At 38.1% G+C, this 72089-nt stretch overlaps 4 protein-coding genes across 4 annotated transcripts in view; 2 read left to right on the top strand and 2 right to left on the bottom strand.

Annotated features, from left to right (window-relative positions):
- The window catches only part of LOC147503470 (phosphoglycolate phosphatase 2-like), a 6454-nt gene extending 1887 nt beyond the window's left edge, over positions 1-4567 (bottom strand). The window contains exons 1-9 of the mRNA XM_086608097.1: positions 4141-4567; positions 4001-4068; positions 3837-3929; positions 3678-3749; positions 3526-3597; positions 965-1024; positions 825-877; positions 275-372; positions 86-185 (exon numbers count right to left, since the gene is read on the bottom strand). Coding sequence (XP_086464223.1) covers positions 86-185; positions 275-372; positions 825-877; positions 965-1024; positions 3526-3597; positions 3678-3749; positions 3837-3929; positions 4001-4068; positions 4141-4222 — 698 coding nt within the window. The 5' untranslated portion in view covers positions 4223-4567. The remainder of the gene's footprint in view (positions 1-85; positions 186-274; positions 373-824; positions 878-964; positions 1025-3525; positions 3598-3677; positions 3750-3836; positions 3930-4000; positions 4069-4140) is intronic.
- A 10899-nt stretch (positions 4568-15466) lies between these two features.
- LOC147503469 (26S rRNA (cytosine-C(5))-methyltransferase NOP2B-like) lies at positions 15467-26038 on the bottom strand. Its single transcript, XM_086608096.1, has 19 exons — positions 25502-26038; positions 25251-25432; positions 25107-25170; positions 24882-25015; positions 24702-24785; positions 24526-24600; positions 24373-24444; positions 24191-24264; positions 23247-23299; positions 22600-22709; positions 19662-19730; positions 19496-19570; positions 18752-18844; positions 18600-18679; positions 18428-18527; positions 17178-17363; positions 16448-16603; positions 16014-16354; positions 15467-15930 (listed from the first exon to the last, which is right to left on the bottom strand). Exons 1-19 carry the CDS (start codon positions 25782-25784, stop codon positions 15876-15878), a joined length of 2286 nt encoding a protein of 761 aa, XP_086464222.1. The 5' UTR covers positions 25785-26038; the 3' UTR covers positions 15467-15875.
- A 4518-nt stretch (positions 26039-30556) lies between these two features.
- On the top strand, positions 30557-38879 carry LOC147503468 (uncharacterized). Its single transcript, XM_086604854.1, has 7 exons — positions 30557-30626; positions 31409-31778; positions 31871-31989; positions 32103-32184; positions 34523-34620; positions 38575-38660; positions 38772-38879. Exons 1-7 carry the CDS (start codon positions 30557-30559, stop codon positions 38877-38879), a joined length of 933 nt encoding a protein of 310 aa, XP_086460980.1.
- An 84-nt stretch (positions 38880-38963) lies between these two features.
- LOC147503467 (uncharacterized) lies at positions 38964-41282 on the top strand. The gene is made up of 3 exons (XM_086604853.1): positions 38964-39346; positions 39443-40405; positions 40517-41282. The coding sequence occupies exons 1-3, from the start codon at positions 38964-38966 to the stop codon at positions 41280-41282; spliced, it is 2112 nt and encodes a 703-aa protein (XP_086460979.1).
- Positions 41283-72089: the final 30807 nt, after the last annotated feature.

Raw genomic sequence — 72089 nt, 5'->3', positions numbered from 1 at the left:
ACTCGGTTTATCAGAACAGAACTCAATAACTTGGATGTTAGATGCTTCTACACAAAAAGTATAAATATATGATAGTCTCACATACTTTTTAAGTAAAAAGTCCATCATAAAGGTTGATGGCTTTCCAACCACAATTGGTTCTTTTTGAGTTGATCCACATATGGCACCAACCATACATCCCGCACCTGAAAATCCAAGCTAAGATTAGCTAAGAAGCTGCAAAGATCCAAACAGAGCTAGATTTATTCTACAAAAGTGTGGCAGGCGCAATAACCTGGCCATTCTTGTAAATCAGTCATGTGACCAACTGCATCACGGTTGGTGGCAATGAAAAGGCACCCAGGATTCTCACGGATGCATAAGGTTCCATACCTGCGAATCAGATCCTTAATACCATTGTCAAATTACAGACAGAAAAAAGTAAGCCATACCAGAATATTTAAGAAGTTTGTTTCGATCATATTAACGCTTGTGAAGTCACCCCTTTGGACCAAGGGTTAGCACAACGAAAGCCATGAATAAAAGGAAATTGCCATAAAAAGACCTTACTCAATGTTGCTCAGGTCACAGAATTGTGTGTAACAGTGTTAATCCTAACAGCTTTTAAACTCTGACTAACTGTTACAATTGTACACTGAATGCCATGAATAAACTCACTAACCACTCCTAGCTTCTTATATCATGAGCTGGAACACAATTAACGAGCCTCGTCATGGATTCCAAATATTTTGGGATGAAACTCCACATATACAAAAGGTAACACATCATACATGAGAAAATCTTACTCTTAAGATGTGAACAGAAAGAGAATGTTGGTAACTCACTGGAGTTTGTAATAATTGATATATGGATCAAGTCCAACCACTACTGCTCCAACCTAAAACACAGAACTAGGATTCTATTAGGCATTTGCTGAAAGAACAAACAAAAAAAGGAAGGAGAGAAGAACATGATGTTACATTACACTCTTATCATGTTCAAAAAGACAGTTTGGCTTCAGCTCTACACTTCTTTTCCCATCCTCCTGCAGTGAATTTCCATCTGTAAATCCTTATGGTAGCAACACAAGAAATGTCTATGATATTCACAGTAGAAAAGAACATTTCTTATTTATATCATAGCAATAACTTCAATTTATCTAGTTCGTTATGGTATGTTATGCATGAAATGTGCAGTCACAGATGGCCACCTGGCCTTTGTGTGCCATGCTTGACATTATTCCTTCACTAAAAATTGATCCCCAGTCACCACAGGTATATAAACAGGGCGGGGCGGGACTGCGATTGCGTCCCCGTCCCTGCACCCACTCTATTTTAGTTCCCTGTCCTCGTCACCATCCCAGCATGACAGAGGTTCCTCCCCACAGAGCTCCACCACTAGAGTTATTTAATTTGTACCCTGTTTTAACTGCTTTTCTCCTGCTTTATTAATTTTTTCCACTGTAGTTTCTGTATTTAAATCCCCACAAATACAACACACAGTCCTTTTTAATAATAAGGATTCCATGTTTCGTTTTGAAGTGTGAGTACCATAAGAAAAGCAACTTCGCAGGAGTATATCTAAAAGGAGAAAAAACAAAGACTAGAAGACATATTTTACATAAAAATCAATTCTTTGGTAATCAGCGTCCACACATGGGAACTAGTGAATTAGGGTACCAGGAAAAATATAGTATCCCGTAACAAGCAATTTCCACAAGAAATACGACATCCAGTATTTATTTAAAATGAGGGTACCACTAACAAATAGTGTCCAACAAATACAGCATCTAGTAATTAACTGTCCGCACAAAACAGAACATCCAGTAATTGTTCGGAAAGAGGATACCACAAAAAGTTATTTTCCAACAAATACAACATCCAGAATACATAAAATCTACTAATATCATCTCAAGAATTCTTACAACTTGATTCCCAAAACAGTAGAAGAACAAGACATTAACAACACAGTACAAATTTTATCAAAAACAATTTACCATTTCACCTTCAATCACAAATAGTAGTTACCATGTCAATTAACTCAGAAACCTGATGTTTTCAGAGGAAGTGCCGAGGCGGCCAAGGTGGTGCGATGCCTAAGGCAGACAAGATGGCAATTTTTAGTGAAAACGTTATAGCTTGATACCAAAGGCATTGGCAACGCCTAAGAGGCAGCCCAAGGCGCTGCTTTGGAAACCTAGTGCCTCACTCGCCACTGAGAGCATAGCCTCTTCCACATTATGTTGTTGGCGGTTGGCATATCTATATATGTGTTACACCAAGACTCAATTCAACACTACACGAGGTCTCCAATTTTCGGGTGTTTCTTGGGACCAAGCATCCCACGGTCTACCGTTTGTCTTAAAATTTGTTAGATTAGTCCATCACTTTCAGAGTGGCTTCAATGTAGCTCTTTCAAGATCAAAATGAAGGCAAAAAATATGACCACAATGTTCAAATAGTAGTGGCATATACTGCATTTGATGATGACTATAAAAATATTTTGGATCTACCTTTTAAAATAAAGAGATAAGAGTTTTGTTCTCCTTTAATCTATGAAGATGAGACGCCAAGGAAATTTGAGGCAAGCATTAGGTTTCGGTGGCTAACAGGAACGCTCTACACAACGACCTGCAACTACTTTCACTAAAAGTGACCTCCTTGGCCACCGGGGCATTTTGGGCGCCTCGGCACTGCCTTTGACAACATAGGATTGAGGACAATGCTTCTTATTAGGTTTCATATTACCTGAAGAGATAAGGCTGATACCAGAGGAAGAAAAAATAACACACAAATCAAACAGATAGCAAGACAGAGAGGGCCCACATGACAAGAGATGCTGTTACAGAGGCAGGTGTTCCCCAATTTACACCCCATATTTTACCTTCAATCTGATTCCTCTCATCACCTCTACTTCTTCTTTATGCTCATATTTGTATCCCAGTTAAGGCTCTTACAGCATGCAATTCAGTTCTAAATGGGGTACCATTTAGACTTTGAAAGCCAAAACTACTCCACTGTTACAGCGTTACCCTAGCATATGAAAGGGCCATGACAAGTCACATTCATTGCAATTTAGAAAAGCTTTTAAGCAAATGTTAACTCGGTTAAGTTAGTTCTATAGTCCTTGTAGTACAGGGTTTATGGCCCTGCTTGGTTCATCAAACTGCACTGTGCAAATTATGAGAGAGTTTCATTTGTTAAAAGGTCTTTTGTATCAACCAAAATGAGTCCAATGCGAAAGTAGAGTACTTCTCCAAGCTAAATGTCGTCAATACATTTGCTCCTAGTTCTAAAGTCAAGTTTTTGTATAGCTGTTTTGCATCTCTGTATCTTCTCTAAACCTTTGTACTCTGTTTAGTGTATGAAGTATCTTAACAAATTCCATCCATAACATAATAATTACACTTTCCAAACTCATTAACATTTTGCACAGCCAGAAATCTTCAACAGTCAACCAGCAGGACCTAAACATCAACTTGTAACTCATCCTTCTTGATAGTAAATAGTGGATACTCAAGAAGATTTAACATATAAAGAAACTTACTGGGCCACCAAGACCTGTAAATCCAGCAAGCTCCAGCTCTTCTAGTATTCCTTCCCCACCTATAACATAAACCTGCATCCCCAAAATAGTTTCTCTCACAAACACATCAACAACTGCAGTAATCTTTAAACCAAAACTAACATAAACCAAACCTTCTTTTCTGGAGGGAAGTTATTTATTTTCAAGTACATAGCAGCAGCAAACGAAGAAGAGAATATCTCCTCCTACAAGTTGAACAATCACAAACTCTTATACATTGTGCCAATGAAAGAATCTAAAAGATTGTTATCTAGTGCAATCATACAACATACCCCACTAACAGTAAGTCCTAGCTGAAGAAACTTATTCGCATACTGCTTTCTCGATTTCCTCGAATTATTTGTCACAAAAACAATTTTCTTCCCCTGATTAAACAACAACAACAAATAAGTATAAATATACATATATTAATCAAATCAAATTATTTATAAGTTACCTTAGAACGAAGCATCTCTAATGTTTCTGGAACTCCTTCAATGAGTTTATCACCTTTCCATATGACACCTGTCAGTTTAAACACAATTACAAATATTGTAAACTTAAAAAAAAATTGAGATTTATGAATAAAAAATTTACCGTCACAGTCGAAGAGAAAAGCTTCGACTGAGTCAAAAAGTGATTTGACGTTGTCAGGTGATAGTGGAATAGAAGGTTCCATTTTGTTTTTTGTCTTTTGCTGTTTCTGTTAATAGGGTTTGGGAAAAGTGAAGACAGTTAGTTAGTTAGTTATATAACAGAAGCTTTGAGATGACTATTTTGCCACCTGGAAATGCTGGCATTTATAACTGAAACCTGCTCAGTTGAGGGCCAGATGGTTTGCAATAAAAGCCCAACATTAAAATTTGCACTTTACCAGGAACGAAAACGAGAAAAAGTGACGCACATTATAATACCGAGAGGGGAATAAAATTTTAGTAAAAAAACACGTTGGTTTAGAGCACATACAGAAGGCGTGCTTTGAGATTAATCAGAAAAGCAGAACGACAATTATTAAAAAACAAATGGTAAAATAAAATTACAACTTGGATTCTTGAAGAATCTTGTGATGATCATTGAGTCTTTGGTTTTGAATGCAAGTTACGCCTAGAGCTGCGATGGTCAAGGCACATCGCGTAGAGGAAAAGCAAAACAAGGAGCAAAACCGCACATTTGTAGAGTTTCTGACTTATGAACCATGCAGCCCTGATTGCTAACTGTGACGCACATATGACGCACAATTTAACCGTGGTCTTCAACTCTGCCTGGAAAACCGTTTTTCCACCGTTAGAAATCTCCCATGTAGGTGTTTCCCATGGTAATCCGACAGTTGTAACGGTCTCTTTCAGATGAATGGGTTCATTGTAAACATTCTAATGAAACCCGGGAATTGATACAAATCCAACTGAAACACATGGCTTTTCGCCAAAATACAGGGTAACATTGAGGGCGCAGTAAAAAGTCGATGTGAACAGGTTGTACTGTCGACAATGTAGAGGTTTAGTGTTGTCGATGTGAACTGGTTGTACTGTCGACAATGTAGAGGTTTAGTGTTTTGGGGTCTATGACCTGAGGTTAGGATTGATAAGGAGTGGTTGCACTCTTTCTAGGGATAAGAGTTGTCTACGTATCAAGTTTCTCGGGGTAAACTTGAATCAAGCCTTACGTAGTTCATCTCTCTCTACTTATAGATGTTTGAACTTACATGCCGTTGTCAAGGGTAGATCCACATTATGTGTTATCTTGATGATTCGTCATTACTCCTGATGTTACAAAGTAAATGTCTCCTTGATTGGTGCGCTGACTGAGCTCCAGGATTGCGCTAGATCATTTGTTTCCATGCATATATAGTTGTAACTGGTATTTGGTACGACCTGAGTTTGGATCGTTGTTACGTCTTGATGGCTTGGTACGACCTGGTGAGACCTAGTGTATAGACACATGTGTTGTAGTGTAGAACGGAGGGTACTTACACAGCCCCCTTTATTTTATTTATTCTTTGAACAGCTGTGATGTGAAAACAAAAGATAAAATAAAACTTTAAACATGTGTCGCGCAGCTGGCTTTGTTTGGTTTGGAAAATGTGCAGGAACGGTTAGATCTGACATGGCCCAAAATCGCGGCGGTTTGTGGGCGAAGTTATGATTGTGTTGTGTGGGAAATCCAAACGTTTTGTCTATTTTGAGGTTTTGTGCAGCTGAAGGATTTAGGGTCTGGTGGTGTTTCATTTCTTCACTCTATCATCTCAACAGACGAAAAAAAGTAGAGAAAAAGAAAGCAAAAACTTTTCGAGTTTTCCTCTTCAGGTGCGTCACTTTTTATTTTATTTTTTGTGTTATTTTTATGTTTGTAATGTCGATCACTAGTGATTGTTTGAGTGGGGAAGTTAAGTTGGATCAGTGGAAAGAGAGAACTTTGAGTGATAATGATGGTGGTGTTAGGGCACGTAGTGGAGGTGAGGCATCATCGTCTTCTTCCTTGGAAATGATGACTGAGGAGGTGATGACTAGGTCGGTGTTTGATAATTTTAGGGACTTGAGAAAAGAGTTTGGGATTGATAGCCCCGACCTGATGATATACGACCTGAGCGGTGAGAAAAATGTGTTTGGCTGGGATTATGTGCCTCGAGACGGTGGGATTGTAATTACGTATGGCCAACTGAAGGCGGGGCTGAGGTTACCTTTCTCACGTTTGACTTTAGACGTTCTGAATTTTTGTGGTAAGGCACCCGTGCAGTTTGTGGGTAATAGCTGGATGGTGTTTCACGTGCTGGATTTGTTGAGACTTAGAGGTTATAATATCTATTTGTCTGACGTTTTGGAGCATTTCTCTGTGAAAATCTTCGCTGCTATAAACTTTGGTTTTCAAGTGATGAAGGGTAAATCACCGGTGATTGTTGGTGTGAGTAAGGAGGACTGGTGGCGTAGGCTTCTGTTGATTGTGGGGAATTACTATCCTCCTGGGTATATGGTGGAGAATCGTAGTGTGAGGACTGATGGTAGGTCATTTATTTGATGTGGGTCGTTTTTATGTTGTAAGTTGTAGGTTGTAGGTCGTTTGTTTTGGTTATAAGTTTGATATGATGACGTTATGATGTTTGTTTGTTTTGCAGAGGTCGTAATTTGAGATCGCACGTCTACGGGGGTGATTGAAGAGTTTGCGAGGCTGACTTTGGAAGAGAAAGCATCCTTGTTGGGGGAGGTTGCGCACTTCTTCAAAAGATGAGGCGGTGCGAAAATTAACAAGAAGAAAGTTGAGCAGAAGAAAAGGGCTCGTAAGCTTGTTCTTGACATCTCTGATTCTAGCTTGGATCCTAAGATGGAGAGGTAGAGCCAAAGGAGGCAACCTGTTTTTGAAGTGAGAACGGCTGGAGGAGTTGCTGATAGCCGTCTGCCTCTAAACGTTCTGAGGGGAGGGGGGGTGATGGTGACCGAGCTGGTCGTGGTGTAGGTGGAAGTGCTAGGGGGAGTGGTGATGATCCTGCACCTTTCCGAAGGCCTCAGCTGAAAAGGCGCTCTGAGGTGGCTGAGTTTGAGGGGGTGAAGAGGACCCGAATTGAGTCTGAGGAACGACCGCCTGGTGTGGGGGAAGGTCGTACCTTTTTAGGTCGAGCTCCTTTGAAGAAAATGAATTTGAAGGAGTTGGTTGTTGATGTGGGGGTGGCTGATGCCCGGGGCAAAAAGAAGGCTAGTGAGACTGAGCCAGCTACCTAGAAGTGCAAGGGGTCGGGGAGTGCGGCCCCAGTGACAAGGCTACTGAGTCTGCCGTCCTGGACAGGGTGGTCAGCTACTATGACCCAGTGAGTAGTTTGAGAAAGCTGGTGAAGAATAAGGACTGCAGCTTCAAGTCTTCACTAGTTGCTGGAAGGCTGCTGGATAGTATTGCCTTAGATGGAGATAGGCATCAGTTGGAGAGCGGGAAGGACTTGGAGGCGAACCTGAAAGATATGGATCGCTCCATCTGCTTTGTAAGTATCCTTCCGATCTGAGCTTTTGTTTTGTGCTTTGATTTATTGCATTGTGGCTTATTTTGTTGGTTGTTAGGTCCTGGCCATGTATAGGAAGCTGAAGGAGATGTCAACTATCTCCGACCTATACAAGAAGGAGCTGGATGCTGCCAAGGAGGCCAATGACAAGCTACTGGCGGTGCAAGAGGTGGAGCGTGTTGAATTTGTGGGGTTAAGGGCTTAAGTCGGGGAGTTGGCTGGTAGGGTTGCCTTTTTGCAGCCGTCTCTTGACGCTTCCAAGGTGGAGGTCGGGTATTGGGTTGCTGAGTGCAAAAATGCATAGGTCGTTGCTGAGCAAGCTCAGAATGAATACAACGACCTTGTCGACTTAGTAGAGAGTGGTGATGTCTACATTCTGGTGGATGATTACATGGAGCTAGAACGTAAGTACAAAACCATCAAGAGGTCGGTCGAAAGTGGGGCTGCAATAGTAGCTATGGAAAGTGGTGTTATAGATGCTAGTAGACGACCTGATCTACCCATCGACCAGAGTGCTGCTCCAGCTGCTCAGGTAACTGAAGATGTTGCCACAGAAGTGCTGAATTCAAGTGGTAATCCGGCTAATGGCCCTGTTGGGGAAGAGAGTTGCCCACTGGAGCCCTTAAATGTGGAGAATCTTCCCTTTGTTTAGTGATTGTGCTCTTCTTGCAAGCTTGAGTAATGGTGGATAAATTTTTTGAACTATGTCTCCTTTTGATACTGATAACTCCCATATTTTTTTGATGGGGATATTGAGGTCATTTTTCTGGGATAACATGGGGGCCTCAAGTATCTAACCAAATTTGTATTAAATAGAAATATTAAAATTACTTACTTGTTTTGAATTGAGATTGTGTTTGAAGTTTGTATGATTGTGATTGCTTTTTTTTGCTTTGTAATTTGTTATTTGACGATCTGTGCTGCATAGTAGTAGATTCTTGTAGGTCATCTGATGCTTGTAGGTCATAGGTGTTCATGTACGACCTGATAAATGCGCGTAGTTGGCACCTAGGTTTCCTCATGTCCTTAGGTGTGTATTGATTGAGTCGTTCCTTTTGGGGAAACTCCTTATTGATTTTTGACAGATAATTAACCTTTGAGTGGCAATTATAGTTGAGCTAAATTTAACCATTTCAAAGGCCTTAAGTCGACTTGGGGTCCTTTTGGGGGTCCATGGGATTGTATTTGACTGATAATTAGCTTTTGCATGGCAATTACAATTGAATCAAGCTTAACCCTGACGTTGGTGTTAAGTTGATTTGTGGTCCTTTTGGGGGGACCGTGGATTGGATTTGATTGATAATTAACCACTGCGTGGTAATTGTAGTTGAGTCGTTCTTAACTCTGGCGTTAGTGTACGACCTGATACTTTGATGTCCCAGATCGGGTTGTTAGTGTAAGATATGTGGTACTTATGTAATGCAAAGATGACATTTGTACGCGAAATGCTGATAGATTTTTATTCATACTGCTTGATACATCTGGAGACAAATTATTAGTAAAAATGCTTGAGTAGAGCTGTATTCCAAGGTCGGAGAAACACATCACCGATCTGAGTTTTGATCCAGTAAGCTCCATTTCCAACGACTTTGTGAATTATGTATGGGCCTTCCCAAGTTTGGTCAAGCTTGGCTGGTGCTAAAGTCTTTTTGAGGACTAAGTCGCCAGCTTAAAAAGATGTTAGGACAACCTTCTTGTTGTAAGATCGTTGGATTGTTTGATGGTACCGAGCTAAGGATATTGCAGTTGTTTCCCTTCGCTCTTCCAGGAGGTCGACTTCTTTGGCTAAGATGTTGTCGTTTTCTCCTGATTCGACAATTTCAAAATGTGTGGTTGTGATTGTAAGTTCTGATGGTATGACTGCCTCTATTCCGAAGCAAAGTGTGAATGGAGATTCATTGGTGCTAGCTCTGGTTGTTGTTTTGTATGCCCATAAAATGTTCTCGAGCTGTTTTGGCCATTGGCTCTTCTTGCTTTCCAAATTTTTTTGGAGATTTTCTTTGATAGTTTTGTTTGTGGCCTTTGATTGGCCATTGCTTTGTGCATATCTAAGTGTAGAAAATGCTTGCATGATGTGCCATTTTTGTAAAAATGTCTTGACTTGTGTGCCCGCAAATTGGGTTATGTTGTCCATGACGAAAGTGTGGGATAGACCAAATCTTGTGATGATATTGGTCCAAATGAAGTTGATGACGTGAACTTCCTTGATTTGAACAAGTGGGATTGTCTCAACCCATTTGGTGAAATAATCTGTGGTTGCCAGAATGTATTTTAGTCCTGTTTTCTTTTGTGGGATGAATAGTCCCATGATGTCTAGCCCCCACATGTGAAAAGACCACGGACTGGCTATGTTGATCAATTCTCGTGCTGGACTTAGGTGGTTGTGGCCAAATGTTTGGCATTGGTGGCATTTGAGAACATATTTCTTTGCTTCGATGTGCATGCATGGCCAATAATACCCTTGGGCGATTGCTTTATGAGCCAAAGATCTTGCTCCTGCATGATTGCCACATTCGCCTTTATGAATTTCATCAAAGATGAGTTGGCCTTCGTGTGGAGTTATGCACCTTAGGTGGGGTCCTCCTGCGGATTTTCGGAATAATCGTCCGTTGATCACGGTGTATCTGGGAGCTCAAAATTGTATGGCACGAGCATTCTTTGCCTCGGCTGGCCGTTCGCCATGTACGATAAATTTCAGGAATGGGCCTATCCAAGATTGAGTGATCTCTTCTATGGATGAGGGCTAGAAGTCTATGAGGTTGTTGACACTTTCTTGCTAGTAGGCGGGCCTCTCCAGGATGTTAATGTAGACTGTACTGGGACATGCCTCTTGAGTTTTCGAGGCTAAGAAAGCCATGTTGTTTGCATGTCTGTTATCTTCTCAGGGAATGTGTTCCAGGGAGAATGTTGTGAACGAGCTGATGATATTATTGACAATTTGGGCATACTTGGCTAAGTTTGCTCCATTTGTCACATATTCTTTGGTGATCTGTTTGACGATTAGCTGCGAGTCACGGTAAGCCTTGACCTTTTCGACTTGTAGTTGTTGTGCCATGCGGAGGCCTGTGATTAATGCTTCATATTCCGCTTCGTTGTTGGATGTTGCGAAATCGATCTTGATTGACTTTTGTAGCTGTCCACTACCGCTGCTGTTGCACGCTCCATCTACGTAGAGGTGCCATGTGTGGGGTGGTTGGTTGATGGAGTGAAGTGATGGGCTCAGGTTCCCAGTTGACATCTTCGATGGGGAAATCAGCAAGGAAGTCAGCAACGACGTTCTGGGAACGAACTTGATGTGATGCTCTCCGAGTTCTTTAGCCCACTTGGCCATGCGGGCTGTTTTGTTGTTAGAACTCAAGACTTGCTTGATGGGTACATCTGTTATGACCTTGATGCTGTGAGCCTGAATGTAAGGTTAGAACTTCCGAGCAGAGTACAACAAAGACAGCATTGTTTTCTTTATTGCAGAGTAATATTTTTCTGCATCTGCCAATATCTTGCTGGTGAAGTAGACTGGCTTTTCGATTCCCTTGCTTTCGCGAAAGAGGACCGAGCTGATGGCGAAGTCGGTAGTTGCAAAGTAAAGCCCAAGTGTTTCTCCTTCATTTGGTTTAGACAGGACGGGCGGAGTTGATAGGTAAGCGCCGTGTCGTTGAAGGCTTTGTGGCATTCGTCTGTCCAAGTGAATGTTGCGCCTTTCTTGAGTATGTGCAAGAACGGTCTGCATTTGTCAGATGCACATGAGATGAACCTGTTGAGGGCTGAAACCATGCCAGATAGCTTGTGGATTTGTTGCTTGGTAGTTGGCTCTGACATTTCTAAGAGAACTCGTATTTGTTCTGGGTTTGCTTCAATGCGTCTTTGTGAAACGAGGTACCCTAAGAATTTCCCTGAGGTTACTCCAAATACGCATTTTGCTGGGTTGAGCTTCATCTTGTTTTGGCGTAATCTTTCAAAGGCTTATTGGAGGTGAGAAATGTGATCGCCAACTTTTTCGCTTTTGACTACCATGTCGTCTATATAGACTTCTATAGTGTCACCCAGCAAGTCTTTGAACATCTTTGTGATCAGTCTCTAGTAGGTCGCACTGATGTTTTTCAAGCGGAATGGTATGACGTTGTAGCAGAACGTCCCTTGTTAAGTTATAAAGGATGTTTTTTCCTAGTCTTCTTCTGCAAGTGGTATCTGATTGTACCCACTGTATGCGTCCATAAATGATAGAAGTTTATGTCCTCAAGTTTGATCTACCAGGATGTCAATCCTTGGTAGGGGAAGCTATCTTTTAGGCAATGTTTGTTGACATTAGTGAAGTCTATGCAGAGTCGTACGTGGCCGTTTTTCTTAGAAATGGCTACTATATTAGCTAGCCAGGTCGGATACTCGACTTCTCTGATGAATCCAACATCTTTGAGCTTTTCTATCTCTTCGTTGATGGCTTTTGAAATTTGAGTGCAAGCTTCTTAGGTCGTTGTTTGATAAGCTTTATAGTTGAATCTACATTTAATTTGTGGCAAGCGACCTGAGGGTTGATTCCTGGCATATCGATATACGACCAAGCAAAAACATCTTTATTGAGAGATAGAAATTTGATAAGTTGCTCCTTGAGCTTGGGGTCTAAATCAGCCCCTACATAAACAAACTTTGGGTCATCAATTGTGCCCAAATTGATTTTTTCTCCTGGTTCAATTTGTGCTTGTTTCTCCTTGAGCTTGTCTGTTGCTGGTGCTTGTGAGCTGGTCGCCGGAGGATCTTCCAACTTTGGGACATATTTGTCTTGGACGACCTGAGTTTTAGTCGTGGTTGTTGCGCTGACTTGATTGCATCTATGAGCTTCTAGTTGGTTGCTTCTGAGCTCCATGATGCCTCGAGGTCTGGGGAACCGCAAGACTTGGTGTAAAGTGGATGGAACTGCTTAGATCATGTGAATCCACCTACGTTCTAAGGTGGCAGTGTAGGACGACTTGACATCAATAACGCTGAAATGTATTGAGGTCTTGACCATGTCCTCTTTTTCTCCAATGGAGACTGGTAAGATGACGTCTCCAATGGCATTTGTGCGCTCTCCGTTGAACCCATAGAGTGGTGCATTTAATTTTATCATCACCAAGTCTGGCAGGTGCAAGTCCTTGTATGTTTGATAGAAGAGGATGTCATAGGAGCTACCTGGGTCGATGAGGACCTTTTTGACTGTCCATCCGTTGATTTTGACGTGTACTACTAAGGCATCATTATGGGGTAGGCACACCTTGTCAAGGTCTTCCTCGGTAAATGATATGGAGGTCGTAGATTGAGAATTGGTAGGAGTGATCACCTCAGCTTTGTGGGAAAGGTGGTAGATTTCTTGCAGCGTTCTTACACGCTTGCGCTTTTCACGACCTGAGGTCTCGTTGTTAGAGGTGTTTGTAATCATGTTGATTAATTTTTCCTCGTCGTGGTCGGAGGAGTGTTGTCTCCTGTTGTGCCTCGACCAACCTGGAGATTTAGATCGTCGAGCTGTTCTACTTCTACTCCTCCTGTGAGAAGGTCGTTCCTAGCTCCTGCTTCTGCTTCTGTTGCGATTGGCATTCAGCTTATGCCTGAGGCGCTTTCTAGTAGGAACTCTTTCAGATTTCCCTCTTCGACTAAGTCTTGGAGGTAGTGCTTGAGGCTCCAACACTCATCCGTGTCATGGTGGTGGAGTTTGTGGAAATGGCAGTATGGACGTCCTTGGATTGCTATGACTATGTTGATGTTGGGCTTGAAGTATGGTTTTGTATATATCTTATTCAGGATATGGCTTGGCATCCTGGAGAAGTTGGAGAATTCTATTTTGGTGTATGAGGGCTTGTGGAGCTGGAGCCCTTGTTGTTGTTGTTGTTGCCTGAGTAGTGATTGTTTTCTTTGGGTCCTCGCGCCATCATGAGGACTTCTTTTTCCTTCTTGTTAGGCCATCCATTCTTCGTACTTAATGTACTTGTCGATTCTGTGGTACAAGTCATCTAAGCATTTTGGCTTGTTGCACATTGGAGACCTTACTAGGTCGAAGTTGTCCAAGGAGGGCGTTAATGAATGCAGAAGTTGCGAAGCTATCCTTGAGGCCTGGCTCTATTGATAGGAGTTCCTTTTGAAACGTCCTAGGAAAGCGCAGATCGTCTCGCCTTATGCTTGCTTAAGTTGAAACAAGGAGTCCAGGTCGGCTTGTTTCTTTCTGTTGTGGACGAACTCTGCTGCGAAGTCTCAGCCAGCTTGTCAAAGTTGTTGATTGAATCGGGGGTGAGCATGTAGAACCAATTTAGTGCTCCGTCCTTCAAGTTGGCTGGAAAGAATTTGCACTTCAAGTAGTCGTAGTCTGGAGCGCTGTAGAGTGCGAGGATCTAGCTGAAACGAGCTACATGCTGGCCTGGACACGAGCGGCCGTCGTACAGCGGGAACTTTGGTTGGATGAATTCTGAGGGAGGCTGCTTGTCCCTGATTTTAGTGGTGAATGGTGATGCCTTGTATGACTGGAGCATCTTTTGAGCGATCTGGACTGCGCTAGCTTTGTCGTTCGACTTCTCCAACCTCTGTGCGAAGTCTTCTAGTCGTTGATTGGTGGTAATGGTTAGGGCTGTGACTGCGTTGTTCTCCACTACGTCAGGAGTGCCGTTGTTGGTGTTGGAGGTGGCTTGGTCGCGCATAGTTTGGTTTTCTTGTTGAAGGGCTACATAGGAATCTTGGAGCGTCTTCATTTGATTTGCTAAAGTTTGTAGTTGTGCTTCCATAGTGGTTTTTCTGACCAGCTTCGTAGGCTTGAGAAAATAGTTTGTTTGTGTTTTCTCAAGGGAACGAACCGGCAGACGGCGCCAATGTAGAGGTTTAGTGTTTTGGGGTCTACGACCTAAGGTTAGGATTGATAGGGAGTGGTTGCACTCTTTTTTGGGATAAGAGTTGCCTACGTATCAAGTTTCTCAGGGTAAACTTGAATCAAGCCTTACGTAGTTCATCTATCTCTACTTATAGATGTTTGAGCTGACCTTCCTTATTTGCTTCAGGCCGTTGTCAAGGGTAGATCCACATTGTGTGCTATCTTAATGATTTGTTGTTACTCCTGATGTTACAAAGTAAATGTCTACTTGATTAGTGCGTTGACTAAGCGCCATATATGGCTGTAACTGGTATTTGGGACGACCTGAGTCTGGGTCGTTGTTACGTTTTGATGGCTTGGTACGAGCTGGTGAAGTACAACCTAGTGTGTGGACACGTGTGTTGTAGTGTAGAACGGAGAGACTTACAGACAATAACTTCGAAGAATATAGTGGTGTTGGAGTTGTCATTAGAGGACTTATCTAGAAGGAACATTGAATTCTTCAATGGATAAAATTGGTGTAGAAACACTACTACACAGCCAAGGCAGAAAAGGAAAGCAATGAGGCGTAAAGTGAAAATGCATCCAAAGAAAGAAGAATTGCCATAGTAACGAACGGATTATAAGATCTCTGAAAAACACTTAAATCTTCTTGAAGCAAATTTTGAACACCAAAACATTAACTTTCTTAGATAAACAAAACTAACATATTAACAATGGTCTCTATATATAGAGAAAGAAGGAATGATTGATAATGAGATCATAGCTTTTGTTAAATTATAAATCCTAGTCGTAATTAGATTAGAAGTACAATTTACATGATTGAAAAAGAAAAAACCAATTATAAAACCTCATTAAACACCTAAACCACACACCCCCTCCAAAAATAATAAAAATAAAAACAATTTAACTAATAAAGTACTAACTGCAGCGATGGCTGAGTAATGGCTCTCAGCTGACACTATACAGTCTCAGAGGAGCTTAAGCGTTGAGCTGGAAGTAATTAGATGCTGAAAACAGCAAAGTGTATGCCAAACTTCATATAGAGTGCATAAAGGAATTTCCACCCAATAAATGGCGGTTGAGGAAATTTTTAGGGATAAAAAAAAAACAAAAAATTGTTGAGGATCAAAAATGTCATACTCAATCGCTATCAGCGGATGGAAAATTGAGCTCTCTCTTGGGGTGGGGGACACAAGTTTAGTCTATAAATGAAACATTTCCGATGGGCCGTGCCACTCATCTCTAGTTTACAAATTTCACGGAAGTGATCAACTTGAGAGACTCAAGCCTAGTGAAACAACATAATCAAAACTTATACGCCATGTAAAACCCACAGTCCACAGATAATTTGTATTTTGAAAAGAAAATTGGAAACACGATACATTTTACAAAATATAACTGCTTGGACACATTGTGAATTTGTGATTCGTACTGTTTAATCGTATTAGATCCCAACTTCTCGCCATAGGAGTGATTGCCATTAATTTTCCATGCAACCTGGCTCCAACAACCAAACTCAGTTCCTCATTGGGCTCCCTCGTGCGTCCTTTTCTTACTCAAAACTTTCCTTTTCTCTTCTCTGAAAGATGCCGGCGTCACATGAGTTCAATTCAAAAATATTATCATATTAACTTGTACAAGTGGGCTATGGCAGTATCTTACCTTGATTTTGAGATATCCTCTCGAGATGGGAATTTCCTTTTTGTCCACTTCTTCTCGGGCATGGATTGATTTTTCATGTGACCATTTTCCTCTCTAGATGGGAATTTCCTGTTCGTCCACTTCTTCTCGGGCATGGAACGATATTTCATTTGACCATTTTCCCTTAAACTTTTTTTCATGAGAAAGTTTGCCTTTCCACGACCCTTATTAACCTTGTGTGGTTGAGAATTTCCAAATGCCTTGTTTCTCTTTCTTTTGTTGCTATCAAGAGCTGGAGCAGGTACCACAGTTCCTGATGGTTCAGATGTCTCTTGAGACGCCTTAGACTTCTGCTTTTTCAACTGCAATTTCGTAAAAGAAGGCATTTTAGCCAGTGCATTTTATGAAAGAGAAAGAAACGAGACAGAAAATTGGTATGCAATTAAATGAGTTACCATTTTTTTAAGTGAGTTTATGGAGCCATTTGACCTTTCCAAGCTATAGGGTTCAGAGAGTTCAAATTCCCCTTCCTCATTTCTATTCTTTCCACGTACATTTGGAGGAGGTGTCCCTTCAAAAGTCTCTGATGGCTTAGAGTTGCCATTCTTCACCTGCAATAGCAATGAGGACAATTACAAACAAAAATGACGTTAAATAGCAATGAGCCTCGAGTAACATCAAAGTTAAATAGTAAGTCAAAGTTAGTGCCGTAGCTGTCATAGACTGTATGAGGTTGTTATATAGCCTCTGTTTAACATCTACATGTTAAGATTACCGACTTACCGTTTTTCATATGTATTGTTGTGTGGTTCATCAAAAAAAAAATGTATGCTTGTGTTAGGTGATAAAATCACCCTTCACGTATCTCTCAGAAGTTGGAGTACATGAATATAAATCTCCACAGACCTAGCTCATTAGGTTGTGTCGTTGTGACACTCTTTCCAAGATCCCTCATTTTCTCTCTCTTCTTCAAAACCCTAATCCTAAAGCCTGATATTTAAATTTGTATCAAAGCTTTTGGGGTTTCGTTTAATTCTCCTCTCTTCCTCTTCACTCTATCTCTTATTATTCTTTCTCTCTAGTTTTTTTTTTTTTTAATCTCTTCTTTTGGGCAACAAACAGCCAAAAATCGCAAAGCTTGTATTCCTACTAACAAGCATAATAAATGTAAGCAAAAACAAGTACCATGGTTTTCATAGCCTGTATGAGGTCATTTTCCTTTTCAGGACTACTAGGAGCTTCGGATTGCTGAGACATTCCTTCATCCTGAGTGATGTTGCTTCTGCTGCCCTCAGGCACAGGTGCATGTTCTACAGTTTCTGCTGGTTCAGATGGTGTTGTTGTTGGCTTGGTATTGCTCTTCTTCTTCAGCTGCAAAAGGAATTTGTTTTGTAGTTAGACGAATTCCTTAAATATTGCAGTGATGGTCCAAAGTATTGTCTAGTACGCCACTGGACACCTTCAAACTTAAATCAATAAGGATAAACTTCAGTCTCACATGCAATGAAAAAACTTCTACTTTCAGAGTCTCAGATCGAGGAAATGAGCTTAATCAATAAACAGAGAAACATAGAATCTTATCTCTCGTTTTCTAATACAGAAACGCACCACAAAATGGAAAATCTTGATTCCAGCCAGGCAAGTTGTCGTTCCAGAATTTAATTGTAGACATTGACCACTATATCTGGTGTTACAATCTTTCAATTCAATTTTAACTTTGATAGTGAACTTTGCCGACTTTACCATATTTCGCTTAATCGATTATTGTCTGAACTATGGTAGTATCCCAGTTATGTATTAAATGCTTGAATCTGAAACTCAGTATAACTCTTTCCTCTGTTTGATTTTAATTTAGGACACGAGTAGAAACATAAGTTATGCATGGTAAGCTCAAATTGTGCGCTAATAATTGCAGTGAACAACAGATCCAGGACATGTTTTTATTTCATCCATAAAGGGTACAGGAAAATATTAGATGTTGATATCATACTAACAAACACATCGACATTAAGGAAATCAGCAGAGCTAAAAACCCAGCACTTCATCTTCCATCAATGATGTATTGGTCTATTATGAGAACTGACTAAATAGAATTCCTACATTAATTTAGGTATGTCTACACTAATTTCTGATTATTATTCTTTTTGATAGTTAGAACTTTATTCCCTTACCCCTTAACTCCCTTTTCCCCAACCGACCCCAAGTGGAGGCCCTCCCAAGGCTTGCCAGTAGGCCACTGGCCACCTTTGTTATCATGTTGGGTGGAAGCAAATGGCAAACAAGACTCGAAACAGAGGTTTACTTTGTGCTGGCTTTGTCAAAAACACTAACTTCCAAATTTGTAATTTGGTACATGTGAAGATCGCTAAATACCAAAGGAAAATTACTCTTGCAAAAAATTCTGGGAAGGTCTTTTTTGTGAGGGAAAAAGATACCTTGGCCACAAAAAAGCCGTCCATATTGTGAACATGAGGGTAAAACCGTCTTGTCTTTTCTAATGAGGGGTGAAAACGATGCTCTCTAAAGCGAGTGAACCTGCATAAGATATAAAAAAGTTAGGGCAAGAACTATGATATAACTTGTGTGAAGATGAAAAGCTTCAATTACCCAGGGCGGCCAAAGTCTAGTCCACATGGCACAAGTTGCACATCTCTCTTTTTGAGTGCGTAGTCTATAACAGCTTCATTCTGCAAGTATCAAACGGAACTTCAGAAAACAAATCAATATCAGTAATCATCTCAACAGCCATTGTTACACACCTCTGGAATCATTATTGAGCATGTTGAATAGACAATGTACCCTCCAGACTTCGAATTAGCATCAACCATGTCAATCGCTGCAAGAATAAGTTGCTGCAAAGAAACAGTAATGATTTTATACATGCTCCGCAGTCCACAGTACAAATCAACCATAGCACATAAACCTACGTAAGTCGTAAAGTAAGAGACAGCATCTTCTTAGACCTAATGCACCAGAGCTAGGGTGTTGTGAACATGCAATAATACTGGGTAGCATAGCAGTCAATTTGTCAAAGGAAACGGGAATCTCCACGTTTGCTGAATCAAATTAATTCGGAAATCACAAGATTCAGGAAATTTGAAGGAACAATAGTCTCATACTCAGTGCACCAGAACTAGGGAAATTGCAGAACATGAAATAATACAAGGAAGCAAAGTTGTTCCGCAGGGGCTGCTATTGATATTGCAAATGTCCTTAGGTGTACATGAAGTAGGCTACTCACAAAAAATGACATGCCAAAAGGTTCTAGTGTCGTTGGGGCTAACTTTCTTCTATCAAAACATAAATCACGGCGGAAATCATTCTCCACACTTTTAAGAAAATCACAAGTTCTCAAACTAAGAATTTCCCACAATTCAAACACAAACAATAATATGAACCGAGTCAAGTAGTATTTCACGTACATATGGAGAGGGATGACCAAGAAACACCATCATATAGTGTAATATTTCATGGAAATGGAATTACTAGCTCACATATGATACCTTTTGCAAAAAAGCACTGTTCTGTATATCGTCGAAACTTTTAGACGCTTTAACAGATTCATCTTTAGATATAACCTATGAAAAAGAAAAAGGCAAGTCTCCATCAAGTGATCAAGGAATTGACAGGGGAGCAAAGTACAGAACAAAATATACTAAGCTAACATACCCCAGTTCCACTGCAGGGCGCATCCAACAACACTCTATCAACAGTGTTTTGCCCCAACACCTTGGGCAGCTGAAGATAAAATAACAAATGTCATCAAACATCTCAAAGAGCTTCATGAGTGACTTAGATTCAGATAGAGGACGATACAAACAAACACACACACATAAAGATAAGAAAAGTGCAAGATATAAATAGCAAGGCAGTGGCTAAGCTAATGGGAAGATGCTTTATCATGAATGGATATTGACAACCATATGATGGATAGATTAAAAACAATCCAAGTTATCAGAGAGAGGAACGATATGTAGAACCATCTTCTTAAATTTATTATTCTTTTGGTAAAGTGGAGATATATTGTTGAGAAATAGTACACTGGGAGCTGTAGGAAGAGTGAACGGAGAAAAGTTTGAGACTGCAAACCTTCCCTCAACCTGGCTCCAAGGACTCAAAACTCTTCAAATCCGCCTTCCGCTCCTCCCCACAATATTATTTTCGATTTTTCAGATAGAACGTGCGAGAGAAAACCAAATAGACAGCTTCCCCTCATACACTTTATATTCACATCTTCCTTTAGCAGAGAGGAAGAGGCGAAGCTTTTTGTTTTGGGAAGATGAGAGAACACATCATTTTTTGAACGTACTCTCATGTTATAATCGGGGAAGTATTTGAACATATCTAATTGCAATGCGCAAACTATTAATAATGTAGATCTTACTGGCGGAAGCTTCAGTTTAATTGAATCTACACTTTAATTAAAACACAATTAAAAGACGACCTAAAAATCACTCTTTTATTAAATCTCTCAATCACAAATCACACACATAAACACAACTCCTGAAACCCTAACTACAAGCCCGTTATTTAAAGTAAACCTAGAAAGCATAAACCAATAGGAACACGACATGTGTCCAACTAACTAATAGACTCGAAAAATGGGCTTGGACTCAACTAAGAGGCACACGCCCATGAAATGTAGAGGGAACATAGGTGCACACCTATGACACTGACAGACTCCACTAATATTCTACATCACTCTCCCCATGTTGAAGAAGCTTGTCCACAAGCTTGTTGACATGAAACCCACCAATATGCAAAAGCTCTTCATTCTTGTATACATCACCCTTTTGGGGTTCGGAGGAATTCTCGAGTTTTGGTTTTGTATCTACTCACAAAGGGAATAATACACCACGATGTCACAAATGTGCATTGTATTTCTCTGTTTTGCCGTAGAGAAAATGTCTCAATGTTGGGCAGAAAAGGATCCACATAACCACTGTTGAAGAGTACTGACCCATGCGATATAGGAGGCCCAAATCCAGAATGTCGCATTGGTGTTCCAGCAACTAATTGATGTTCACTAAAAGCCATCCCAAAAGAATTTGTGTGTGGGCTTCCTTGGACCTATTTGTCACAAGCCCATCGTGGTGAGCACTACTGCTGATGGCATTTGTAATCATGCTCAAGACACAACACAACGGCTTCAGAAATTCCTTCATTCTTTTTGTTGTCATCGATAACAACCGGTGTTTTACGTTGGGCTATAGAAGCTTCACCAACAATAGGGGGTTTGGGCTGCAAAAGCTCCACCATAGCCTCCCTCAGTCGACTAGTTGCTTCTTCTAATTAGTGCAGAGATCGGGTCGGGTTCAGGTCGGATATGGCTATATCCGAATCCGAATAGTTTCATAATATCCGAACCCAAATCCGAATCTGATTATATCTGAAATTTAATATCCGAACCCGACTGAATCCGATTAACCCGATCGGATAACACTAAAAATTCAAAAAAAACCCAAAAAATATATCTGAACCCGAATCCGATAGACCCAAACTCGAACTGAATAAGTAAACGGATATAAAAATCGACCCGAACCCGATTTCCTGCCCTACTTCTAATCGATCAAACCTATTTTGCATTAACGTTTCTTTCAACTCTTCTAATCGAGCAACCCGAACTCTAGGAGTTAATATGAATCCATGAGTTCTCTATGAATTCTTCATCTCTGACGTTGTAGACATCTTGATCTACATGAATAAAATTAGATTCGCGATGAACAGTAACCGAGTGAACAGTGTTTTTGGTGAACAGTATCGTAAATAGTAACACAATGAACAGTAATACGAATAAGAAGAAAAACGAAAATTGGATTTTACTCAGGAACGATTCGTGCTCCGATACCAAATAATGTAGATCTTACTGGCGGAAGTTTCAGTTTAATTGAATCTACACTTTAATTGAAACACAATTAAAAGACAACCTAAAAATCACTCTTTTATTGAATCTCTCAATCACAAATCACACACATAAACACAACTCCTGAAACCCTAACTACATGCCCGTTATTTAAAGTAAACCTAGAAAGCATAAACCAATAGGAACACGACATGTGTCCAACTAACTAATAGACTCGAACCATGGGCTTGGACTCAACTAAGGGGCACATGCCCATGAAATGTAGAGGGAACATAGGCGCACACCTATGACACTGACAGACTCCACTAATGTTCTACATCAATTAAAGAATATAATCTGTATATGTGTGTGTGTGTGTGTGTGTTTCCCTTTGAAAAGGGTAAAATATGAAAGAAGAAAAGCATAGACCAAGATAGGCATGCTCCTCATTTATGCTAAAAGTACTAGTAGAGGGAAGGATACACATTAAATTGACTTGAAAGACTACAAAAGCGGAGGGGGGTATGACATAAGAAGGATGCCGCAACAATAAGCTCAACAAAATGAAAGGTGACATACAGCTAAACACCCTACACAAGAAGGGCATAATACAAGCACGAAGAAAGCAATTTTACTTTTTTGCTAGATTGGCATCTTATTAACAGAAAGCAACATATTAACCAATATTGTGGCTAAATTTAAAGACTAGTTATTACTTAGTAATAGTAAAGAACATTTTTAAGTGTTATGAAAGTGAAACATTACCTCCTTTCCATCATAGTTACAGACTATAGTGTTTGTCACACCCATCCGTTGCAAATTAGCAGTAAGTGACTTCAGTCTGGGCTCTTTCATCTCGTTTGCATAGATTATTCCTGGGGACAAATTCCATGATACATTAAGGTATTAAGCAGAGAAGTGGATACGTAAAAAACAATTAGCTGAAATAAACCAAAACAAATGATACCCAGATGAACAGATATAAATACAAAATAGACCATTAAGCATCCAAGTGATGAAAGCATAAATAAGATTTAAATTACTTCAACTGGAAGTAACAATGCCATTGAAGTTTTATATCGTAGAATGTGAGATACAATCATCTCAATTAGCTTTTGTATAATATGTCATATCGGGAAATCCAGCATACCTGCCATCTTATTTAGTGTGTTGTACAACAAAATAAAATTCAAGAGGGGGTGGATAAGTGTCAAGTATATTTGAAGCTTTTTCCAAATAGCTTGAGATCTATTCAGTAGATAGAAAAATATTTTGTCCTATTGTATATATTAAGTATCAACTGGTTTTACAAAAAAAAAGGGGGCAAAAGGTTAAAAGCCAGACATTATAAGATCACAGAAGATTGTCAAATACAGTAAAGCGGTAGCACCAGTATATCAGAATGCACATACCACTATTCTTCATAAGAGCAGCAATGTAAGTTGTTTTCCCACCAGGTGCAGCTCTGAAACAAAAGTAAAGTACAGACTAATGTTAACAAGTTAAGGAAAAGTAAAGAGATTACAAATGAGAAACAATGTACTTGCTATAGCATGTTTAAGCTACAATGTTCTTCAACAATAAAAGCAGACTAGGAGTTAAGTAAAAGTTTGCTTGACAAAGTCAATGTTGGAGAGTGCGTTCAGAGTTTTGAGCATGTTCTGATGCCAAATCCATTATAAAAAATGGAGCAAATTCTATAAAATGTATGCTTTCAGAAAAACTAGAAAATTGATGAAACTCACCCAGCCTACTATAACTTGGTGAAGTGAAGACTTTTGTTAAAACATACAGTAGGTTGAGGTCACCTCCAAACACAAGAAAAAAGGGAAACCAAAAAATAAAAGAACAGCATCAAAGACTACAACTCTAGCAAACACCCAAAAGTGCAGGTTCTGATACCCCCTCACACGTGCATCATCTAGCTAGCCCAATGTTTGCTTTATACCAATCAGTCCTAAAGAACAAAATAGCTGCACTTTTGAAAGCTCTTCAGGTCTGAAATTTTACAACCAGATACAGACTAACTCGCGAGATGGAAAATTCATTCATCACTTCATCAGCATAATTAAAATCTATTCATGAAGGATCTTAACGATACACTATGCTTATGATATCTGTTACAGTTCATTTATGTTCTCATTAGGTCATTAGATATGGAAACATAAGAATAGGTTGCATGCTCATCCCTTCCACACTATGCTGTTACGTGCTCAAACCTGTTACTCTAAACTTGTTTAAAATACATAATTACTTCGACTATTCCGAAATTAAAATAGCAAATAGCATGTTTGGTCTAAATTTATCTTCTAAGAACCATGTCCACAAATTGATTAAAAAGGGTATAAATACATACGCCATGTCCACTACGCGCTCCTTTTCCTGAGGAGCAAGGGCCATCACAGGTAAGAATGAGCTTGCACTTTGCAGCTGTGAACAGAAAAGATGTAGCAATGTTAAGCATGCAACTTAAAGGAGATGGAAACAAAGAAAAACAGCACAAAGATAAAATGCTGAGCAACTACAAACACCATTTACCATGTAGTAACCAGCCATATATTCAGGAGTGGCACCAATGGGCACTTGTGAGTCATACACAACCAATCCAACCTGAAAATCACAACATAAAATAAGTTTAAGATTACAGTGAAAAATGGAAAATGATTAAGACCTATGGTTAAGTGATTTTACCTTAGACCACTTGCTTAAGGGGTCACAGTTTACCCCTCTGTTTATCAACACTTCAGCCAAATCTCTTCTTCGTGACTAAATAAAATCAAAACAGTAGTTCATTATGAAGTCATTTGATAAAAGGAGAAGCAAAAATAAAATAAAAAATACTACATATTAAATGGCTGCCCTTCCACCTTCAAAGTATTTGTCCGTAGGCAGATGGGCCGTGGCTTTTCATAAGACTCAATAAGTTCCAATAGTTCAACAACTGGAAACATCTGTAATGAGAAGGCAACCAAAATATACACATGTCAAGTTACTAATCATAAACCTAATTCAATTATTGAAACAAAACCATTCTATCAATATATTACCTCAACCAAAACCCCAATAAGAAATTCATTGTAACCATAGTAAGAGCTCAAATCCCTCTTAAGCTGCTCAACATAATCTTTACGTGTTACCCCTTCTTGCCTCAAAGTCTTAAAATTTGACAATATCCGAACAACTACAACCAACAAACAACACAAAACTCTCAAAATTAAGCTAAAAAGTAAACTTAACTTCTCAATACTAAACTCAAAAAACAGAGTACTGACTCTCTTTAATTCTCCGTTGCAAATTCGAAAGATCAGGTGGTTGAAGTGCCTCTGCTCCAATTTCCTACATTACCAAAATCCAAAAAACAACCTCAAACTACATTTACAAAAATCATAACTCACTAATAACTAAAATAAACAAACCTCTTCCGTTGGCAAATGAAACTCATCAGACTCCTCTTTAATATTAAGCTGAAGCTCAGCTTCAGCATCCTTTTGTTCCCTCGCCCGTTTCTCATCAATCTTTCTAGATTCCTCCTCAATATCCAATTCATCATCATCCGAATCCGAATCCGAATCCTCATCATCCGAACTCAAACTTTTCCCTATACAATTTTAAACACACATTAATAATAAACAAATTACCTTAAAAAAAACAACAACTATATATATACCTTCATCGTCATCATCACTCCCATCTAGAAAATCATCACCAAATGGATTCTCCCCTTCATCCAATGAAATGTCAGAGCCAGAATCATCAGAATCCGGTCCCACATCTTCTTCTTCCTCATCCTCAGAAGAAGATGGGTCTGAAACTACTACTTTTTCTTTCTTATTGAAAGATTCCTTCTTTTGTTTCTTAAATGAAGGATTTTTAGTAATTTCATGTTTCTGTTTCTTAAATGAAGATGTTGGTTTGGCAATTTTTTTCTTATTAACAGAAGTAAAGGCCATTGAAAGGAGTGAAGAATGAGTGATAAACCCTAAACCTTGCAGAAAAGTAAGAGAAAAAAAGAGGTTGCAGAATTTTAAGTCTTAAACCCTAGACGACGATGGGCGTACGTACGTGTGGGTTGTCTTGGATAAAGGCCCATTAATATAATAATTGGGCTTTCCTGTTATTTACGGCCTCATCAATACTTTCTGAATCGGCATTGAAGAATTGGTAGTAAATTGGTGGACGGCAAAAGTTTGGAAATTATTCGCCTAAGATTCGAACAATAATACTTTTAAATATTTGGTCCAATAAAACACTAACAGTAAAAATACGATATACGTGTTTTAAACGGGTATAATACGAATGCATTTTTTAAAAATTTGGCTATATATTTTACATTTAAAACATTAATATATAAGTATATAGCTCGGCTCCTAAAAGGACCTTAAATAAGTACAAAAATTAAGTACCAAATCTAAAATAATCTACAACTTCACCTACAAAATGATTTAAAATCTAATCTTTTGTGCATATGATCTACTAACCATAAAGAACATCTCTACAAAAATTCAATTCGTTTGATATTCTCTAACTTAGATAAAAATTATTGTCCACTTTTGAAAAAATATCTAACGGACCAGAAATGTCTAGTTTTTGCAATCATCTTTTACCAATGTTAAAAATTGTCAAACAAGTTGAATTTTTGTAGAGATATTCTTTGTGGTTAGTAGATCATATCCACAAAAAATTAGGTTTTAAACCATTTTGTTGGTGAAGTTGTGGGTTGTTTTATATTTGGTACTTATTTAAGGTCCTTTTAGGAGCCGGGCTATCTATTATAATAAAACACAATGGCAGGACAAAGGGAGGTCGGGATCGCGTGGGGATCTGAGTTAGATGTGCATGGAGATTTGTGTGTCCCTTATTAATTAATGATAGAATTCTTTTAATACAAATTCAATGCAATGCATGCATTGGTTGTACATTGGATTCTTAATATTATCAATTTTTCAATTACTAAAAAAATAATGGGCATAAATCAAATTTCTCTTCTTTCCTATTTGGTTCTTTCCTATTTATTGCATTTAAAACAAAGTAAACGACTAATTTATGAGTTTTCTTTCTCAAATATACATTTTAAACAATGACTTCCGAATCTAATTTGAATGGGCTTAGGCTTCAACCACACTACACTCTAAAGCACGATAAATTAAACTGTGGGAAAACGATCCAACTTCATCTTCCAGTAATAGTATAGTCTAGCGTTCCCACCTTTCAAGCTCTCAAAGAAACGGCAGTAGTTAATTTCACAGCCTCATAAAAATGCCTATCCTCAACGACTAATTTCACATATATTGTAACTCATCTATCTCATTTGGCCTTCCCAAATAACCAATACTGACTGCTATTAAAACAGCAATGATTTTTCCCTTACTTTGCTCCTCTACTCTCAGTATAAAACCTGGATCGCTCGCTCTCTCACAATTCGCTAAACTCTCACTCCAGATTCGGCATTGTTCAAAGAGGTGCTTTTTCTATTACTAATATCTATTTCTTTACATCACCATCTTTTATAATTGTTCATTTAACAATTCATATTCTCTATTTGTTTCTCGCTCTAGATTTTCAGCCTCGCCTTACCGAACTCTTACTGTTAGGATTCTAACAGGTTCTTTACATGATTAAATTTGTTTTCCCTTCAATTAGTTTTCGATTTCAGAGCCTTATGTAATTTACTATTGCGTGCTATATTTCTTTACTTCAATACATAACATGCTCAGTTGGGATTTCTCACTCCACTCAGAAGCTTTATATGCATTCAGCGTTTAGTTTAGCCGTTTAGTTGTATAGGAATATTGGTATACGTTACTGTGGCCTTCGGTAATATGCTGTGTAGCCACAGTAATATGATGCATGTGACATTTACGGCATTTTATGTTGATTGCCCATAGGTAACTAAATATGTAGCAAAACATTTTGACAGTTTAAGAGTTTGTTGGCTGTACAATATGTTAAGCGCTGCTACCGATAGCTATAATGGTGACCAATACCATTTGTAAATGCAGACACACATTGAGGTTTTCATGGTAGTTTTCATATCTTGAGGTATGTTTAGTTCTGGGATACGTTTTGGTTTTCATGGTAGTTTAATATATATTTTTGAGTTGTACCACAAGGCGTCAAAATAAAACTGAAAACCAAAATGTAGCCATCAGAAATGGAAAGAAGTTAAAGTAATACAAAAATCAGATGTTGGCATCTTTATTGTACAGTTTGTAGAGGGTGTACAGTGTATAGTTCAGAGGATACATCATTTGAGGTTTTGAACGTTGGAAAAACCTTTTCGTTAACGGCGACTTCAATTTTGCCCTCGAGTTTACTTGCTTTCTGCGGAAAATGGTGGCCTGTTTTTTAGAATGTTTAAACTTGCCACAATTACTCTGTTTTGATTAGTGGGTCAACTGGTCTTGGATAATTCAGTTGGTTCAGTTAAAGAATTCACGGCTCGATTAGTTTAGCCCTGTCTCGAGTCTTGAGCAGCAACTCGCACTAAATTGGTATACTTTTTTTTTTTTTTTTTTAATTCTAAAATGTTTTCCTCTTCTAATCTTAGCATCACAGTATTAATATATTGAGGTTTTCATTGTAGTTTTCATATCTTGAGGTATGTTTAGTGCTGCGATACGTTTAGGTTTTCATGGCAGTTTAATATATTTTTGAGTTGTACCACAAGGTGTCAAAATAAAACTGAAGAACCAAAATGCAGCCATCAGAAATGGAAAGAAATTAAAGTAATACAAAAATCAGATGTTGGCGTCTTTATTATACAGTTTGTAGAGGGTGTACAGTGTATAGTTCAGAGGGTACATCATTTGAGGTGTTGAACGTTGGAAAAACCTTTTCGTTAACGGCGACTTCAATTTCGCACTTGGGTTTACTTGCTTTCTGTGGAAAAATGGTGCCTGTTTTTAGAATGTTTACATTTGCCACAATTACTGTGTTTCGATCAGCTGGTCTTGGGTAATTCGGTTGGTTCAGTTAAAGAATTCACGGCTCGATTAGTTTAGCCCTGTCTCGAGTCTTGAGCAGTAGCTAGCACTAAATTTCACCATTTTTTTTTCTTTATTCTAAAATGTTTTCCTCTTCTAATCTTAGCGTCACAGTATTAATATATTGAGGTTTTCATGGTAGTTTTCATATCTTGAGGTATGTTTAGTGCTGCGATACGTTTAGGTTTTCATGGTAGTTTGATATATTTTTAAGTTGTACCACAAGGCGTCAAAATAAAACTGAAGAACCAAAATGCAGCCATCAGAAATGGAAAGAAGTTAAAGTAATACGAAAATTAGATGTTGGCGTCTTTATTATACGGTTTGTAGAGGGTGTACAGTGTATAGTTCAGAGGATACATCATTTGAGGTTTTGAACGTTGGAAAAACCTTTTTGTTAACGGCGACTTCAATTTTGCACTCGGGCTTACTTGCTTTCAGCAGAAAATGGTGGCCTATTTTTTAGAATGTTTAAACTTGCCACAATTACTCTGTTTCGATCAGCTGGTCAGCTGGTCTTGGGTAATTCAGTTGGTTCAGTTAAAGAATTCACGGCTCGATTAGTTTAGCCCTGTCTCGAGTCTTGAGCAGCCGCTAGCACTAAATTTCACCATTTTTTTTTATTCTAAAATGTTTTCCTCTTCTAATCTTAGCGTCACAGTATTAATATAGTTCCAATCTTGGGGATTTGGGATTCGAGATTGGTCATTGGACATTTTGCATGTGTTATTTGTTTTCTTCACTACGTTACCAAAAATATTATGTACTTTAGTAAAAAAAAATCGTGGTTTATTGTTTGAATGTGGCAACCTAAACTTTTTTAATGCGGGTAGTCGAATCTTGAAATGCTAAGTTCTGAATTCCAATTGGGTTAATTACATATGTAGCAAAACATTTTGACATTTTATGAGTTTATGGGTGGCTCAGTTTGGGTTAAGGTGTTTGTGAGATATATTAAGCACTGCTGCCGATAGCTATAATGGTAACCAATTAGTCTTTGTAAATGCTAACACACAGTGAGGTTTTCATGGTAGTTTTCATATCTTGAGGTATGTTTAGCGCTGCGGTATGTTGAGGTTTTCATGGTAGTTTCATATATTTTTTAGTTGTATCACAAGGCATCAAAATAAAATTGAAGAACCGAAATGCAGCCATCAGACAGAGAAAGAAGTATAAGTAATACAAAAATCAACTATTGGCGTCTTTATTATACAGTTTGTAAAGGGTGTATAGTGTATAGTTCAGAGGATATACATCATTTGAGGTTTTGAACATTGGAAAAACCAGTACTTCAAATTAACTCGAACTGCTTATGTGTTTTCGTTAACGGTGACTTCAATTGCGCACTCGGGTTCACTTGCTTTGTGAGGAAAAATGGTGACCTATTTTTTAGAATGTTTAAACTTACCACATTTACTTTGTTTCGATCAGCTGGTCGGCTGGTCTTGGGTAATTCAGTTAGTTCAGTGAAAGAATTCACTGCTCGATTAGTATAGCCCTGTCTCGAGTCTTGAGCAGCAACTAGCATTAAATTTCACCATTTTTTTTTTTAATTTCTAAAATATTTTCCTCTTCTAATCTTAGCGTTACAGTATTAATATCTTTCCAATCTTGGGGATTTGGGATTCGAGATTGGTCATTGGACATCTTGCATGTGTTACCTAAACTTATTTAATGTGGGTAGTCGAATCTTGCAATGCTGACATATTTAATTTTCCAAATTATAGCTTTTGGAGAAAATGTCGAATCAGCAATTCACCGATCTCGACAAACTTCACACTCGAACGGACCGATGGAATATTAGGCCGGGTTCGAGTCACCCGGCTGTGGAAACCCATTAATTCGAAGAAGAATTGCGCTATTAGCATTGAATTTGTAATGCTCGATTCTAAGGTAATGATTATCCGTTAGATTTGGGTGGAAAAAAAAAGATTGTCAACCTACACGAGTCGTTGTACAAAACGTTTTATCAAATAAAATATCTGTGTAGTTTTGTCATATAGACTTAGTGGGATAGTGTAAGATATGATGTAATAGTCCAAAGACCACTATATCATATCCTCCATAATTGACATAGTATGTTTTTTTCAAATATTAAATGATATGTCCTTTAATTAGCATGTTGTATATACATTTTCCTAAGTTTGCTTATTTTTTTCTTCTCATTATAACTATTTGAATGACGCCTATTATTACAACTGATTGTTCCTAATATGTACCGGCCTTTGGTGTTTATTTTTTCATATCAATCCTACCCCGTTGGATCGCTATGATTTTTTTAATTTATATTTATCCGTGTCCATTAGAATCATTTGTTCCATTTTTTTTTTCTCTTTTTTTTTCCATTTTTTTTTTTTACTTTATCTGATTCCTTTCTATGCCGTCATCGATTGCACTAATTAACATGGGGGGCTGTCGCCCATTGGTTTAGGCGTGCTTGACACATATATGATTTGTGCGGAATTTGGGTTGTTGTCGAATAGAGTATTCAATGTGTTGTTCAATATATTATTATATCCGTTTTGTTATTTGTTGGTTACATGTTGTAATGGGGAGATTGCACCTTGATTAATTTTCATCTTGTGGTCAAGGTTATCAAATCCATGCCGTTTTGTTCGAAAAGGATTTCCAGTATTTCGATAGCATTGTCAAGGAAGACTTCGTCCAGGAGGGCAGCATCTACACCTTGGAGAAGTTTGACGTTGTGTTTGCAAAGGACTACTGCCCCGTCGAGAATGCTTACAAGATCCATTTCAAAGAGGGGACATTGGTCAAGATCACAACTGAAGAAGCCAATGACATCTCAAAGCACATGTTCAAGTTCATCAAATTTGACAATATTCCCACTAAAGCAAGCCAGCTAACTTTTCTCACAGACGTGATTGGTGTATTGACAAAGGTTGGCAAATCTAGAAAAGCTGCTGGGAAACTTTTAAAAGAAGTCGTTATCATGAATAAAAGGTAATGATCCCATTTTTTTTTCCCCGTCGGCTTTATTTGTTCCCTCTGCATGTATCATGTTAGCCTCTGGTGATGATTTTTCTGTTTTTCAGTGGGCTGGAGCTGCCAATTACTTTGTGGGAAGGTATGACAGAAATAATTCCTGAAGACACGATGAAACAACCCAACGTAGTGATCATTGCGACGTCCCTAAAGGCAGGCTACTACCGAGGTGATTTTGCTTTGGCATTTTCGTTATTTATTTCGTTTTGTTTTGTTTACCTACCTGTGTTGTTATTTAAAATGACTGTCTGAGAATTTGAATTGAATAATTTTGTGTTATAGGCAAGCTTGGGCTGTCAACTCTTAGTGGCACCAAGATTTATGTAAACATGGATATCCAAGATGTGAAGGACTTTAAACAGAGGTAAAGAAATTGTGTATCTCATTCATGTAATGTAACGTTCCTTTTGTTTGTACCTAGCATTTACCTTAGCCAACTTATATAGATAAGTAAAGAGAAGGACCAGTAAATTAGAAACTGAACAGTAATGCATGTACGACTATATACCCCCGCCAAACGTAAGTTACCACAAGGCAGTTGGCTCTTCCCCTCCTTGCAAGCTTCCCCTCAATCTTTGGATCAGACCAATTTCCTCTATCCCTTGCATTGTGTGAGTCACTACCATCTCAGCCACATCAAGACCAAACTCCTCAGCTTTAAATACCCCCTTAAAAGTTCAATTGATATCTTCTCTGGAAAGCCTCTTTTGCTTTAATGAGTATGACAAGGAACCTAAACAAGAAAAAGCTAGCCAACTCCGCGTCAGTGATCCCTATGAGTCTTGAAACTATATCAGGGCGAATACTTTGATGTCGTGAATTAGTATACCCGAGACAATCGGTCAGAATGGAAGATGAGCTCTATCATGAAGACCCTGTGAGAAAGATTTCATCGTTACGTTAGGATTATTCTACAAAAAGGTGGACAGGACTAAGCCTTTAGCTGTGTTAACGATTGGATATCATATGGGCACCTGGGCAATTAGGGCTTTGGTGGGCTATTTCTTTCGAATTGGCCTACCAGACTGAATCGCATGGTAGGTTAGTGGAAGGGGACGTTATCAAGAAAGGCCTGGGTTTCCATTACGCATTGTTTGTTGGTGGCTCTACCAGGTGATAAGTGTGAAGATCTCCCACTCTCAATTGTGGAAGGGAGTTCCGGGTTCAAGGTTGACTGTTGATGCAGCTACAACCATACTGGATTCCTAGGATCCAAGATCCAATATTGAAGTTCAATGTCGAATTGGTCCAGCAGTAGGGATGATCCAGTCTTATTCTATAGCCACGTCCTAGGCACCGAAACCTGCCTTTACGATCCATCCTAGGGATGGGTGAATCATCGTATGAGGTTCCAAACCCACTATTTTCTTTAGCTCAGAACAGGACAACTGAAATCACACACTTTTTATATTCAATAGTAAGAGACCTATTTAAAGGGGTTGGGGTTGGGGTTGGGCTTAAACTTCATGCTTGGATTTGTAGAGTGTCCTTCTAGCTTGGAAGTTTGGGACATTCAAGAAACTAGAGTACCAGACAAGAAGTAAGCTGCCGATTCTCCTGAATCACACAATGCTATGTTCCCTTTCACCCTTCTACTTGGTGCCCATCCTTCCTTTTTGCTATATTTACTATTTTGATTAGCAGGCTTACTTTGTAGGAGAAAATCCCCATGAAACAGAAAATCCTCTTATGTTTGCTCAATTTCTCCTTCTTGAGGGTGGAGAAGTCTATTAGTCCGGAAAAACATTCTTCCACGTCATCAAGTACACCCTTCATTGCACAAACTATACTCCTTCGTGTGTCAATCATCACCCTTTCTACCGACCTAGAATTCTTAGTTGTGAGATTTCTCCAACTGGATGCAGGGGGTCCCTTATTTATAACTATCATTGGTTGCGTAACATCTACGATAGCGTGAAACTTACGACACACGGGATAAGCACGCAACAGCTAACAAAAAATGCGTTTTGGACATGGAACAAACATGTGATACTTAATCCCACGTGTGAATCACGCTACTGTCGTTTGGGCTATACTTTGGGCCTTAGAATAAGGACCAATAATCGTTTAAAGTTATATTTCTCTCTCAAGTCTAAACGAGCTCCCTCTCTCAGTCATGTTTGTGTGATAGTGAAACCATTATTGTTTGTTTGCTTTTCTTTTTCCTTGCCATTTAATTGATTCCTAGGGAATACTTTTTTTTTTTTTTTTTTTTTGTCTTGCTGATTGTGTCCCATCCTAAAGGGTGGAATAATCCTCAATGGCGACACATGGGATAAGCACGCAACAGCTAACAAAAAACTCGTTTTGGACACGGAACAAACACGTGATACTTAGTCCCACGTGTGAATCAAGCTACTTTCGTTTGGGCTATACTTTGGGCCTTAGAATAAGGACCAATAAGCCCATTTAAAGTTATATTTCTCTCTCAAGTCTAAACGGGCTCCCTCTCTCAGCCATGTTTGTGTGATAGTGAAACCATTATTGTTTGTTTTCTTTTCTTTTTTCCTTGCCATTTAATTGATTCCTAGGGAATACTCCTTTTTTTTTTGTCCTGCTGATTGCGTCCCATCCTTAGGGATGGAATAGTCCTCAATGCAGTCCACTGCTCATCGCAATAAGTTTAAAGCATGGTTTACTTATGAGTTGCTTTTGGCCTATGGTTTTTTCGTAATAGCTGATGTGTTACATTTGTTTCTCAGTTTTGATACAATGAAAATAGTTGTTGAATTGGAAGACCCTGGTCAATCTGGCGGGCATTCTGAGCAAGACCTTCTCATTGATAGGAGGGTTGACATAGGTAAATTGAAGGAAATGGGAAGGGATCGATCATGCACCCCCCCCCCCCCCACCCCACACACACGCACACGCACACGTACTTCATTATTTATTTGTTAGCTGATTAAAATGTGTTGCCCTGTTCTTGATTGTTATGTTCATTTGAACCACCACCATCCTTATTTTATTGCGTTTGTTTAGGGAACAATGTACACTTGCAAGGCCACCATAAGCTATGTCCTTGATATGATAGAAAGTGGTTCTACACTTCGTGCGTTAGTTGTAAGAAAACTGTCACTGGAACAGTATGCACACATTGTAGTGTTGGCGTGGTCGATAGGTGTGCAATTTTTTTTTTCTTCGTTAAGTAATTTCCCGTTTTTCCCATCGTGCTGTCCACACTCTCATCCATGATCTATTCCTTTTGTCCCATAAAAAAAAATGATGATGCAGGTATATGCTACGAATGGCAGTTAATGATTCATCGGGGGCCACCACATTTGTTGTTTTTGATAAAAACTCCAAACACTTGATTCAGAAGCCAGTTAAAGAATTGGTCCATATTTCAAAGGCATGCTATTACCGAATTGTTCATCGTTTTTTTTTTATCTAACAAAGTTTTTGTTGTATTATACCTTATGTATTTCACCATATAGGAAAATGGCCCGCTACATCTTCGGAAAGAATTGCAGCGCCTTGAAGAAAGGGCGTATGTTTTCCAAGTTAGTCACTGACTATAGTGACAAGGACAAGTATGAATCATTCACAATAGAAAGGATTTTCCCAGAGGACATTGATAACACAATAGCCAAAGAAGTATTAAATAAGGTATTAAATTTCCTGACTAAATTTGCTGATTAAAGGATTACATCTCTATAGCCTTGCCAAACTAATTTTGCCCCAATGCAATGTGCCCAGGGTTTAATATTGGAAATTCCAGCTGAAGCCACATGTAAAGAAGCCTCTGTCCAAGAAAACAGCCGTGAGGACCCACCCGCAAAAAAATCTTGCATGAGAATGGATTGATGTACGTAAAGGAAAGTCATGGCCAAAACTGCGATATTTGGTGGTCATGGCCAAATCTGCGGGAAAGTCTTGGGCGAGTGTAAGGGAATACCATTATAGCGTGGCCGCCACCAACCACAAGGACTACTCCATTGCAATATGCACGGCAAATCAGCTACAAAAGGCATTCAATTAGATTACCTTACAAGACTGTACTTAGCTTTGATAGGCGGTGTATCTTCTTCGATGTTTGCTATTTTTTTGTTCTTCCCCTGATTGCTCATCAATAAATTTTTTTAATATTTATAATATTTCCCCTGATTCAATCAAAAAAATTTGTTGTCGTGATCAAGTGTGTTTTATTGCAATTGCAGCTGACTGTTTCCAAACAATATTCACAGTAGCCGCATAATAACTGTTGTTACACTTTTTTTTAATCACCCCCTACCTATCTGCTCTCGGTTTTTTGGTAACCCCTGTGTTTTCAGTTGTAACGCTTTTGCGCGGCAACTACTGAACACACAAAAAGTTTGATTACTTGGGGAGAAGGCTCTTTTTCCATTAGGGTGGATCACCCCCATCTAATCTATGCAAATTTGATTCTGCATTTAACGGTGCCCATGATCATACACCTATTTTTTTTTGGGTACCCCATGGTCATACAAATTGAACGACCCTCGATATTTATTTAAATTCAAATTTCCTTGGCTACGCAAACTATAATAGTAGGAGTGCTTCCCGCCACTCTTTGGCAATTTCTCATTCATCAAAGTTGATTTGGCCACTCATTTCTAGAGAAGTGTCAAAGAATTCTCACGCAGTAAGAGAAAATGATTCCTGAAAAAGTATACTTTCCCTGACAAAGAATACCTTCTTCAACCTCCTAACAGATCCGGTCATCCCATTTCAGTTTAGTTGCCTACGGTTCGTTGGTTCGTATGAAGTCATTTATTTAAGGTGGGTGTCGTCTGCTGCGATGGGAAAACATGTGAATTTCTTAAAAAAAAGGGGATTTAGGCAGTCGAATAGATACTGCAATTAAGGCGTTAGTGAAACAGGTATAATAAAAGCGTTTAGTGAAACTAACCTTTCCATTATAATCTCTAACATATAAATCACACAAGGCGTGACACAATGCTGCAATTCAGGTATAATAAAAGTGTTGAGTGAAACTGACCTTTCCGATCCATTATAATCTCTAACATATAAATCACACAAGGCGTGACACAATGCTGTAACGGACATTATACTTTTTACAATGAAGTGTTCTCTTGAAACTGAACTTCTTTGCTTTTTGTCATAGTATAATTACACATTTGCTATCCAGATTCACCCATGCTTTCACTAGGTACGACCCCTTCAACTACTTAATCACTTTTTAGTTTTCCATTTCACCTCCATTTCAAAAGCTAACTTGAACCCTTACTTTCATTGCATCAGGTGTTGGATCGATGCTTATCATTACCTCCTTCTCTATTAAATTCTTGCGGAATCATACCTTAATTAATGCAAGCTCAATAAAATCAAGGTTAGTTCTTTTCTTTCGTCAGAAGGGATTATAGTCTTTTTAAGTATTCGGTAGTCCAATGCTGGTTCCAATTAATATTGTACTTTAAACTATTAGTTTGAGATGTTGTCTCATAATTTTGTTTTTCATGAAGCTTCTTTGGAGTTCTGGGAGGAATCACAATGATACACCATATCACAGTGGAGGAGCTAATTGAAAATTATATAGCATATCGACATCAAAGAGATTAAGGAACTCAAAGGGGTATCTATGGAGTATTGAAAGCAAATAATATGTTCTACTTATGAAAAGCAACTAAACAGAAATAGAAAAAGTCTTTCAGGCGACAAAATGCACTCTAACAAATAAGTTAATAGTGAGTCCTAATATCTGAATCATAAGATATCAAGATCTATACAGTTAGGTAAGTACAGATCAATTTCATTTCAAACCACAGTGAAGACCATGATATGAAAGGTATCAACGTATCATCCCATATTACATAACTAGCAATACATATGAGAAAGAGGTAAAGTACTCCTAAGGACCATAATTATCTTTGCTACTTAGCTGTTTCACCATATAGATAAAAGGAATGCTAGCAGGCAACTCAAGTTGTGAGTGGCATAGAAGGTGTGAAGTATATGTTAATATTGAAACATTAAAGACACAGAGTAAGACATAATCAAACCAGATTGATAAATAACTTGGATAAATAATTAACTAGACTGATATATATGTCATTTATAGACTCCATTAAAGAGAGTCATAGGGATGAGGTAGGTCATAGGAACTCCAAAGAACTCGAAGCCATAAGAATATCAGCATGATGGGAACTGATTTTAATTGTATGAATGCAGAGCATAATTTAAGGCGTGATATGTATAAAAGCGTTGAGTGAAACTTACCTGGCCGTTATAATCTCTAACCTATAAATCACATCAGGCATGACATACTACTGTAACTGACATTATACTTATTACAATTAAGCGTGTTCTTGAAACTGAACTTCTTTGCTTTTTGCCATAGTTTAATTACACAGCTGCTATTTAGATTCGCCCATGTTTTCACCAGGTACGACCCCTTCAACTACTTAATCCCTTTTTAATTTTCCATTTTACCTCCATTTCCAACACTAACTTGAACCCTTACTTTCATTGCATCAGGTGTTGGATACTTATCATTACCTCCTTCTCTATTACGTTCCAGTGGAATCATACCTTAATACAAGCTCAATAAAATCAAGGTTAGTTCATTGCTATCGTCAGAAGGGATTATAGTCTTTTTAAGCATTCGGTAATCCAGTGCTGGTTCCCATTATTATTATACTTTAAACTGTTAGTTTGAGATGTTGTCTCATAATTTTGCTTTTCGTGGAGCTTATCATAAAATTGTATCTACGCCAACATTAGTATTTTGTGTACTTATTTACCTATTACCCCTATCTTATCAGACTGTTTATAGAAACCATGCACACCCAAGCATCATCATACATACACAATGAAACGGTACAAGAGTTCATTCAGAACCAACGAGCAGCCCAACTTGAGGTTAGATGCCCTTAAAAACAATCTTTTCATGTACTTGCTTTCTTACTTATTCCCACATTATTGGTTTTCTAATCTATACTCATGTTTTTAACTTGAATGAATCTGTCTAAGGCCCTACGGATAGCTGTTTCTAGCACTGCTCCACGACACCAACAGCGTGCACTATCCAACACAATGGATTCTGATGTTACTATGGGAGACTCATCAACACAACCCTAGTTATCTCATGAGGCTACAGTCCGCAGTGAATCAAATAGCCAGTCAACTGTCAGGCAAGCAGCGTATTCTATGTCCACACGGAACATGCGTTCGCTCCTTCAGTTAGGACCTTCTCGGCGTTCAATAGCTCAACGTGCACGTCGACAGCGGGAGGAAGCCCTAAGAGTTTCAGCCACCCAAAAGGATCGCATATATCCTCCTTCCCTAACTCACGACCTTACAGTGGAAACAGCAGTACATTCTATCGATGCAACAAGTTTCACTACAAGCACCCAACGAGCAGATAAAGGAAAGAATATTGTAATTGCTGACACTCTTTCACCCCAGCCGTACATCAACTCAAAACTTGCTGGACCGTCATATGCTAGATGTTCTTCTGGCGCAACTCAGCATGAGCACTTTCCATTAACAACACGTAACTTCAGCCCCGGTTTTCATCTTGGGTCATCTTCCTTGAGGAGCAACATGTAAGTACTATGTCCAAACTTAAATATTTTCGTACTGAACAATTATAAATTACTAAACTAATTGAATACTAATTGTTTTTTCCCCACTGAAATTAGCTCCACAAACAATTTGCCTCCAAACAGTATTGAGCCGGATGTTCCTGCTCAGGGAGATATTAGGCCCGAGGAAATTGCTGAAGAAGCATCCGAATATTCTGACGAAGAATACTATGACATTGACAAACTTGAAAATCCAACCGAAACAATGCCTTTTATCCCGGTCGAGCGTCATTACCTTGGGGAACTAGATGTTCAATGTCAGTCTTGCTTTGTTTTACATTGGAGCACAGAGCAACTCTCCAGTTCAACTAAAAAAAGACCTTTATTCGGATCATGTTGTCTCCAAGGAAAAATAAAACTGCCCTCACTTGATCCACTGCCCCCTCCGCTTGAATCAATCTTCGAAGGTAACGATTGGCTTGCACGGGATTTTCAGAAGAACATTCGGGGATATAATGCTTGCAATGCATTCACCAGCCTTGGTGTTAAAGCTAACGACCGAATCTTGAAAGGACATGGACCAAAGTCGTTCACTATACATGGAGAGCTCTGCCATAAGATTGGATCACTTTTACCTGATGAACATGTCGACCCAAAATACACCCAGTTATACATTTATGATGCTGGCGCGGCTTTGGATTATCGACAACAACGCAATAAGCATTTACTCAGGGAGGTGCTAAGTATTGTACAAGGTGTTTTGGTACAAGCAAACGCGTGGTCAAAGTTTTTCAAAAATGCAAATGAGGTCTTAAGTTCAAGTGCATCGGCGAACAACAATATACCAGCCTTCATACAATACACTCCAAGAACGGATCGCCGCCGATATAATCTCTCGACCACTTCTGAAATCGCTGTGGTATTATCCGGTGATGAGACAAAGTATGATATGTTACGAGACATTGTTATTCACTACAAAGAAGGTGGACTAGAGAGGATAAGTGAATGTCATCCTACTTATACACCTCTTCATTATGTACTTCTTTTCCCTAGAGGAGACCTTGGTTGGGCACCGAATTTGTGACAATGGGATGTTAAGATCAATTGCCCAAGTGAAGCCAGACTAACGCAAGCACAATATTATTCATACCGTTTATTTGACCGTCCAACTGAATACTCTTCCATACTCAGGGGAGGCTCCCTTTACCAACAATGGATAGTTGATACTTGGGCTGCAACTGAACAGAATCGCCTGCGCTATATTCGCCTGAATCAAGACAACATTCGTGCAGAAGTGTACAACGGTTTGACTGACATTGCAGCAGACGACCTGCCTCTTGATCAAGTTGGCCAGCGTTACATTCTCCCATCGTCTCACACGGGTAGCCCGAGACATATGTATGAGATCTACCAAGATTCAATGGCCATTACACAATACAACAAACACCCAGATGTATTCCTAACAGCAACAACAAATCCGAATTGGCCGGAAATCATAAAAGCTCTCAAGCCACACCAAACTACGTCTGACAGACCTGAGGTGGTTGCCCGTGTATTCAAAATGAAAAGGAAAGCAATAATGGAAGAGATAAAAAATAGCAGTGTGTTTGGCGAACAAGCTGCATCCGTCTACACTATCGAGTTTCAAAAACGAGGACTACCACACATGCACGCACTCATCTTCCTCAAGCAACCCGATAAGATCCATAACGCCAATCAAGTCAGTAAGATTGTTTTTGCGGAGTTCCCAAACTATATCTCGGAACCTAATCTTTTCGAGACAGTGAAGAGGTGTATGGTACACGGGCCATGTGGACCTAAAAACCCAAAGGCCCCCTGCATGGAGAATGGTCGATGTACAAAACATTACCAGCGCGCTTTTACAGATGAAACTATAATGGATCAAGTTGGATATCCAGTTTACCGATGGCTTAATCTTGGGATAATCACGAACTAATACGCAAAAGTTGATAACCGAGATGTCGTCCCCTACAACCCCCACTTATCAGAGATGTTCAACTGCCATATAAATGTTAAAGTTTGTTCATCGGTTTGTGCAGTTAAATACATTCACAAATACATTTACAAAGGGCATGATAGGGTAACTATGGTTATTGTTGGTACTGATGATGAGATCAAATAGTACATTGATGCACGGTATGTCGGCCCACCCAAAGCTGCATGGTGTCTTCTCGAGTTCCCTTTGCACGAAGAGTTACCACACGTTGAAAGGCTGGCAGCTCATTTGGAAGGGATGCATTGAGTTGTTTACAATGCGAAGGAGTCAAGGGCTACAGTTCTCGCAAGAGCAAGAAATCAGAGATCAACTCTAAGGGCTTTCTTCAAATGTTGTGCCGAAGATCCGGGTGCCCGTAGCTATACTTACCAGGAGTTCCCATAGTATTATGTCTGGAAAAGAGATAAAAAGATTTGGAAACTAAGGGACCACGGTTATGCTATTGGGAGAATGTACTTTGCAAATCCAAATGCCGGAGAATGCTTCTACCTTCGCTTGCTTCTGACTGCTGTTAGAGGACCAACATCATTTGAAGATCTTCATACAATTGACGGCTTTGAGCATGACACGTTCAAAGTAGCATGTGTTGAACGTGGCCTTCTCGAATCCGACGACGAGTGGAGAGAATGTCTACAAAAGGCGTCGGTGATGAAGACCGGCTACCAACTGCGCATATTGTTCAGCGTAATCCTTTTGGAATGTTCCCCAACCAGTCCTGCAACACTATGGAATGAATTTTCTGTGCATATTTGTGACGATCTGGCTCACATGATACGCACCAAGTTCAACAACCAGAGTCCGACTAAAGAGGAAATAGCTGATTATGGTTTGTTCCTAATTAACAAGTAAGACTTTATCTAATTTCCCAGACGTGCCAAAACCAAAAAAAGATTGGGACCAGCTAGGTGGGAACAGAATTATTTGGGAGCAGAGGGAATTGCAGTACGAAGGTCTTGAACAAGAGGCAAATGCAAATGTGGAACGCCTGAATGCTGAACAACTTCATGCCCACACCGAGATAACAGTTTCAGTGCAAAACAATATGGGAAAGACCTTCTTCCTAAATGGTGTAGCGGGGACAGGAAAAATGTTCATCTACAACACAATTGCTGCTACTTGCCGTAATCAAGGCCATATTGTCATCAATGTTGCATCGTCGGGAATAGCATCCCTGTTGCTGTCTGGTGGCAGGACCGCACACTCTACTTTTTGCCTCCCACTGGATATTATGGACAATACCTTCTGCGGGTTTTCAAAAAACTCCATACATGCTGATCTTTTCAAGGAAGTTAGCTTAATTATTTGGGATGAAGTCCCCATGCAGCACAGACACTGCGTCGAAGCCGTTGAAAGAACACTAAGGGATATCCGAGAAAATTCAAAGCCTTTCGGAGGAATTACTATGGTTCTAGGCGGAGATTTCAGGCAAACGTTGCCTATTGTACCAAAAGGCAGCAGAGAGCAATTCGTTAGAGCATCAGTGAGAAGATCCCAGCTATGGACACACGTACAAGTCTTGCACTTGGTACATAACATGAGGTTGGAGATGTCAGAGCCTAATAATGCCAGCTTTGCAGATTACTTAATCAAGGTACTTTACAAATAAAAAACATCATAAAAATTAAATATTAAAAAAGCAGGTTATTGACTCAATTTTCTCTAAATTTTTTTTAGGTTGGCACGAATCCTTTAGATACTGTTGAGTTGCCAAGAGGGATATGAAACTGTGCTAACATAGGGGATCTTATTTCATCAGTTTATCCAGATTTGAATGTGAGTGGGACGGCAACACCAATTTACTTGACTGAAAGAACCATCCTAGCTGCTCGAAATGACGATGTCAGCGTCGTTAACCGAGCTGCCCTGAATTTGTTCCCCGGGCAAGAGATTTCTTACTTAGCTACAGATAAAGTTGTCGATGATGTTACAAGCCCTCAAAACAACGGATCCACATACCCTAGTGAGTTTTTAAATTCCCTAGATCCCTCAAGCTTGCCGCCGTTTAATCTCCAACTGAAAACAGGATGCCCTATAATGTTGCTTAGGAATATTGCCCCAAGAGATGGGCTTTGCAATGGAACCCGTCTGATTGTATTACGCTGCGAAAGTAGAGTACTGGAAGCAATGATCATAACTGGAGCTAAGGCTGGAAATACTGTATTTATTCCGAGGATATCCCTAACGCCTTCAACAACTGAAATGTCGTTTCAAATGTCGAGACGACAATTTCCCGTTAGACTGGCCTTTGCAATGACAGTCAACAAGTCTCAAGGACAGTCAGTCAAGTATGTCGGCATCAACTTAGAGACCCCAGCATTCAGTCATGGCCAGCTCTATGTTGCGTTATCTAGGTGCACGTCTTCAAAAATAATTATTGTCCTACTACCACCTGATTCATCCAATTGCACCACCAACATTGTATACCCTGAAGTGCTTTTGTAGCATCGTTAAAGGTAAGCCGTCTTACGTCTATGCCTTTCTTACATTGCCTATTATTAGATATACATCACTATACCCTCCTCTAGATTGTACTGTACATCTTGGATGCTAAGTCATTGTGATGTATTACGTGGGTTTATTAGAGCACTAAGGCATTAATAACAACTTAATAATGGCACTACTACTTTATTAAAAAAAAAGTTTATAATAGATGACTATATTGTGGCACATTCATCACTCATGAACAGGTGAGTCAGATCAACTTTTGAACATGATCTTAGTATTATGGGTATCAAGCGGCACGCATTTATTTGCCATCCTTCTATTTTTCATCTTATTTGCTAAGCACTTAGATTAGGGTGTTAGTTCTATTAGGGAGGAAATGTTAAATGCAAATAAAATATGGCACGATTGGAGAATTATTTTTATTTTGCCTTTTACAACAGAGTGTTAGGTCATGATTTCTAAAAAATATGAAGAAGATGACTTCCTCATGTTGAATGATTTCTTTAACTTCCACACACAGAATATGTCGTACTATTGTTGTTTTTTTCCCCCCTTTTTTCATTTGTACCTTTCTTTTTTCCATTACTTTCTAACCAGGCTCCTAATTCTCAAGTGGTGCAGGCCAGTATCGGTAGGTTCAATATAGGTGGCAGCAGAAGCAACCAATTCTACTCCTATGCTTCCATACCAATTCAACCTAAGATTTGCTAAATACAACATGCACGACGAGCAGCAAAACATGACATTCAATTAGTGATAAGAGCCCAAAACTGTAGTTTTAACCCCTTAATAATCATACTGTTAGACCAATTATGTGAATAATAAGTAAGAGTTAATACTGATTATGTGTTTTTATGCATTTCAGGCTTCAAAGTCCATTATGTGCAGAACTGTGCCACTTTAGCGAGATAAAGGAGCAACAGTCAGCAGAACTTCCGAATGCCATATCTTTGGACTCAGACCTCGGAATTGGGCCTACCTTATGTCAAAACGACCGGCTCGGAAAGATCTTTCCAATGGTCCAAGCCTTGACCCAATCAGAGGAGCAGAAGTGGACGAAAAGTCTGTGGAAGCCAACTGCAGCTGAAGAGGCCTTTTTGGGACTGAAAGAATTGGGTTTTGGGCCTGATTCTCTGGCCCAAAACATGGCTCCAAGCCCATACACGATTTTTGGATCTGGATGTATAAAAACAAAAGCTTCACTCTTTGTTAATGGTAGCTAGTTAGACCTAAATTAATATATAGAATTCTAGATCTAGTTTTATTAAGAAATTAAGTTTTAGTTCTATTTCAATTCTTGTTTTAGATTAAATCTTTGAATCATTGTTCTTGATTGATTAGATAAATAAAATAGTTAGTTGTCCATTTCGAATTTTGTCATTTCCATTCTAGATCTAAATTAAATTCTTGTTATTATTCCATTCCACCATTAAATTAGATTCATTATTGTTAACTAAGTAAATCTCAATTTCTTACATTATGTTTAGTTTAGATTCAATGGGAAATGTTGGGTTGATGACTCAAGGCTAAACCTCCATTAGAGGGGTTGATGAAGCCTTGATGAAAACTTAGTGGTTAGTATAGAATTTGGTAGTAGAATCTATTCCACTCTAGAAGGTCGTGTTTAAGCCATGAGAATGGGTGGACGACCTCACATGCTAGTTAGTATCCGTAGGAATGCCATGAACACTAGGGATTAGACTCGAAATTCTTGCCGTTAAAACGTAAGAATCGAGATACGACAATCTATACTAGGTTATTAAGTTGGAGTCGAGGTGGATTTAATTCCCTCTATTTCTTTATCTAGAGTCAAACAATCGTATTTCGTGTAGCTTCGTAGATTATCTTTAGTTATATTTTATCTTGTTATTTATTATATCTAGTTATTTAAAATAACGCGCCTTTGTTAGCATAACATTTAAGTAAAAGCTCTCATTGACTTAAGAGAGATTTCTTAGACTTAGAAAACAATCCATGCTAGGGAACTAGGAGTGGAACGAACTTCCTACTCCACTTAGTGCAATTCGCATCGAGAGTAGAAGCTTTGAAAATAGACTCGTAAAACTTTAGTTTTAGTTTACTTACGTTTTGAATTCATCACTCATTTCGTAGGTAGACTACTCATTTTATCATTATCAATTAGGTTGCATCATATTCATGTGATTCACTTTGAAAGGAAGTCTATGCAGTTCATTGTTTTGCTGCTTCTATGCTATGCGCCTGATGCATGGTTTAAAACATACCGTTTCCACTCATATTTTTTTTACCCCTTTCAAGAAGTAATTTGATTTGGTCAGCCTGGTCATATACTAAAAAATAAGGTAACAAAATCCAAATAGCATGTATTCATTTGGTCATATAATACAAAGTAAGGTAACAAAATCCACTAATAGAGATATTAGGATCTGCTTCGTGTACAAGTAGTCCATTATATATTTGAGCATAATAACTTACCATATACATTTTATTTCTTTTCCCTATGGCTGGTAGAATTACCAACGGCAAATATGGACATACAACATTCACTCCCGTAAAGAAATAATCTAAAGAAAAAAATACTTACCTAACAAATACTTCAAATCTAGGAAACTTACTATATACATTACTTTTCTTTACATTGATAAACTTGGTAATTGATACAAATGGGGTCAGCAAATAATTTTATTATGCATATATAGAAACTATACATATACATAAGCTTGGTATTTTTAGCATTAAACGATCACATTACCAAGCACCTCCTTTATAAAGACTAAGTAATCGTTTGTACAATGTTATTCACAATCAACTAATTCCACTCAAAGGTTTGTTATTTATTTACAACAAATATATTTAGTTAAATAATGCATTCTTTCCTCTAACTGACATATAATGCTGTGTTTTTAGAATGGATAATCTTTGCAAAGTACCCGGTGACTCCAGCGAAAAATTTCTTGCTAAGCGCGAAGCAACACCTCCCAGGGGCTCCTCGGGTTGCCATGCAGCCTTAACAATGTACGACTACAATAACAAAGCACATCTAAAGCTCATTGTCAAGATTAGAAATAACAATGGAAATGATGTCTCGACAAAACCAGAATGTTTGTGTGGTTTTCCTAACAATTCACAATGCATGGAGAACATTGATTAACTGACCTTTGAAATTTAACAGCTTACAAAGAGCTTAATAAAGGTTTAATCGAAATATATTTATTCACCGTTACATGTGTTAATGTATGTTGATTTCCATTATTTTGTATTGACCATTATCAAAAAAAAAAACCCCAAAATTTCTCCTTATGGGCTTCGACGTGGGCTTAACGTGTTGCCCTCTCTTCCTCTCCCTTAAACACCCTTTCCGAACCGTTAATTAATAACAATCGCAATCAACATAATAATACACTACATTAATTCCATTCTCTAAAAAATACTAATAATAACTCCATTTTTCAGGCCTTCCTCTTTGTCCAAATTTTCTACCCAATAAATACATAAGCATAAAAGTAGTCGGTTACAAAGTAAAGAATTAAGTAACGTTCCCGATTTGTTCTCTCAACTCTACCAGTATAAAACCCGCGAGTCGGCAACCTTTCTCCTTAACACTTTGAACAAAGCTACTTGGTGTAGACATCCCCCAGATAACTGAGTGTTTGGCACCATTTTGGTTACTACCCCCCCTAAACTTTAGGATGACATCAAGTTTTTTTAAGAGGCGCGTCATGGTTTATTCACTCTTCTCTCTCTTTGCTAAACTCTGACTTTTTCCTTTATTTCCCTTCCCTTATTATTGTTGCTGTCAAAATAAAACTTATGGTTTTGTAATAGAAAAACTAAATTGGTTTATTGTGTATATTTTGGCAATTTATATACATGTTTCCAATTAAAAAAAAAAAGAAACAACAACCTAACAACCGGAGTTTTTTGGCTTCAGTGGTGTGTTTTACAATTATTACTATCTCCCTCTCTCGCAAAATGGCAAGTCAGGTATGGCACTTAATTTTAAGCTTGTGAATTCGTGGTTGGTGCTTTGTGATTCTCTTTTTTAGTGTGGGATACAATCTACTGTATTTTTGTCTTCATTTCTATGCTAAAATTCATCCCCCATCCATTCTGTTTGTTTCTTTTTTTGGCCTATTCAATTTTCCTATTATTTCGTTTCTAAATCCCACAAAGTTTTAAACCAAATCTTTGATTTGGTACATCCCTATCATCTGCATACTGCTTTAGTTTCATTGACAAGAAATTGATTATGCTTGCGTTCCTTGAACCTATCTATGCGCCTGTAACTTTCTTTCTGCGTACTATTTTTTGTTTGGCTATGTTCTTTCTTTTTAGTTCTTTAGTTCTTTTTTCATTTTTTTACATCATACTATCTTCAATGCATTTAAGTTCATCACCCAGGCATCATTTTATAATTCCACACATCAGTTTATGCTTTCAAACCATAATGGTATTGCAATATAAAATTCATATTAGAACCCTACAATAGCCAAGCTATCCTACAGGCTGGCTGTAATTGTACTGGGTTGTCTATGCTCAAAGTGGTGCAAAGAAAGTCACTGTTTCGCACACAAGTATCGATTGTACCATGTTCTGCATTCCATGCAAGGTTTTAGCAGCGGTCAAATGGTACAAAAAAAAAATTGTTGTGCTCTGTGCTTTAGCATATACCACTGTACTTCTTCAAAACAGTGTGGACATGAACCTTTTCCTCTGTCTTCTTCAATTATACGCCAACACCTTTAATTCATTCTCCTATGGTTATGAACATGCATATTGTTTATCTTGCGTTGTTACCCATTGGTAGTATTTTTCATTTCCATAGCACAACTAACGATTTTGACTAATATGTAGGTCATGGAATTGGGTATGTCAATTTACATCATTTCTTTCAAAACCTTACTCCACCACATGCTCAAGCATTTCAACATGCACAACAGTTCCTATGGATACACCCTACACGAAAATTTATATGAGGCATGGGTAGAAGTTGAAATCGCCAGAATAAAAAAGCAGAAGATATTTTTAGGAATACGTTCACATGATAAAAAAACATCGGAACAGGATGCTGCAAAGAAAGCAATTGCTTTTTTACAAGAAACCCACGGCTGCGAAATAGAAGACTTCAACTATAAGGACAAAAAAAGCACTCATAAAAGCTACCAAATGAATAAATTAGCATTTGACAAACTACTTGAAGAACATCAAGCTATGCAGGCAAGTTATCAGCAGCTGATTGAAGAAAATAAAGTTCTAAAAGAGCGTCTCACAATCGAAAAGAACGAGAATGCTGAAAGTGAAGAGGAATATGATAGTCAATATGACCCATCTGAAGATGAGGATGTTAACCACAGTTCTTGACATTTTGTAACCTCTTTGGAGAACAAATAGTATAATTTATCCATTTGTTGTGATTTCAATTACCAATTTTTAATAAATATGAAGACAATCATCTAGATACCGAAGAAAGCTAAAGTAACACATTATGAATTACGATTTACTCCAGTATTATATTATTTTTTGGGTTTAGGATTTTTAGCTTGCTGATTAGAGGACAGTTCAAACATTTTCAGAACCCCTAAGCCTACTACTTGCTCATCTATTTTAAGTGATTTATTTTTACTCTGTTTATGTGTGTTTAGTGATCCAAACATTTGGATTATAATTGTGCACACTGGATTCTAAATTTATTGGTTAGGTTAGTTAGTTTGTCTATGATTTTTAGTGCCGAAACTTGGCTAATACTGTACTATTTTGGATTTCAGGTTTGATGGGTGAATTTCCCATGGGATTGAGAACAAGCTAATATAAAGAAAACTTATATTTTCCTAGTTATGTTTGATGGTGATTACAAAAGGAATATAGGTGATGCTCCAAATGGTGAGACAACTTTTCACAAACTCATATCCTAGATTTATTCAATATTCATTGATATTACTTGATTGACGTGTATAAAGATAGAATAAAGCTTTTACGGTAGTCATTGAACTTTTTGAGCAACCCCTCCTCAATAAGTAGAACCTTAGTAGAACCTCCACTTGGGTCTCTCTCAAAACCCAAAAAGTTCATTTGAAAGTAGGATTGCCTAGACAAATTTGGTAAAAGGATTGCAAAAGCAATATAACTATTGTGTCATGATCGCTACCAAAAGTGCCCAATTACGTGGATGGTATAGAAGGAGTCGGCCTATTCCTATGATGTCATGGTTTAAGCCTATTGACCATGGTCTTATTTTCTCTTCTTTGTGTGTTGGAATGGAAAATGATGCTAACTTACATGCTATGTCATGTTGACTTTCATGCTAAAGTAAGTAAGTTAGAAGACAATGGAGACATCTTTGGAAACACAAATGTAATGCCTGTGTTCAGGCTCCATCTAGAACACCTAAGCAGTGCTACTAATATGGCTTTAGGACTATGTAACTCGCTTTCGTTAGCTTTATTTGGTATCCTGAGTGATAAGAGCCCAAAACTGTAGTTTTAACCCCTTAACAATCATACTTTTAGACCAATTATGTGAGTAATAAATAAGAGTTAACATTGATTACGCGTTTTTATGTATTTCAGGCAGTAAAGTCAATTATGTGCAGAAATGTGCTACTTTGGCGAGATAAATGAGCAAGGATTGGTTGCTAAGAAGTTCAGTGATAAAGGCCAAGATTCAAGGAGACAAAGCATTTGTAAAGCCCGATCAAAAGCTGAAAAGTCAACACGGGCAGAAATAGTGCACAAGTCGACAGAACTTCCGAAGACCATATCTTTGGACTCAGATCTCGGAATTGGGCCTACCTTATGCCAAAACGACCGGCTCGGAAAGAGCTTTGCAATGGTCCAAGCCTTGGCCAAATCAGAAGAGGAGAAGTGAACAAAAAGTCTGTTGAAGTCAATTCCAGCTGAAGAGCCCTTTCCGGACTGAAGGAATTGGGTTTTGGGCCCGATTTTCCAGCCCAAAACATGGCTCCAAGCCCATACACGATTTTTGGATCTGAAGCATATAAAAACAAAAGTTTAGCTCTTTGTTAATGGTAGCTAATTAGACCTAAAATATAGATAATTCTAGATCTAGTTTTAATTGTTTTTAATTAAGTATAGTTTTATTTTCATTGCTTGTTTAGATTAAACCTTGAAAATATTGTTATTGCTGGATTAGATAAATAAAATAGTAGATTCTTGTCCATTTTGATTTTTATCATTTACAATTGTTTAGATCTAAATTCCTTTATCACTTGTTATTCATTTCCTATTTATTACTTGAGATTTCAATTATTGTTTAGTAAAATTACATAAGATAGAAGTTTTATATGATGTCTAGTTTTAATTCAATGGGAAATGATAGTAGTATGACTCAAGGCTAAACCTCCATTAGACGGGGTTGAAGAAGCCTTGATGAAGCTTGATCCTTGTTAACTTAGAAATCGTCGTGAGAGTTTATTCCACTCTAGAAGGTCGTTGATTCGCCATGAGAATGGGTGGACAACCTCACATGCTAGTTATTGATTGGTAGAGATGCCATGTATAATTAGGGATTAGAATTACTAATTTGATATGCGAAGCATTCAATTTGGATCACGACGAGTCTTTGTTAGTTGATTAAGTCGAGTTAAGGTGGATTCAATTCCCTTTAATTCTTTATCTAGATTCAACCCTTAGCATTCTATCATTTCGTTATTCGTAACTTGTTAATTGAATTCACCTCGTAGTATAGAATTCCCCTCATAAATCTCTTATTAGACTTTGGACTAATTAGTTGACACGAAACCATCGCATGCTAAAGAACTAGGAGTGGAACGAATCATTTACTCCCTTATATCTTAATAGGACTGAGAGAAAAATATCTTTGATAAATCTAGTAAAAAGAAGTTTAGTTTTACTTTCGTTTAGAGTTTCATCGCTTTATTCATTAGTAAAACTATTTAATTTTTACATTATATCAAATGGCGCCGCTGCCATCTTAGTTCTCTTTAGCATTGGTTTCATAGTATAATTAGTCATTTTTAAGTCCCATTAAACCCACCCACCTTTGTTTGATTCATACTGTGGTTGTCCGTTTCAGCACTTAAATTTTTCTCGCGAAAATACACAAAGCACACCTGCGCCCAAATAGAGCGCTACATGCGCTCAAACGCCTGGAAATTCATTTTTGTATGGAGCGCCCCAAAGACCTGGAACTCCAAGTTGTCCTGAGCGCACCTGCGCCCTCTGCTGAAATTGCCCGATTTCCTCAGGTTTGTTTCAAACTTTCCATTTCTTCAAGTTTTCAGTGTTCTAACTTGTTATACACACTGAGCACGCGTAAACAAGACGCTATTCGTAAGCGAAGCAAGGAGGCATTCAAGTACTCTTTTCTTCCACACCTCGCATCTCCAGTTAGAGGTTTATACTACTATATCAAGATTGTTTGGAGTGTTGTCGTGTTTAGACTTACCCTTGCATGAGATTGAGGTCTGGTCGGAGAAAAACACTGAACGTAATTAACCGTCAACGTCAACAAACACGTCTATCTAGTATACCAATCACTACACCTCTAGCTACTATTCCACACACCACACCTGACATAATGGCTGAAGAAAGAGAGACTCCTCTCTCCGACTTTTACAAAGCCTTGAGCGATAGCCCTAAATCTTGCATCGTTCTAGCAGACCCAGTGGGGGATTTTCGAATCCCCCCAAACATATTTAATTTGTTATCCGTTTTTCATGGTTTAGACCATGAAAAACCTTATCAGCACATGCGTAGGATTGAACAAGTCCTTACAACATTCCACCATCCTACGGTTGGTGAGGAACAAATTAAACTAAGGGTATTTCCCTTCACCTTAGCCGATAAGGCGGCGTCTTGGTTAACTGCCCAAGCGCCTAATTCTGTGGATTCATGGGCTAAACTTGTTCAGCTATTTATGGAACATTTTTACCCACCCCTAAAGACGGATGAGATGCTTTCCAAGATTCATTTCTTTCGACAAAATCCTTATGAATCATTTTCAGAGGCTTGGAATCGTTTCACCGATCTCCTTATAGAGTGTCCACATCATAACCTAGCGAAAGACACGTTAGTTCATGCCACCATAAAGAAGGACTTCTACACCACCATAAAGAAGTCTTTGACATAATGAATGGGGGTAGTTTCCTAAGTAAAGGAGCCTCAGAGGCTTACAAATTTTTAGAAGATCAAACTAAGCGTAATAATAATTGGGGGGTAGTGATGATATCCCCATTCGCTAGTTCTTCTTCAACAGTTAAGGCCGCCGGTATGTTTGAGATAAAACCCGATCTAGAACTTAAAAATTTAATCGAATCTCTAACTAAAAAGGTAGAGGCTATTTCTGTTCAACAAAAGCCTATCCCCATCATGAATGTCAACTCCAACCCATGTAATTTCTTTTTGAGTCCTGAGCACCCTGACTCCTATTGTCCTCTCGCCTATGAACAACAACAATCAGAGCAAGATAATGTTTGCTCCATTAATAGCTATCCTATTCCTAATGCCCTATGGAGACAAAATCCCAACTTCAGTTGGCGAAACAATCAACAAGTTACACCTTCAGGGTTTAATAACCAAAATGTTAGGCAAGCAAACAATTATAACCAAGCTCCACCTAGGCAAGGACAAGGACAAGGTCGGGGAATTATAATAATTATAACAACCAAAGCGCCAACCACGACAAAGGTCAAGCCCAAGGTCGGGGTAATTATAATAGTTATAATACCAATAGAGGTAGTATCGTTCGGTTAACAATAATAACTATCACAACCCGCCCATAAATAATCACGGTGATGAGATAGTTCGGTCGCACCACAGTGACTACTACACCTACACAACCGGATCATATCAACGCCTTTATACAGGTTACCTAACAACTTTTCCAATCAATGACTCAATCAAACCAACAAATCTTACAATCCATAAATCAGGGCATACAACAGTTAGCCCAAGAGAAAGCCCAACCAAAAGGCGTGTTTCCAGGCCAAGCGATACCAAACCCTAAAACAAAGAACACGCTTTTGGTAAAACGGTAATACTAGTACGGAAACTACAACCATAGGTGAGCTAAATGCCATCACCACTCTCCGTTCTTGTAAAGTGGTTGATAACAAAGTAACTATGCCTATAGTTACCCCACCAGTAGTCCCTACACCGGATATCGAACTAGATATCGAAATTGAAACTGAAGAGCCTACCACTGTAGAGGTACCAATTAAACCACAACCTAAGAAACAGATACCCAAGGTTAGACATCCAGTTGAGCCATACGCTAAATATAGAGAGAAACCACCGTTTCCCCAAAAATTAGCCATGCTAACCAGGGATACAAACTTTGAGGAGATTAGGAACGTTTTCAAAAATCTAACGATAAACCTTCATTTTTTCGAAGCTATTAAAAAGCTACCTAACCACGCTAAGTTTCTTAAGGAGTTGTGCACTACTAGGCGTAAGACCAACATACCTAAAGACGCCTTTCTAACTAAACAGTTCCCAACTTTATCAAAAAATAATGGAATTGTTAAGTACAACGACCCTGGTCGTCCTACTGTAAAATGCACCTTAGGAGATTCCCACATGACGACTGCTTTATTAGACTTGGGGGCGAGTGTTAACTTACTCCCGTTTTATTTGTATAAACAAATAGGTCTACAGGAAATGCAACCTACAAAAATGACATTGCAGTTAGCGGACAGGTCTATAAAGTATCCTAAGGGTGTAGTGGAAAACGTGCTTGTTAAGGTTCAGGATTTCTACTATCTTGCAGATTTTGTTATCCTCGATATAGAAGTCGCTAACGACTCTGTACCGATCATCTTAGGGCGTCCCTTCTTGGCAACTGCCAACGCGCTTATAAATTGCCGCGATGGTAAGATGTCCTTATCTTTTGGCCATCTTTCTATTGAGGTAAATGTTTTTAAAATGATGAAACAGTTACCAGAATCGTCTATAAATGGGGATGTTAGCATGATCGAGAGCTTAGCTCAAGATTATTTTAACAACACGTTTCCCGAAAACCATATGTATAAATTTATTTCTTTTGGAACTTCAGATTATGTAAATGACTCCTACTTAGAGGAAGTCAACACCATCCTTGAGTCCACACCAATTGTAGACCCTTCGGTTGCTCCATATACTGAGTATAAAGACTTGCTACCTAAGCAAGTATTCATTACGCAAGATGAGGACCCTGATGAAACATCTATTGACATTCCTTCCACCCCGGTGCTTAAACCTCTTCCCCCGGAGTTAAAATATATTCAACTTTATCCGGATGGTAGTCATCCAGTAATTATATCTTCTCTGTTATCTAAGGATGAAGAGACACGTTTAATCAGGGTGATTAGGGAACATCGGTCTGCGATTGGTTGGTCCCTAGACGACATTAAGGGAATTGACCCTAATGTTTGCACTCATCGTATCCATTTGGAGGATAACACGAAGACTTCTCGCGAACCTCGGCGGCGCCGCTTGAACCCCATGAAAAGAGGTGGTTAGGGAAGAAGTCTTACGTTTACTTTCGATCGCGGGTATCATATACCCAATCTCTGATAGCAAATGGGTAAGTCCCATTCATGTAGTTCCTAAGAAATCGGGGGTTACCATGGTACGTAACGCTAAGGGTGACTATGTTTTCACACAAGGTCCTATGAAATGGAGAATCTATATTGATTCTGAGGCGTTTAAATGCTATGACACGAAAAAGATCACTTTCCTTTACCTTTTATAGATCGGATGCTCGAGCGTCTAGTCGGTCATGCTTTTATTGTTTTATGGATGGCTACTCCGGCTATTTTCAAATTATTATTGATATTGATGACCAAGAAAAGACTACCTTCACATGTCCCTTTGGAACGTATGCCTATAAACAAATGCCTTTTGGCCTTTGTAATGCTCCTGGTACCTTCCAGCGGTGTATGCTTCATATATTTAGTGACATGGTAGAACGCTTTATGGAAGTTTTCATAGATGATTTTTCTATCTATGGAGACTCATTCACAGATTGCTTGTCAAACCTGTCTAAGGTTTTGACATGGTGTGAAGAAAAGAGCCTCGTTTTAAATTGGGAAAAGTGTTATTTCATGGTGAAAAGGGCATAGTACTAGGTCACATTGTATCTAGTGATGGCATCGAAGTAGATAAGGCCAAACTAGATAAGATAGCGACTCTACCTATACCACGGACTGTCCCGCGATATTAGAGCCTTTCTAGGCCATGCGGGTTTTATAGGCTTTATTAAAGATTTCTCGAAAATAGCTAGGCCTTTAACTAATATGCTTTTAAAGGATGCCATCTTTGATTTTAATTTTAAGCTGTAAGCGGGCTTTTGAAACTTTAAAAGCATGCAACCTCTGCACCAATTATACAGACCTCGATTGGTCTAAACCTTTCGAACTCATATGTGATGCTAGTGATTATCACGGTTGGTGCTGTCTCTTGGGGATGAAACTAGATAATAAGTCCACTATTATTTATTATGCTAGTAAAACCTTAAACGATGCTCAACGGAATTATATAACTACTGAAAAAGAATTCTTAGCTATCATTTATGCTTTAGATAAGTTTCGTCCTTATTTGGTTGGTTCTAAAACTTTAGTTTACACGGACCATGCAGCCCTTAGGTACCATCTTGCAAAGAAGGATGCTAAACAGAGATTAATCCGATAGATTCTTCTCCTGCAAGAGTTCACATTAGAAATAAAGGACAAAAGAAAACGTAGTTGCCGACCACTTATCTAGACTTACAAATGACGATGATAGTTATTCTGAGTCCATACCAGACTCTTTTCCTGATGACCATCTGTATGCTATTTTTTCAGCACCATGGTATGCTGACATTGTAAATTATTTAGCGGCTGATGTTATTCCTTATGATTGGTCAAGGAATGAACGTAAGCAGTTCTTGGCCAGAGTTAAGTTTTACTACTGGGATGAGCCCTACCTTTTTAAGTATTGTGCGGATCAGATTATTCGACGTTGTATTCCCTAGTGGGAATATAATGAAGTTCTATCGTTCTGCCACGACAAAGAGTGTGGTGGCCATTTTAGTGGAATGAAAACAACCGCTAAACTTCTTCAATATGGATTTTATTGGCCTACCCTTTTTAAGGATGCCCAAGTGCATTGCAAGACGTGTATTCGTTGCCTACAACTTGGGCGAATCACGAAGCGTAATATGATGCCATTAAATCCAATCATGATAGTAGAAATTTTTGACGTTTGGGGCATTGATTTCATGGGTCCCTTCCCTGTTTCCCACAGTTTCATTTATATTCTAGTTACCGTGGACTACGTGTCTAAATGGATAGAGGCCATGGTTTGCCGTAGCAATGACCATAAGACAGTTGTATTTTTTTATTAAGGAGTATATTTTCTGTCGTTTTGACATTCCTAAAGCCATCATTAGTGATGGTGGAACACATTTTTGCAACAGAGTTGTTGCATCTCTAGTGAAAAAATATGGAGTTACACACAAAGTAGCAACGCCTTATCATCCACAAACTAGCGGACAAGTAGAAGTTTCTAATAGGGAAATCAAAAAGATTTTAGAAACAACTGTAAAATCCCGATAGGAAAGATCGGTCGGCGTCTATCCGGATGCCTTATGGCGATAGGGCGACTTTCAAAACTCCTATAGGAATGTCTCCCTTTAGACTTGTATTTGGGAAACCTTGTCATCTGCCTGTTGAATTAGAGCACCGTGCTCTGTGGGCTATAAAAAGCCTTAACTTCAATATTGATGAGGAGGGTGTCAAACGTAAGTTGCAATTGAATGAGCTTGAAGAAATCCGTAGCGATTCTTACGATCTCGTGAAGGATTATAAAGCTAACATGAAACGTGTTCATGATAAACAAATCTTACGCAAAGAGTTTGTGGTCGGTCAAAAGGTCTTGCTTTACAACTCCCGTCTACATATTTTCCCAGGAAAACTAAAAACCCATTGGTCTGGTCCTTTTATGGTTACTGAAGTCACCCCTTACGGGGCAATCACCTTGGTAAATCCCAAAGACAACAGTACCTTTCAAATCAATGGCCAACGGTTAAAACATTTTCACGAGCTTCTGTCCCCTGATGTAGAGGAAGTCCTTTTACAGGACCCTGTCTATGAAGACTGACCTTTGTCATTTGGTGTACTTCCTTTCACTTCCATATAGTGGTAAGTGCACTATTCAGGTAACCGGGCCCTCCCTATGGAGTGTGTGGCTGTAAGTACCGGATCCTAAGTCTACGTTTCACATAATTTACGCTTTCCACTTTTGCATGTTTTCTTGGTTTTTGAGTCATGTTCCTCTATGGGGTGAATTATGTATTTATGGTTTTTCGTTTTTCTTGTTAAAAATAAATAAATAAATAAAATCATAAAAATAGCAATCCAACAAGTCTTGGGAATCTGACTTTAAACGACCCACGTGTAAAACAAATTTTGTGTTTAAAAATTTGTTTGGGGGGCAGTCGGTCTTTCCATCCGGATTGCTCGAACTTTCCATTTGTGTTGCTTAGGCCCGTTAGTCGTAGTTCATTCGGGTTGACGTTATTTATAACTTAGATTTCCTTAGTTCGCATAACTTACATCACACACGCACTTTGAGGTGTTTTTCCACCTTCTTATACGTCACCCATGGTTGGAATTGAGTATTTTATGGATCATTGGATTGGAAATTCTCTACTGATAATTTCCATAACTCATTCGCCAAAATCGGACCAGTAACGAAGCGGCAAATTGAATTTGAAATTGAGCGAAATATCGAAAAAGTTTGGAATTCGGTTTGGGCTTGGGCCCAAACCGCACGCATGTGCGTGGCACATGCGTCTCCTTCCTTCCCAAAACGCAAACAGTCGTGTTTCCTTTTTCATCCCACCAGTTAACAAAGTTTAAAGGAAAACCTAACAGCCAAAAATAAAAAAAAAGAAAAGAAAAGAAAAAAACACCTATTTACACCACGCCCATTAATAACCACCAGCCCGAGTTCTCTCAAACAAATTTCCCACACCACCGAAAACAGCCGCCAATTCAAGTTTCCAACCTGCCACCGTACCCACCATCGCCACCACCATTGTTTTTAGTTTGTTTTTCATCAAACTCGCCTCCTCCACCGTCTACAAAACCATTTTTTGTTTCAAAAACTTCAATGGCGCTACGACGAAGAATTTTCTTTGGAGCACGTTTCTTTGCCGACGCAGCTTGGCATTTTCTGGGCGAGATGATTAGGATAAATTGGAATAGACTGTGGTACTCAACAGAGGATTTTTACCACTATGATTTGGTCGAACAATTCTATATGAAGAAAGAGGTGGAGGGGGATCGAATTTTTGTTAAGGTTGCGAGGAGAAGGAGGGAAGTAACGAGACAGTTGTTGGCTGAGCTTTTAGGCGTTACGCCTGAAAGCAACCTAGAAACTACCATTCAGGAATCCCAGTATACTGGAGTTCCTGCTTTGATGAAAGATACTATCGTGGAAGGTGAATACAATCCGAGTTCTCATTGCGTCCGCCAGTCAAGTCTGAGAACAACCAACCAACTGGCTGTAGCTCAGTAGATTGGTAGGAACGTCCTTCGGAAAGAAAAAGTCAGCGACATCGGTCTGCAATGTCTGCACGTTCTCTGGATTTTGCAAATGAATAAGTATAATTTCAGCATCCTCGAGTTAATTTTAAATGTGATTAGAGGAGTGGGACAGAGCACTGCGCCCTTTCCAATATTGATCACTAAGATCACGATGTCTTTTAAAGCTGTCGCAAAATCTGCTCCTATTAAGATCAAATTACATTCTAATTCAAGTATTTATACGGATTGCATCCAAGAGACTTGGCCATTGTCTGAAGGAAATGTAGTTGAGTTGGAGGATGAAATAGAAGATATGACATGTCTGGATGAAGATGGATTAGATAGTTATAGTTCTAATTTAGAACGCATGCAAGTGCTGCAAACTGGCTTGCGTTGCGTTTATGGTATTTGTGAAGATATCCGAGATAGACATATTGTAGTTCGAAATAAACAAACGAACCTTCAGACCAGAGTTGAAATGCTCGAAAGGGGTCAGGAAGATATCTTGTCTAACATGGAGACTATCCACCAGCGTCACCAAGCCCGGTTATCGATTACTTCGGATGAGATGGAAGCACGGCGCTTGTTCCGAATAAAGCTACGACGCGCATGCCACCCTTGGAGGGTTACGTTTCAGATGAGTCCGAGAGGCATGGCGTCGTTGCCGAAGAACAGATGGCGCAGGCAATTCATCACTCGGGACCAATCTCCATCTCGGGTCCAAATTCATCCGTGGCTAGGTGTTTCGAAGAATGTTGGGTTTTGATGTTATTTTGTCTTTATTTATTTTATGGTTTTATTAGTTCGGATATTAGTTCAGTAATTAAATTAGAATTTTGGTTTGATGTTGTTTGAATTACATTTTTAATATAATTTTGGTTATGTTCAAATTGTGAGTGTTTTATCATCAAACCCCCTTCCTTCGAATCGTTTTGGGGTGGTATTATTTCACCCTAGCACAATTCGTTATATGCTCATCTTTTGTAAAATTGTTTTGGAGTGAGGATTGACAAGTTGGCCGATATCGGCATATCTATGGTTATATGTGATGGTAACATGAAATTTATGAGAATTTAGAAGTTACTATTCTCGATTCAGCATAAGATATATTACATTTAGAATAGAATCCAGAATATGGGTTGTTTCCGTTTTCGGTTTGGAAACTTGTTGTTTCCGACAATTGCCGTAAATTTTTTTGGCAACTTGCCGAATCGGTTTAGGAATCCAAACCCTATATAAACTTCATTCATTCTCCACACAAAACTCACATCGCCCACATTCAACCATCACCCTTCACTCCCATGTTTTCCCTTCTTTTCCTTCTCACATTCCGCGGTTCAGAACTCGGAGCGCACCTGCCCTCCTGTGGAGCGCCACTTGCGCCTTAAGTATTGCCACAAATTCTAGTCGAGGGCTTTTGCCCAACACAAGCGCACCTGCGCTTTAGAGTAATTGTAACTTCGAAAACCATCGAGGCGCACTCGCTGCTTCCATACTGGCGCCACCTGCGCCCAAGTGCCTGGAAGTCCAATTCTTCGGAGCGCTACCTGCGCCCCATTTGAGCGCACCTGCGCCCGGATTTCCATAGACGCGAAATTTCTGATTTTGGGTGAGTTGTTCCAGGATCGTCGCAGCTATTCCAGAGAGTAGTTTTGAGATGACATCTCCTATAGTCATTCCTGAACAGTCATTCGAAGACTTGATGGGAACCAATACCTATGGAGCATCGTTCTGCGAGCGGATTGTGCAGTTAGGATGGCGGGATCTTCTGGTGAGGGATGCCGATTCTTTTTCACCTCAGCTAACTGAATTTTTCTATAATCATATTACATTCTATTGTAACCAAGAAGGAGAACAAAAATTTCCCTTGCAATTAATGACACGACTATAGAATTCAGTAAGTATTTGATAGCTTTGGTTTCGGGATTGCCCTTGCCTGACCCTATGTTCACGTGGGGGTATATGACCGATAACTCATACCTCTATGAATATGCATATTTCCATGAGTATTATGGAGGAGGGCTATTTCGTGTCATGGACCAAGGGCAATATAGCATAGCCCTTGGTAGCCTATCTCTCAACGTAGGTACAACCATGTTATTCATTATGATGAATATTTTAGGGGAACAGCAGTTTACTTCTGCTAATAGTACCGCTGGTGACGTTTTTCTTGCTTTAGCTGAGGGACGTCGCCGATATGACATTCCCTGAGTTTTAGTGGCTACTCTAAAGAGAGCCCATACCATGAGGCATAAGTATCTTCTTACGCCTATTTTGGTTAGCCGCATTATACGCGGTTGCTTACCGGAATTCTATACCCAGTTCACGGATTGGAAAAATGTTGAAATCATGAGACCCACCAATCGCGTAGTCAGATCATTCCGAGCCATGACTTGGCCGGGATGGCAGGTGCAACCTCATTTGGTTGCCCCTTACACCCCATCAGACCAAGTAACACTCGAGAGATTAGGAATGGTTGATGATACACGACGGAAGGCGTGGCAAGTTGTTATGGCATAGCAGGATGCGAAAGAACCTCGCCCCTTTGAAAGAGAAGAGAATGGCTAGTAAGCGGGAGTGCAGGTAAGTTTTTATTTCCAGATAGTGTCTGTTTATGTCCCAAGCATGTAATTTCTTACTACCCCATAACGGGTGGAACTCCTATAGAGTTGCGTCAGTTTTTATTTTCTATATTAGTATGTTATAACTTTGTTTTGCAGATGTTCCTAAATTTGACGCGCTTCAATGGTATTTTTCCTACCCTCTTTATTTAAAATACTTTGAGGACAAAGCATGCTTCTTGTTTGGGGCGTGCATAGAAACACATGTAATTAAGGCATCTGTTAGGATATAGGTATGTATAATATGCATTTGTTTTCTAGTCAAAATTTCAAAATTTCAAAAATATAAATAAATAAGTTTATGCTATACACTTAGGAATATTGGTATTGTTTTCTTTTTCTATGCTCTTAATAATCTAGAAGTCTCACGTAGCTTTTGCATTAGAATAATTTTTAGAAACTTAGGTTAATATGTAGGTAATAATCTTTGCATCTATCTATAAATATATTACATTAGTATCTATGATTGTTAGCAGTAAGTTTCTGAAATCTAGGCTAGAGTATTTATTCTACAAATCCTGTAAGAATATAGCCTGAAGCCTTATATGAGCGAAACATTTGAGAAATGACACAAGAGAGAAGTAAAATCACTACACCAATTTGGCCAATTAACAACACTCGTGGAAGGACAAAAATGACGGTTAATGGCACTTGTTAAATTACGAATGCTTATGGCCGTTGTATAAGGACTCAATGGCCGTTGTTTTGTGTGGGCCTCTTCCCGCTTGTATTTTGGTGAAAAATTCAAGCGATCCCGCCTGACTCCCTAGGGTAATTTAGTAAAAACAGCCTTCTAAAAATTTGAAGGGTTTGTTGTCTCTCTCCACCGCCTCAAGTTAGTTCTACCCTTTCTAGGTCTTCTTCCTTAAATTTCCACGCCGGAGATTTCATTTACGGGAAACTCTCATCTCTCTAATCAAAAAGTAATTGATGTTGATTTGGGCTCTTTGCTTTATCTCAATTATCCAGGTATTCTTTTATCATGAATTCATTTTATTTATTTATTTTGATGTTTGTGTTGCTTTCTTCCTTTGAATTTATGTTCAAGATGAGGATTCAGGAGACAAGTTGCTTGTTTGTTTGTAATTGAGGGGAAGAACTCAATCCGCTCTTATTAATTCTTGTTGTTGTTATAATTTCATGTTATACATAGTTTTTTACAATGAATTTCATAAATTTGGTGTACACCATACCTTGGCAAGTTTCCCCAAAACAATTTGACTTTTTTCTATGTATATTTGTGTACTATTTGTGTTTTATGAAATTAGATGATAAGTGAATAAGCTACTCTATGGATATTGATCTGAAATTGGTTATAAGAAGGAGAAGACTTAGTATATCCAAAGATACGGTTATTATTAGCTATATATTTTTCGACCAGGTACTCTTCTCTCACTTCAAATCATTGTACTTTTCATAGATATTTATTAATTTCGATTTATTTTCTATTATTGCTACCAGTTCTGGTGAATTTCAATTCTGGTTGTTTTAGAAAATCCTTCATGTATGTCTCCCTTTAGCTCCATCATCCAATTATCAGTTAACATTTTATTTTAGATCTCGTGCTATGGATAATTTTATATGTACAATTAATAACATTTTTTCGAGGAAGTTATTGGGGTTGTGTTTCTTTGTGATAAATTGTTGGGTTTTATTTTTTTGCGAGAATTGAATTGTGAAACTTAGTGGGGGCTTGTTTGTGATGACTTGTTCAAATGAGGGTGTATGATATATATTTACTCTCTAATTTTGGAATGGTGCGGTTAAGCTTAAATTTATTAGAAATTTGATCTAAAATGGTTTTGTGAATCATATCAATTTAGTTAATAGCCACCAAAAATCGTTAAGGATGACGATAGTGTTTAGATGCAAAGGCAGAAGCTAACAAAGTAACAAGCTTTCACAAGTTGTTATAACAAATTTTATTTCTAAGTCACGAATTGTAGCAAACAATGAGTGTCTTAATTAGGATTAAATTTGTGGAAAGATGGTGTTTGGTTTTATATATATTTTGTGTTATCAATGGTGTTTGGTTTTACATATTTGTTGTTGTAAAATAAGTGTTTCCCCATTCTACTTGTGTTATCTAATTCACTCTGCTAGCTAGCCAATCTCACATATACAAGCGATTAGAACCAATTGGTTCTCAGAACCATAAGTTTACTTATATATCATTCTTGGGACGAAAGATTGCATCACCTTTTACTAGGAGTTTGTTGCTTGGTAATGTGAGTCCCCTGTTAGAAGTAGAGGTGTGCAGCGATTAGAGCCAATTGGTTCTCGAAACAATAAGTTTACTTATATATCATTCTTGGGACGAAAGATTGCATCACCTTTTACTAGGGGTTTGTTGCTTGGTAATGTGAGTCTTTGTTAGAAGTAGAGGTGTGCGACACCAAAAAAAGACCATAGTTAGTTTTCATGATATTGGTACAAGCTATTATATGATGTAGTTAGTAACATATATGCGTCATGTGAGATATATGCTTCATGGAGGGCCCTATACGATTTTTATCTTAGATAGAAATTGCATATGCAACTGTTTTTTTTTATTACTTTAGTAGTCATGGATGGGATACACGTACACTTCAGTAGTAATGAAACTCATCATTTTTAAAATCCACATTTCGTTATAACTGCAGGAATGACAGCCCTTGCTTCTTACTTGGTTGAGCTGATGATAAAACACGAAAAAGTAAGGTCTGAAAGTCTGTTTTCCAACCCAATTTACCTTGTCGCATTCCGAGGTTTGTGGATATGGTTATGGTGTTTGGAAGTTAAGCTGTTAGAAAACAGTGCGTCAGAAATCAGTTTTTGCACACTGTGTTCGAGCCCAATTTTTACATATTTAGAAAGAGATTGAATTTTTTTGTAAAACATAAGAAAGTAAGTTGTAGGTATTCGCTTTTCAACGCAAAAAACCTCATTGCTTTTGGATTCCTATGGAAAGAGTTGTGTCATTCGGAAGATAGCGCGTCAGAATTCTAGTTTGCTGAAAATTAGGATTTTTACCAAGTTTGCGCTATAATTACTCCTAGTTAGGCTAAGATTGGGACTTTGGGTTGTATATGAAAAAGAAAGTGTACATATCCTAGTTTTCAAATAATCAAGGAGTGTACCATTGAAAAGCTTTAGCAGTGACAAGTTGGTTAGAAAACCTACCGTGTTCTCTTTTATGTGCATGAACCTAGTTTGGGAAATATTCCTGGTAAGGAACAAATAGTTTCTTAAACTTTTCTTGGGTGTTTTGTGTAGTGTTTGTAGTTTATTTTTTGATGGTGGTTTTGTTTGGAACTGATATAAATCTTAAGATAGTTTTTGGAGACCTGAAAGTATAGTAAAATCCGTTTTTGAGCAATTTTGACTTATAGGTTCATTGTGCATCATTAGGGTTGAAATTATATATATATTTTTGTGGGAATATTTGGAACTTGTTGGAAATGTTTTTACAATGCTAGTGCCGAATATGCCTTGGGGATTATATGAGGTTCCGAATATGAATGTTTATATAAAGTAAGAGCTACGTAAGGCTTGATTCTAACATCTGATCGAACGCTAATGTTGGAGGAGCAGCAATCTAGCGAGTCTGAGCATGATATTAGGCATACATGTCGCATCCAACATCTAGTCGAATGCTAATGTCAGAGGAGCAATCTAGCGCGTCTGAACCTGAGCCTAAGGGTAAGGTTTTAATATTTGGAAGTATTATCACTCTAGCTTATTTTATTTCTTATGTATGTGTATAGTTAACAATCTACTATTTATTTCTTATGCATGTATATAGTTAACCTCTTGTGAGAATAGAAGTTCAATTCGATAGTGATGGGACGGTGATTGGACTAAATGCAGCGAAATTTGTTTCACGACTAGGGAAGCTTACAAGGCAACATTGTCCTACACGACGGGTAGGCGAGGATCAACCAAGACAGTATAATAAATGGTAAGTTATAATTGAATTCTACTATGAATCCATAAATGTTATTGCATTAGCTCTGTAGATTATTAAGTAGGCTTTTGTGTTGTTCTTGCCTTTTATGGCAAGTAAAAATTTAAATGTGTTGAGTTCAGGAATTTGTTTACATGAAGAACTCTGGTTTATATTAGCTTTTGCTTAGGTAACATGACTCTTCTAAGATTTACTTTTGTGTGGTTTGTGGTGCGTACATGAAGAACTGGTTTACATGAAGAAGTGGTCTTACTTGTTAGTTAGTTTAGATATGCTAGCTTTAGAACTCTTGTTACATGGCATAAAGGGAACCTTACACTTGCTTATAATGCATACATAATTTCATTTTCTAGTGTTTTAAGAGGTACCCATTTCTAGAAATTCTTGTAGAATATGGTACTCTGCCTATTCTTATGTGAGATTTCTAGCTTCAAAATATTTCTTTTGCTATGTTAAGCTATCTTTTGAGATACCGTTGTTGTTTATGATCTCTATTAGTGGTTCAAGCTTCAGTTAGTAGTTATTTGGTGTTCCATATAATGTTATTGATGCTTGTTTGAATGAAATTCATGGTTAAGTGAGTAGAGAGGATGTTGATATATTTGTTTTGTTTAAAAACAAAAGAACAAAAGGGAAAATGCTTCTTTTATATGTTTAAGTTTGGTGAGCTTTTAACTATTGTCATTGTTTACTCCTTTGTGTCATTTATGCTATGAGTTGTTAACTTTCTTGTCTGTGAGTCTTTTTCATATACTAGTGTAAGATTGATCTTAGGGTTTAAGAAAGTAGAGGTAAGTAGCTGGTGAGGGGTAGATTATATGTCTAGTACATTGGATTTTTCCCTTTTTCTTTTAGTGTTTGGGTTGTTGTAAATGACTTGGTTTTTTTGCTTTAATTCCCTCTTGCTTATATATAAATAAAGCTGCCAAATTTACATATTCCTTGTTGAGTCTACAAGACTATAAATATGTAATATTGTTATATATTTGTTATACAACTCTTGATTTTACATATGAATCTGCTAGTTGGCATGTTTGCCGTATTGAGATTTTCTTGTTATTTCATATCTTGTTTGTCACGCACAACAGTCATCATTTATTGTCTAGGTGACCAATGGAATGACATTCTGTACAAACATGTGAGCTGCAAAACATGGGGGGTAGAGTGGTTGCCATTGGAAGAATGTTTGGTGATCGAGAGGATGTACATGAGAATGCTTATCGGTTCATAGTGGACGAGATCTTGGAATTTAACGTGGGATCTACTACTATTGCACGACCTAAAGTTTTTACTAATGTAATCTAAATTACTTCCTTAAGTTATCTTAAAGACTTGGTTGTGTACAAAGTTGTTGGATGGGATTTGTTTTGTTGAAGTTTCAAGTATTCAATAGAAATATTTTGATTTGATTCAAGTTATTGTCTTATATTTGTTAATGTTCTTTAGTTACAACCTTTCTATCAGTTATATGAATGCATGTTTTTCTATCAGGTACAATAGAAAAAAAAAATGATACTAAATAAATAAAGCAGTGAGAACCACTGCAAAATCTCTCCCATAAACGACGGCTAAAGTCTGTGGTTATCTTCTAAATATACGTGGGAATAATTTTAAAAGAAACATGAGCTGACGGCCGTCGTTAATTTACAAGTGTTAAAAGCCGTCGTATTTTTTTAAACGCTACAAGTTTCCCGGGCCGTTGTTTTGCAAAAACTACAGCGGTTTTTATTACGGCCCTAATGACAGAATATAGCACATGTTTTCCTTGTAAACGACAGCTATGGGCCGTTGTTTTTTTACTGTTTTTTTTGTAGTGAATCCGGATAGAGAAATCACACGTCCACTTGCTTGATCACTATACCATATCCTAAGCAAGAATTTAGGCCCTCTTTGGATCGATATAGCCAGAAATTCAACCCTTATGAAATTATTTTCCGCTAGTCGCCCCTCTGAGCCTTTCCTTAGCCTTTCATAAACCGCAAATTCCTTTACCCCGTTACGAAAACAAAAAAAAATAAAAAAATAAAAATCAACCTAACCAAGTTAGAATAAGTCTGAGAATAGGATGAGTGAAGAAAGAAGAAAAGAAAAACCTGTGCAAACAAAAATTAGTTAGTTGCTTCAGAAAATAAAGAAAAGAAAGTTTCCATCCAAATGAAAAAAATAAAAATAAAAATAAAAATAAAATAAAATAAAATAAAATAAGGAAGAAATAAAATAAAATAAAGAGTTAGAACTCCAAAAAAATAGAATCAAAGGAGTCAAAAGCCAAAGAAAAAGAAAAATATGGCTAAGGATGGAAACAAAGTGTAGAAGCAAAAGTGAATAACAAGGTTTTCTCTAGTTACATAATACAAAGACTCTATTATCTCAGACTTGGTCTTTTTGAATATCCATTTCCTTTCTTCTTAAACCATCTCCTAATCCCCGCAACACCTAATAAAGACCTCTAGCTCAATTGGGAATAGGTTAGTGTGATAGTAAGTGGCAGATGTGTTGATCGACTCCGGCTTCCTTATGTGTCATTGAGATTGTAAGGCACTGTGCACTGGAGTAGCGAAACTTGAGTGGAAAAATCAGAGTGGTTTTTGTCTTGACATTTATGTGAGGACCTACTTAAGGACGCTATTCCGAGTTTTCAGAAATGGACCTGCTATTGCATTTCGTAGTATTACTCATTGAATATATGTTTATTGTAGAAGATTGATTATTATGCATATATTAGCTTAGGTTTCAACTTGATTATTCTATATTTATTGCTAGTGAGATGTATAGTTAATTTAGAGCATGAATAAGGAAACAATAGTTTTATTTCTTAGTCGTTGTAGTATAGATGAAGTTTGTGAGTACCTTCACTGGAAAACTCTCACGAGGTTACAACTCGTCCCACTAGGGAATTCCTAGTGGTTTAAGGCCTTGTTGCATATATGGTCAATGCAATCGCGACTCAAATAAACGAGAGATTAGTTAAAACTCCATTTTTTGGTCACTTATTCTAATTTCTCATATTTGCTTGAGGACAAGCAAAATGCTGTTTGGGGGTGGTTTGATAAGAGCCCAAAACTGTAATTTTAACCCTTTAACAATCATATTTTTAGACCAATTATGTGAGTAATAAATAAGAGTTAACACTGATTACGTGTTTTTATGTATTTCACGCAGTAAAGTCAATTATGTGCAGAAATGTGCTACTTTGGCGAGATAAAGGAGCAAGGATTGGTTGCTAAGAAGTTCTGTGATAAAGGCCAAGATTCAAGGAGACAAAGCCTTCGTAAAGCCCGGTGAAAAGCTGAAAAGTCAACACGGGCAGAAACAGTGCACAAGTCGGTAGAACTTCCAAAGACCATATCTTTGGACTCATACCTCGGAATTGGGCCTACCTTATGCCAAAACGACCGGCTCGAAAAGAACTTTCCAATGGTCTAAGCCTTGGCCAAATCAGAGGAGCAGAAGTGGACGAAAAATTTATTGAAGTCAATTCCAACTGAAGAGCCCTTTTCGGACTGAAAGAATTGGGTTTTGGGCCCGATTTTCCGGCCCAAAACATGGCTCCAAGCCCATACACGATTTTTGGATTTGAAGCATATAAAAACAAAAGTTTAGCTCTTTGTTAATGGTAGCTAATTAGACCTAAAATATAGATAATTCTAGATCTAGTTTTAATTGTTTTTAATTAAGTTTAGTTTCATTTTCATTCCTTGTTTAGATTAAACCTCGAAAATATTGTTATTGCTGGATTAGATAAATAAAATAGTAGATTCTTGTTCATTTTGATTTTTGTCATTTACAATTGTTTAGATCTAAATTCCTTTATCACTTGTTATTCATTTCCTATTTATTACCTGAGATTTCAATTATTGTTTAGTAAAATTGCATAAGATAGAAGTTTTATATAATGTCTAGTTTTAATTCAATGGGAAATGATAGTAGTATGACTCAAGGCTAAACCTCTATTAAAGGGGGTTGAAGAAGCCTTGATGAAGCTTGATCCTTGTTAACTTAGAAATCGTCGTGAGAGTTTATTCCACTCTAGAAGGTTGTTGATTCGCCATAAGAATGGGTGGACGACCTCACATGCTAGTTATTGATTGGTAGAGATGCCATGTATAATTAGGGATTAGAATTACTAATTTGATATGCGAAGCATTCAATTTGGATTACGACGAGTCTTTGTTAGTTGATTAAGTCGAGTTAAGGTAGATTCAATTTCCTTTAATTCTTCATCTAGATTCAACCCTTAGCATTCTATCATTTCGTTATTCGTAACTTGTTAATTGAATTCACCTCGTAGTATAGAATTCCCCTCGTAAATCTCTCATTAGACTTTGGACTGATTAGTTGACACGAAACCATCGCATGCTAAAGAACTAGGAGTGGAATGAATCATTTACTCCCTTATATCTTAATAGGATTGAGAGAAAAATATCTTTGATAAATCTAGTAAAAAGAAGTTTAGTTTTACTTTTGTTTAGAGTTTCATCGCTTTATTCATTAGTAAAACTATTTAATTTTTACATTATATCAATGAGCACCCTCCTTAAACAACAATATCATATTATTGATAACACTAGCTAGAATAAACTCACCCAAAAGTAAACAAACACAAGTAGATTAAAACAACTTTTCTTGCGTTACCTCCCTTAATTACTTTGCCTTTGAGACATTATAAAGTACTCATTGTGATTAAAGTGTACAGTAGTGTTCATATTAAGTCCTTTAATATGATAACGCAGCCATAGGGGACATACTCCAATGATTGTATCTTTTCTTTTGAATCCAATTTCAGCATGCAACATGTTTGAGTCCAATGGCCTCGGCATATTTGACACGATAAATTGATTTTTTTAGTATTTCATATTTTTAGTTGTTGCAAAGTTAGACGAACTGGCCATATCTGATTAATATGGATATTTTCGGCTCTCTTGGCGGGTATCACAACTATTACTTGGAAGGTACTCACTACGATTCGATAATTTGTAGCTAAAGTAAGAAAAATCCCTTGACACCTTTTTAAACTCCAATATAGTTAAAGTTTAGAATCATTGCAATTTTTTTCCTGCCAGTAGTTTCATTGCATCCCCTTACTACCTTTTTAAACTACAATAGAGTACAAGTTTTGAACCATTGCAATTTGTTTCCTACCAGTAGTGTCCAATATGTAGTGCATTGCATTAATACACTTTTTGCTATCTAAATTTGACTTTTCTTCAAGTCTATTGGATTAACATTAATAACATATGTTGATTAGAGAATGAACTTATGTAGTTTGCTAAGCCTTGATTTTCTTACGATTTGGTGTTTGTAATCCTCTAATTATATATGTTAACCCATTTTAAGATGCTTAATAATATGTATGATTCTTTGCTTTTAGGATTTCCTCCCGTTTGAATGTGACCTTTTGGTCCATTTGTGGTTAATGTGTTTAATAGGCGGATCTATATCTCCATTTCCATGCAACAAACAGAATTCTATTAATCTTTATCTATAAAAATTTGTTGTTGCCTAAGGTTAGCTGGCGAGCTTACTGCAAAGTATTTAGGCCACTTCTACTACATTTAATGTCTGACAAAACAACATTTTCACTCTACATATCTTGAATTATCATGTCTGTGATATGCTTGATGCTGATTCTTCACTGTTGTAGTTAAAAAAAAACTCTTAACCAGCTGTAACTTATTGGGTCAATATATTTTATTGATTTTGCTATTTATATATATATTGCTATTAGATTTTGTTGAATTTCAAATTAGAAAACTACATTTCATGAGCCCTAATATACTTAGAATGCTGGCCATTATCAAATTCAAATTGATCATATTCAGCCATGCCATAGAATGTGATCGGTAATGGATAAAGTATTGTTTCATTCATACCTACTCTTTTATAAAAAAAAAAACGACATACTGACTTTTGTTTTCTCGCATTGGATAAAGAATTTTGTTTATCATCATCTTGACGTGGCTACAAGCTATCCAATTGGTTTGACAAGAGCATTCTTTTATATATGTCCCCAAATCACACAAATACCACAGGTACGAGAGTAATGGCGTCGAGGTTTTCATACGATGGCCAGTAAATTCTACATGGTGGAGTTTCTATTTACACCATGCCTATTAGCTGCCAATGCTAGGAATGTAACAACTTTATTTTTTATGTATGTCTCGCACTCTCGCAGATTTTGGTTTTCCTTTGTTCATGTGTTATATGCCATTTTTTTAGGAACGACTGTT

This window comes from Coptis chinensis, chromosome 4 (genome assembly GCF_015680905.1).
Source record: "Coptis chinensis isolate HL-2020 chromosome 4, ASM1568090v1, whole genome shotgun sequence".
Lineage (NCBI taxonomy): Eukaryota > Viridiplantae > Streptophyta > Magnoliopsida > Ranunculales > Ranunculaceae > Coptis > Coptis chinensis.
The sequence above is the reverse complement of the archived record's forward strand: the minus strand, read 5'-3'. Positions and strand labels throughout refer to the sequence as shown.

Coding starts and splice junctions, on each gene's coding strand:
- LOC147503468 (XM_086604854.1), top strand. CDS start 30,557: ATGTCGAATCAGCAATTCACCGATCTCGACAAACTTCACACTCGAACG. Junction 31,990..32,102: donor AAAGGCAGGCTACTACCGAG/GTGATTTTGCTT, acceptor TTTGTGTTATAG/GCAAGCTTGGGCTGTCAACT. Junction 32,185..34,522: donor GTGAAGGACTTTAAACAGAG/GTAAAGAAATTG, acceptor TTTGTTTCTCAG/TTTTGATACAATGAAAATAG.
- LOC147503469 (XM_086608096.1), bottom strand. CDS start 25,784: ATGGCCTTTACTTCTGTTAATAAGAAAAAAATTGCCAAACCAACATCT. Junction 24,601..24,701: donor TACGGACAAATACTTTGAAG/GTGGAAGGGCAG, acceptor GATTTTATTTAG/TCACGAAGAAGAGATTTGGC. Junction 16,604..17,177: donor TACAGGCTATGAAAACCATG/GTACTTGTTTTT, acceptor TTGCTATTGCAG/GTGAAGAATGGCAACTCTAA.
- LOC147503467 (XM_086604853.1), top strand. CDS start 38,964: ATGCGTTCGCTCCTTCAGTTAGGACCTTCTCGGCGTTCAATAGCTCAA. Junction 39,347..39,442: donor TCTTCCTTGAGGAGCAACAT/GTAAGTACTATG, acceptor CACTGAAATTAG/CTCCACAAACAATTTGCCTC. Junction 40,406..40,516: donor CTTGGTTGGGCACCGAATTT/GTGACAATGGGA, acceptor TTCCATACTCAG/GGGAGGCTCCCTTTACCAAC.